Below are 72089 nucleotides of genomic sequence, written 5' to 3' on the forward strand. Positions count from 1 at the left end.
TGTTTGTCCTAAAGTTTGTTGATTCTTTCCTTTCCAAGCTCTCTTTAGTTTTGGAGGTTTTGATGCATTAGACTCGCATGAGGCTCGTCATATACGTTGCTTCTTGGCATTTTTAGGTTGTGGCATTCTAGACACCTAGGTCTCAATTGCATCAACCTCATCACACGTGTCTCGAGTCTCATCAAAGGAGCTTATTGTTTTTTATCCTTGTGGAGAAGTTACATGTTGCAACTACGAAGGACTATGTTGAGGGTTAGGTGGTATTGGTCATACAAGTGTATTATTATGTGCAGTTATGACTACCTCTATGCCTAATTGTCTTAGATGCTGAAATGGTGTGAATTGAGGACAAGTGGTGATCAAATGAGGCGACTTGGAAAGGCACTCACTAGAATGCCTGCACCTACACTTTGGCTTGGAATACGGGGAGCTCGTGGTGCCACATAGGAATACATTAGATCATAGCTTATCATAGGGTCACTACTCATTTGGGACATAAATTGCTAATACTCTTCCATAGGATTGGTATTTTGGGATTCCATTCTACAACAATCGCACGTATGAAAAAGCATTACAGATTGTTTCACAAAGTTGTTTCTTAATGGACATGATCAATTGAAAAAAGTTTAGGGTCCTCAAGGAATAATGATTCTTTCTTAACTTAAAAACTTTCATAGGTTGAACAATTTGCCTTTTCAAGAGCATTAATGATTTATGAACTTACGGTACTGATTTTGCATGAATACATGATACTTGCAATGATTTCAACCATATATCATACAAGATCATAATTTAACAATTGAAAAAAGTTTAGGGTCCTTAAGGAATGACAAGTCTTTCTTTACTTACAAACTTTCATAGGTTGAACAATTAGCCTCGCCATTTGGAGCCATAAATACATGAAGCTTATGAAGATAATGCAATGCATATATGATACACAGCCGTAAACTTTTCGAGACCATTAATGATTTATAAACTTACGATGATGATTTTGCATGAATACATGATACTTGCAATGATGATGGCATGCATGAATTATTCACAACCATATATCATAGAAGACCATAAATTATTTATGAACTTATGATGATGATCTTGCATAAATACATGATACTTAGGATGATCATGCAATGCACAAATTATTTCAACCCTATACCGCACAACACCATAAACAAATTACGGACTTATGATGATGAGTTTGCATCAATAAATGATTCTTATAACAATGATCCAAATGCATAAATGATACAAAAACCCAAACCATACAAGACCATTAGCTTTCATAGGTAGAACATAATTGCAAATACATAATTCTTATGACCTATGAACTTTCGTAGGTAGAACAATTAGCCCCATCATTTAGAGTCGAGAATATAAAAGATTTTTGCATCCATACATGATAGTTATCATGATGATGCAATGCATAAATAATGATTTATAATCACATGCATGAGGCCCAAATGCATTCTTATTGAATCATCTCTTGAATCTAACATAAAGCTTATTCAAAGCATAAAACATAAAGCATGAACCATGAAGCATGCATTAATATAAAACATAAAGCAACACACACACACACACACACGCACACACACACACGCACACACACACACACACACACACACACACAGAGCACCTACTATTTGATCTTCCTTTTTTTCACGTGATCATCCTTTTAGTCTAATGCCTACAATGGCCCTATATTCCTCGTGGTATGATAATAAAACTTGTCATTAACATTGCGACTAAAATTGTGATATGAATTGTAATTTAGAGAGACCAAGAGAAAGGGAAATGATGCATGCATAATTGTATGTCAGCATTGCATGAAGGCCACCCAATCATATGACCTGATTTGACATGATAATCATCCCAATTGTTGTTGTAGCCAACCAGTTTTAATGAAGATTGCCATTTGTAGCTATATCGTACTACAATTAGAACGATCATTGAAATCAGAGCTTGGAGGCAAAGATCCCATAATTGAACATTGCCCTATCAAGACTGGTCAATCTACAATCCTTGTTCATTGCCCTGAATCAGATCTGTGAGCTTCATTGAAAGGCAAAGATTCAATGAGATATATAGGGAGGCAAGTAGTCGAGGATCATCAAGTCCACACTTTGCAGGTAACCATAGGGTAACACTATTCATGTTCTAGATATGAGAATTGCTTGAGGGAAGGGGAAGAAGCTCTGAACTAAGGGAAGGTTGGGGAAGCTGCATTAATCTTTCCCAAATAAATTTTCTAATGTTCATGTAGGGGGGAGAGCTCATCAAATCAAATGGCCCTCATGCACCACTAGCCTGATCATCGAATCCACATCATGCACTAGAGGCATATTACCAAAAGGAGTTCATGCATGGGGGAGAGAACTGCTTGAGGGAAGGGGAAGGAGCTTTGAAGCAAGGGAAGATTGGGGAAGCTGCATTAAATTGTCCCAAATAAAATTTCTAATGTTCATACATGGAGAGAGCTCATCAACTCACAAGTGGCCTTCATGCACCACTGGTTTGATCATTGAATCCACATCATGCACCATAGGCATGTTATCAAACAAGATCATGCACTGAGGAGGGAGAGGGAGAGGGAGAGGGAGAGGGAGAGGGAGAGGGAGAGGGAGAGGGAGAGGGAGGGAGGGAGGGAGGGAGGGAGAGAGAGAGAGAACGCATCTTCTAGTCTAAACATAGCAACAAGGAAAGAGATAGAGAGATCATCTTCAAATTCTATTTTTGTAGAACCTCTTTTATTAGGGAGCATATACCTTTGCCTTGATTGTGGTATCACACGAGCAAGAAGCAGTAATAGTTCACCAACGAGTAGGAGATTGATTAAGAATAGAGACTTGCATATGAAGAGAAGGGAAAACGGTCAGCTCAACGGGAGAAATCCTCTTAGGGCTTGCAAAGAAAATTTGATTGGAGTTTGATGATGATGGACACAATAGGGCGAGCGGGGGAGCTCCCTCGCACCTAAAGTAGGGTTGGGGGGCATTGAATACTCCCGAATAGGCCCGTTTTTGGTCGTGGATTGTGTGTAAAGGGCCAACAAACCTTTTTGGTAATCCATGCCTGTGATTGGTCCTTTTTGCACACACTGGGCATCCTCAGCGTGGTATGTAATGGGCCTTAGCTTCCCTTGCAATTCTACTTTTGCAACTCGCAAGGAATGCTACTTTTTTTTAAAAATAACCATAAATGCGGTGAATTTATATTAAAGAGGAGAAAAAAGTTACATCAGAGAGGGCCACGGAGGGCAAACCCGACTTTAGAGCCATCTTGGCTTCGATACATCATAACCATGGTCATCATAAACATTTGCATTAACATAAAAAAAGGTGCTGGGGGAAGCACTGTCTACATAGCTTGGGAAAGGATCGCACATTTCGACCAGCAAGGGCATCAAATTCTACTTGAACTTCCTCCAAAAAAATTAGACCATCCTCAATTTGAGACATGAGGTGGCGGATCTCAATGTCAACTTTCGCCTCCCATTCATCTCTGGTGAGCCTTTTGTATTGCAAGACTGCGAAGGAGCATCCCACTTCGGCTAGTCAATAGTGATGGTCAGCATCCTTCAACACCTGCTTCTTGGTTCGATAGATGGTAATCTGGTCCTTGGCAATCTTCACAGCCTGCAAATTAACATAAGCAAAGAATATACTCAGACAAGGTGTCTGGTAATCTCCCTCGTATAGCATGAAGTTCCTCTGTCTCCACATAATCCAGAGGAGTTCTCCCCTCACTTTGTTCTAAAAGATCAACAACACCCCTACATAATCCCCTAGCAACAATTGCTTCTAGGTGGGAGGGACTTTGAGCACTTTGTTAAGTGGGGCAAGGATCATCTTATTGGTCAGGCAAGCATAGAAAAGGTCGCATATGTCCTCCAAGGACTGGTTGCATCTGCAGCAAATTCTTGATCCTAGGTTAGCTCAAGTGATTATCTTGCCAGTCTAGATAGCTTTATGAAGGATGAGCCACATTAAAATAGATTTATTGGGTTCAATGGATTGAGACCAAATTGAGTCAAATTTAAAAGACCGCTGTTTGGTCGCGAGATTAACCTTCCATCTTTTGTTCAAGGTGACACTCAGGGAGGGTGACAACTCAGAGAGGAGACTCTGTGGGTTGGATATTTTAAACCGGCCTTCCCAACAAAAAGCTTGCAGAGGGGGGGATAGGAGGGTGAGCGTGCAGAGTCCACAAGAGCTCTTGGGGGAAAGAGGAACATCTTTCTTTGATGATAGGGAGGTCCCACTGATTCACTTTGAACTTGATGGATAATTGGAGGTCAAAGATCCAATTGTGGGTAAGGGGGTTGCATGACTGGTTCTAGCAGCTTAGCCCTTTATTATGTAAAATGAGGGCCTTTTTCTAGCTTGCTTGAGGGGTCTGAGGTGTTGAGATAGTCGGCCACCAGATAGAGTCACCCGAGGGGACTAAGAACCTATGCTTGGATTTGCCATTGATTCTCAGGGCAGCAGGATGGCTATTCCAGGCTTGCCATATGGATCTTAAGAGGTCGGATCCTTTGGCGGTGACTTCTTCTTTGCCAAAGAAGATAGTTGTCCATGGGAGGTTGGCCCACCCTTTGGCCTTACTTAATTTAAAATGGGGAAGATTTCTGAATAAGAGAAGGGCCCATTCTTCTTGGGGAGAACTGAGGGCCTGAGCAATGAGTTTACAGGCCATCTTGTCAGCTGTGGCCCTTAGATCTCTAATGCCTAGGCCTCCTTTATTCCAGGAAAGACAACAGACTTCCCAACTGACTTTGGATGCTTTCTTGATGAAGGGATCACTAGCCCAGAGGAAGTTATGGCATATCTTTGAAATCTCTGCTAGGTGAGAGTCAATCGGTCTCCAACAACACAAGAAGAATAGAACGTAGGTGTTGAGGAAGTGGTTGATGACCAGAACTCTGCCTGCTAGAGAGTGTTGGAAGCCTATCCATCTATTGAGCTTAGATATGAAGTTATTACACACCCAACTCCACCTGGCTTTTAGAGAAGCTACAAATCCCATTGGGAGGCCAAGTAGCCTGAAGATTTGGCCTTCCTTGATGACATCGCAGCTTGCTTGCAGCAAACAATCCAAGATAGGAGTGGAGGAGAAGACCCCTATTTTGATGTGGTTAATCTTGGAACCAGAAGCCAAACAAAATGTTTCTAGGGATTTCCAAAATTATTTTGTTGATATTTCATCGTTGGTTAGCATGACATTAGTGTCATCCGCAAATTGAGATAAACATTGTTGTCTATCTGAGTTGGGGAGAATGATCCCTTTGATCAATCCCTAAGTCATCTTGTCTTTGACTAGACAGTTTAGGCCATCAACTGCCACAACAAACAAGAGAGGGGCAATTGAACAACCCTGCCTAACTAATCTTTCCAAGTTGAATGGATTCGACAACTGCCCATTAAGGGAGAGCCTAGCTCGTGCATTGCCAAACAATACCTTCACACACATGATAATGTGGCGTCCGAACCCCATGGCTTCTAGGCTCCTGAGAATGAAAGACCATTCGAGCCTATCATAGGCTTTATCAAAGTCTATTTTTACAAAGATGAAGTCTTGCCCAGATTTGATGGCATGTTCAAATCCTTCCCACAGTGTAATCACGGCTTCAATGATTTTTCAGCCTTTAATGAAGCCCTTTTGCTTAGCCGAGATCCATCTCATAAGAGAATTACATACCTTGTTGGCTATTGCTTTAGCAAACACTTTATAGGCAGTTGTCAGCATCATTATATGCCTCCGGTTGGATAGTTCCTCTTTGACTCCTTTTTTGTGGAGAAGCTCGATAACTCCTGTGTTGATGGCATAGGGAAGGGACTTGTGAACCAGGGTGAAAGGTGAGAAGGATCGAAGCTTGCTTGGAAGTGAGCTATGGCAGAGAGCAAGAGCAAGAAGACAGAGAGACACAAATGGGAACTCCAACAGTCACAATGTGTGACCGGGCCTTCCTTTATTCAAACTTTCATCGAATAGAGTGACAGTGACGGGAGCCCGCCACCTGCAATATGCAGTGGTGGGTACTGTCAGTGTAGTAATACATGGGCAGCTAGGCAGAGGTGCCTTCACCCCCAACAAACTCCCACTTAAAGACGAATTTTCCCTAGTGAGGAGTGAAAAGAAAAAGAAAAGAGAGTACAATGTATACATGTACAACAGGATGAGGAAAAACATCATCTCATCCTACGCCCATCAATCTCCTGAGGAAGGCAAAGTGCTCAGTAGTAAGGCTTTTCGTGAGCAGATTTGCAGGATTTTCATTAGTGGAGATCTTGACAAGGTCAACAGACTTGTCCTCCATGACCCCACGTATGAAGTGATACCTCACCTCAATGTGTTTCGCCTTCGCATGGAAGACCGGATTCTTGGCTAGCTAAGTAGCACTCATAGAATCAGAATCAACATAGGTATAGCTTCAATCCCAAGGTCATGAACCAAATGGCCCAACCATATGGACTCCTTGCAAGCCTCAATGGCCGCAACATACTCGGCCGCCTCAGTGGTAGAGAGAGCCGTACACTTCTAAACCTTGGACATCCAAGAAACATCACCTCTAATATAGATAAAGACATAACCGGAAGTGGACTTCCTACTATTTGCATGTCCTGCATAATTGGAGTCTGTGTAGCCCACAACTCTTGTACCTTGGCTGCCATAGCAAATACACATATCTTCTGTGCCCTTCAGGTATCTCATGATACCCTTTATGGAATCCCAATGCTTTTTGCTAGGTGTAGCCATATAGCGTGCCACAACACCAACTGCAAAGGTAATATTTGGACGAGTGGCTATCATGGCATACATCAAATTGCCCATTGTTGATGCATAAGGGATCTTGGCCATCTTAGCCCTCTGCTCATCCATCTACGAGCAGACAATCGGCCTGTGAAACCTTCACATAAGAAGGTAATGGATAGCCAATAGGCTTTACATCCTACATGCGAAAACGCTCAAGGGCTTTATGAATGTACTCCCTCTGTAAGAGGTAGAGTAGTCCCTGATGCCTGTCGTGCTTAATGCGCATACCAAGAATGTGAGAGGCCTGTCCCAAATCCTTCATCTCAAAGCTCTTCTTTAGCTGAGATTTAAGAGCATCCAGCTCATCATGAGCTTTCCTTGCTATTAGTATATCATCCACATAAAGTACCAAAATAAGTAATGAGCCATTACGGGCTTTCTTCGTGTAAAGACACGGATCTATAGCACTCCTATTGTAGCCCTACAACTGCATAAAGGCATCAAACTTATGATACCACTCCCTAGGTGTCTGCTTCAAGCCATAAAGACTTTTCTTCAACTTGCACACTAGGTGCTCCCCGTCAGGTTCTGCAAAGCCCTTAGGCTACTCCATGTATATCCCATCATGCAATGCAGTCTTGACATCCATCTGGTACAAGTCCAAGTCAAGCTACGCAACTAAGGCCAAAACCAAGCATAGGGTGGTCATCTTGACCATATGAGAAAAGACTTCATCAAAGTCAACTCCATGCTCCTGTTTAAAACCCTTAGTGACAAGTCTTGCCTTATAAGTTGGCTTGGGGTTTCCAAGGGTACTTTTCAGCTTGTACATCCATTTGCATGGCAAAGCCTTCTTGCCTTGAGGCAATGCAACCAAATCGCAAGTCATAATCTTGTGCAGGGAATCTATCTCAGACTGCATAGCCCTCTCCCATTAGTGACTATCACCCCTGCACATAGCCTCATCATAGGTGAGAGACTCTGCTACATCTATAGCCCAAGACATAATGCATCAAGGGCTCAAATCTATCAGGTGGACGTCTATCTCTAATAGACTATCTCATTGTTGGGATAAAAGACCCTTGGGCCTGCTCATGTACAGTGATCGCCCATATTCTTTATTCATATATATATGAAAGTGCAATAAGACTGTCATAACGTTGTTGACAACACCTACATTGTGTGTGCTCTTCTCTCCTGCATCTCCTGCATCCCTTTCAACTGGTATCAGAGCCACTCCTTTGCGAGCTCTTCCCGGCATCTACACGAGGTATGAGAGCTTGCTTCTCACTCAGTTCTCAGCCATTCTTTGACATAAATAGTAGGGTTTCATGAAGAGGTAGCCATAGCTTCCATCATTGAAGCTTGTTCTCTTCACCTCTTGCTTGGACTTGTCCTAGGCTTGTGTAGGCCTATTGTAGGCCTTCATTGAGCTCTTACTTATCCCCTACCCACCCTGATTTGGCCCCTCAAGTATAGCAGCATGCTCACGTTTTATTTGCGCATGTTTGCAGAATGGCTCAAAAATCACTCTTTTTATTATATCTCGGGCATTTGGAACCTGATTCAAGCAAGGTAAGAGTCCAAGTTGGGGTTTTGGCACACTCCAAACGCAATGGTGATGTCAAATTTTTCAAATTCTGATGATAGAATGTTTTGCAACAGGTTTCAGGTCTGAGACATCATGTATTTGTATGCCTATGGCTTATGTGATGCTCCTACTGATGTTTATTGATACCGCATCACTTGTGGATGTTATGTCTCTTATGTGAGACCCATTTGGAGCTGATTTAGCTCAGCCATTGACTACTTTTGAACAGTCCCAGATCTATCCAAAACAGGGTAGCCACCTGTTACTTCAATTTTATGCTTATAGGTCTTGGCATTTGATTTCCAATTATGCCCGATTGGTGTCTATACATACGGAAATGTATGCCTATGGTTTGCCTATGGCTTTGAGCTTGGATTGAAAGCACTGATTTGCTCAATTTACAGAGGTTATATGCTGCTGGAAACTTCAGGGTTGAAGCTATTTAATGATTTTCTAGATTATGCCTATTGCATATGGGGTGCTCCTGGCTACTTGGGTTGATGTATTCACGCATTTGGATGATGCCACATGTCTTGTTTATGCTCCGGAATGCTTTTGAGCTGAGATTAGAGCTTGATTTGGATTTTACTGTCACTTCTTTACAGTTTTCATTTCATCTATGACATGGTTTATGCCTAGGCTACCCAGTACGGGTTATGATGTCTTGGTGAATGCTTTATGCTTTGGCTGTGGATGGCACTTGTTTAAGCTCGTCTCGACATTCATTTGAGTATTCCCTTGAGCAGTTAGACATATGACTTGGCTTTTTCCGTTACGATCTGGCTTTTTTTGTTACAACCTTGGATGCTATATGGGATTTGATGCTCTGATTATGGATCTTGGCTATTACTTGGATGCACTTACATGTATTGAGCAGTGACTGCTCCCTTGTTTTGGCAGTTGCCTATTGAGTTGTGATTGCTCATTTGCATTTGATATGTGGGATACTTACTGATCAATGGACTTGGATAGTGCTTGGGTTTTACAATTATGGTCGTCCTGCTTCTCTGTTGTATGGGATCTATACTATTTGAGCTACTATTGCCCGTGTATGTCAAGGAGCAGTTGATCTTTATGGCTACCCATGTATACACATGGTCTGCTACTATGTATTTTACAAAGCCTCTTACCTGGATGCTTTTACATAGATATTTGGGCTTTTATTGGAGAGCTTGATTCTTGTAGGTTTATTTGCCACCTGCCATTCTTGGCTAGACATGTATGTCAATACATGGTATGAGACACTGCAAAGTTATGTATACTCCTATGTTTCGGGGATGCTTATGCATTTATGGCTCCGAGGCATGCTTATGCTTTTATGGTTGCGAGCTACAGTGGTTGGATATGTCATGCTTTTGTCTGCTAGGCTTGTCCATATGGGAGCTTTTGCATCCGTGGTTGATGCCTTTGTGTTCTCCCCTTCTGGTTTGGATGAGTCCCCTTTGCAATATGCTATGACAACTTCCAGCTCTTCTAGTCATGCATACAATCCTCTTGATGAGCCAGTTCTCTCTTATGAGAGTTCCCCTGATTCTTTGAGCTCCTTGGATGTATTGGACAGCCCTACTCATACTATTACAGAGCAGTTATCCTCTTCTACAAGCTTTATAGGTTTTGTTTGCTTTCATTGTGGAAAGATAAGGCATGTGAAGTGTAAATGCTTCAAGTGGATTAGAGAGCAAAAAAGATTGCGCTGCACTAGACATGAGAGCAAAGTCAGTGATACAATAGGTGAGACCACTGATGATAGTGGTATGGTGCGTGTAGTTACCCATGATGATGCAGCTGAGCCTAGATTCCTGGCATCGTGTTAGCCTGCAAATTACTTGCTTAGTGATACGGCCTATACCTTTGATTGGCTTTTAGACAGTATGGCATCTTGTCATGTTACTCCGCATAGAGCTTGGTTCTCTTCTTATAGGGAGGTTGACAGATGTATTTCTTTGGGCCTTGAGCAGGATTGTCATGTTATTGGTACAGGGGATATACACTTGGTGAGATGTCATGATTCCTCACCCTGACTCTTTTTTTTTTTTTTTTCACTCCCTGCCTATTGGCCTTTTAGTGGGAGGTTGTTGGTGTAAAAGGCCCTTGGGCCTGCCCGTGTACAGTGACCGCCCATATTCTTTATTCATATATATATATGAAAGTGCAATAAGACTGTGATAACATTGTTGACATCACCTACATTGTGTGTGCTCTTCTCTCCCACGTCTCCTGCATCCCTTTCACTCACAACAAGCTTTGTGGCTAGTCCAACACCTTAGCTATGTGTACCAACCGCTACTGCAAGTTGTCCAACTGGCTGTGCAAGAGCACGTGGCTCCTCCTGGAATATAAGCCTGCATATCTCTACCACCTTCTCAAGCTGCCTATGCATCTTGCCTTCATGGAAGACTACATTATAGCTACGGATGACTTTTCGCACTTGCGGATCCCAAAGGTGGTAACCCATCTCACCTGCATCCCCATAGCCAAGGAAAATGCATTTGACACTCTTAGGATCCAACTTAGTATGCTTGTCTTTGGACACATGGTAGAATGCCTCACATCCAAAGACATGTAGATACGCATAAGACAGAGGTTTCCCAGTCCATACCTCCTCTGCAACCTAAAAATCCAAACCACTGGAAGGTGATCTATTTATGACATGCATAGCTGTACTGACTGCCTCAGTCCAAAAGCTCTATGGTAAGCCTGCATGGCTAAGCATATTACGTACACGCTCTTGGATGGTTCTATTCATCTGCTCAGCTAAGCCATTCTGGGGTGGGGTATAGGGGGCGGTCAATCGATGCTTAATATCCCTCTCGTCACATAGTTGCTCAAAAGCACGCGACACATATTCTCCCCCATTGTCAATCCTAAGGCATTTCAGCCTATGCCCAGTCTGGTTCTCGACCAATGTAAGCCATCTCTGAAACACAACCAATACTTCTGACTGAAGCTTAATGGGGTAAGCCCAGACTTTACGTGAAAAATCATCAATGAATGTCACAAGATACTTTGCACCACCCATAGACTGACAGGGCATGTGTCCACAGACATCCAAATGTATTAATGCCGGGGGCTCACTCATGTGTGTTCTACCAGACTTCTTATGTGTATTCCTAGTCTGTCTGCCATAAAGACAATGCTCACATGAATCAAAACATGCGTAGTCAAGGGACAGTAAGTATTGCAAACCAAAAAGCATTTTCATTCCCTTCAAGGACATAGGCCCAAACGGGAACCCATTGACAAAATATGGTCAATAGAGGACTCATCAACTACAAGAGGATAGAGGCTGTAAGCTTTGGCACCTCTAGCAAGCACAAGTCTGCCACGAGTGATCTTCCAAGCAGAATTCCCAAATGAAACATGAAACCCAACATCATCAAGTTGCCCTGCAGACATAAGACTACGTGTACGCGCATGTACATGACATGCATCTTGTAAACAGAAAAGTATTGCCAGTAGAGAACTGCAGCCGTACATCCCCAATGCCAACAATAGCAAGTGACCTGTCATCACCCAAGCGAACTAAACCAGAGACAGTGCGGTAGGAGTGGAACCACTCACGACATGGTGTAACATGAAATGAAGCACTTGAATCCAAAAGCCAGCACTGCGCATATGTAGAGTGAACATTGGTCAACGACGTAGCATCACAAGAACTAGCTGCAAAGTATGTACTTCCCATCGGAATCATCAGTCTGCATGACATTTATCTCCTCGATTTTCACACTGGATTTCGTAGACATAATGCTGCAATCAGAGGACTTTTCCTGTACTTTGTCTTTCCCCTTTTCTTTGCGCTTCTCATTGCACTACTCATGACACTGTGAGCGTATATGACTCTTCTTGCCGCAATGATGATATGTCACATTAGTATTTCTTCCACGAGACTTGCTATGTGACTTGCCACACGACTTAGACCTAGACTTATGCGGGTCTCTGCCACGGCCATTCCCACGGTCATTCTTGCCATTACCATCTCTGCCTCTAATAGTCAAAGCATGCGACACATGAGAGGCATTCAAGTTCTTATGGTTGATCTCTTCCTACAGAAGAGCACTCTCTACATTAGGCAAGTTCAAAATAGTAGCAGGAGCGCATAAGGTAGTGCAGAATACAACCCATGACTCACTTAGAGTCCCAAGCAAAAACAATGGAGTAACCTCATCATTAAAGGTAATACCTTGCGAATTCAAGTTCTTGAGAATAGCATGGAATTGGCTCAAATGAGCAGACATTGTCATATTCTCCTTCATGTGCAGGTCCATAAGCTGCTTCAGCCAATACATTTGACTTGCTGGAATTTTCTTGTCATAAAGGTTCTTAATTTTATCCCAAAGTTGCCAAGCACTTTGTGCTTCCTCAACCACATTGTAATACATCTATTCAGTGAGAGACAAGATGAGGGTGGACTTGCATAACTCATCAAGCTCATCCGATTCATCATCACTCATAGTTTCAAGCTGCTCACCATGCATACTTAGTGGCTTTATCTGCGATTTCTGCATCAATATGTGCCAAACTTAGCTCTTCCAATAGGTATAATTTGTACCATCAAGCTTAGTGATGGTGAAGATAGCACTGTTAGTGGAAGAAGAACCCATAATGGAGTCCAAAACAGTGCAGATAATTTAAAAGTGCTTTTGTTTTCTGCTGTAAACAGCCAAAATACCTCCAAAACGAAGGCAAAATGACCACAAACTGATAGCTAATGATGTTGCCTACCAAGTACCATCAAAAGTACATAAAATCAGAATGATTCAACATGAAAATTCCACATCAGTCCATGCATAACTACTTGCTATAATAAATTACAACTAGGTACAATGAGAGCAAATTGTAGGCAAAATTGATGCACCAAGTCAATCACTGATTGTCAAAGCATAACCAGCATCAAGAGGGCATAAATCAGTATATGACAATCATACGGACATCGAGCAAACACCCAAGCATGTCAAATGAATCCGTCAGTAAGCCGGCACACCCCTTGTGTAATAGGGCAAAGTGTACACAACACTGGTAAGACCTGACACAAAGAGGTGTATGCTCAAGGAGTGCAAAGCCCAAATTAGCCCAAGTACATGTATGAGGACCACATCATATCAACCATGCAACATCCAAGTGAAGAAGATCCCAGTCTCAGAAGACTCAAAGCTCAATAGCATAAACCACCTGCTCAATGTCTGTCAAATATCCAACGATGCTCCCACTGGCACAAAAGCCGTATGGATCAAGCCAAGAAGCTCAAGAAAGGCATATGAGGGCACTAATGACGAAAGATCCAAGACCAGACATCAATAAGACATCATGAGTATATAAACTATGTAGCCTCCAATTAGAGTATCCATCGACATCAACTGTATCCCAAATACAACTCTGGCAAGCCAACAAATATCCCAAGTAATTTGCAGGAAGCCAGATGCAAGCCAAGACAAGGCACTAGTAGCAATTGGCTCCAAACAATGTAACTAGCATGTAGTAGTGGCATAGGCCAAGCATGTCAAGACCGGTCAGACATAAGTAACATATATGCCATATATACATCTAAGACGGAGTATCAAATGCATTCCAAAGTCGAGCTCAAGCTCAAATGAAGATTCGGAACCAAAGACAAGCTTGATATTGTATCCCGAAGGTCAATACTTAATTACATATCCCAAAGATATAGCCGAAAACCAATAGGCATAATCAAACTGGAGGTAAAATAACCTATCAACCAAGGTAGCATAAATTCCAACCAACAACAAAGTGTTCGCATCCAAATCAAGGCTCAATAGCTCTCAAATAGCATATTTAGGCATAAACCATGATGACCAAGCATCAATACATCCAACAGGATACCCGAATGTCAACAAAGAGCATTATGCATAAGCCATTCCTGATAAAACCTTGTTGCACCCAAACAATGTACAATAGTAAATCCCTGCATAAATCAAGCTATGGAAGCTCAAACCAAGTCCCAAAGTATCTCAAAACATTGGGCAAACATCCCCAAAGCATATGGGCATCAAATATCAAGCCTCTGGAGCATCACATAAGCTAAGAGCATGGCATTTTCTTGTTGTAAATCAACTCATATCTGTTGCAGAAAACGACGTGATCAGAATTTGGCAGATCTAACATTGCCATCGTGTCCGGAGCGTGCCAAAACCCCAAGTTAGACTCTTACCTTGCCTAAATCGGGTTTCGGATGCTCGAGATATGAGAAAAATGGGAATTTTGAGCCAAATTTTGAAATAGGCGCAAAAAAACGTGAGCTGCTACTGTGGGGCTTGCTGGTTATGCTGAGGATAAGGGGACAAATGGAGGCATACAAGGTGCCCAATGAAGCCAAGGAACACCTGCAAAGAGCTTATGAGGGCGGGGGAGAGGCGGGAGATGAAGTCTTACCTTAGGTGGAAGAAGCCATGGTTGGCATTTAAGTTCCAAGCTCTAGGTCTTCAATCCGGGCTAAAGTAATGCCGAGCCAAGCTCCATGATCAAGCGCTCTAATCCAAAGCTCTGATACCAGTTGAAAGGTGAGAATGATCAAAGCTTGCTTGGAAGTGAGCTATGGCGGAGAGCAAGAGCAAGAGAAGAGAGAGACACAAATGGGAACTCCAACAGTCACAATGTGTGATTGGGCCTTCCTTTATTCAAATTGTCACTAAAAGAATAAATAATAAAGTGACGATGACAAGCGCCTGCCACCTGCAGTGTGCAGTGGCGGATACTATCAGTATAGTAATATACGGGCGGCTAAGCAGAGGCGCCTTTACCCTCAACACAGGGACTTCCCATACTACTAGCAGGAATGGGGAGATGCTATCCTTGAAGACTTGGAAAAACTTAGTAGGAAGACCATCTAGGCGTGGGGTTTTGTTTTTCTTTAGGGGGAATCAATGGCAAGGTGAATGTCAGGTATCGATAGGGGAGACTCAGCTAGCTTAGCTTTGTGTTGCCCTATGACCTTACATCTGGCTGCAAGGACTTCTATTCGAGCTTCAACTGCTTCCAATGAGAGCTTCTCTTTTGGGCTAAACAAGTTGGCATAGAAGTGTCTAGCATGCTCAAGATTTTGATCCTCAGAAGTGATGCAAGGAATGCTACTATACTTTTGTTTAGCTAGTGTGTTTTTATTTAGCTTTTATGGTTAATTTGAAACCCGTTCACCTTTAATACCAAACCACGTGACTTTAACCACGTGGGCTTTTGGAAGAAATCGTACATTGCAAGGCTGTTGTGTTGTATGGACAGGCCCAAAAGGCAAAAAGCATTTTCGAATCGCAAAAGAAGAGTCTGTAGTATGTACCTTTGTTAAGGCTTTGTAAATTTCTTTTCTTTCCTTTTCGTAATATAAAACCGCATTATTTAAAAAAAGAAAAAGAAGAGTCTGTACCTGCACACGTGGACTATCGCGTCTGCCCCAGCTTCCAAACGATGGACCCTGGGCACATGCAGCCCCTCAGGCAAAGTCCCGGCACAAAAAGCGCAGCCTGGTAGTAGGTCCCCCGACCTCTCCTATCGATGCCTAATCAGAACGCCTAGAACACCTTTCGTAGCCTGACTGACACAATCACTATGTATCAGGCAACAGCAGGGTAAGGTCCGTTAAGGAGCAGCATCCTCCACATCTACTCTGAAACGGTTGGAGAAATCTGTGGCAGCGTGTGCCCAAAACCCTGAAGAAATTGTGGAAGAATCCAGGAGATTTCAGGCAAACATGTGCCTCAAACTCAGATTACCTCCGTCAGGCATGCTCTCCACTTGAAGCCTAACGGACCTCCTCATGTGCTCAGGCTAGTAAATGGTGGCCGAGCAAGAGTTACATCATGCATATTCTCATACACGATGATGTCGAGGTAGTCTCCTTCATCCAACCTGCAGGTTTTTTATTCTCGTGAATGCGTGAGAATTAGAGAGTTTGAGAACCCTTGGCATGAGCAAAGATGGTCGATAAAAGCAGGGACTCGAAGGCTTCCCAATTCATGTGTTCAGTCATTAAATACCGAAAATCGAGAATTTAGCAATATGTAGCTCCCTTTGCCGATTTCAGCGTTGAATTATCTGAGTCAAGATCGAAGATCAATAGGAGCGTTGTCTTCAGCAATGATCATACAGTTGGTTGAATCTAATGTAAAATACTAATTATCGATGCTGCCAGATCCTGCTATCACATATCATATTGTTTGCAAAGAGCCGAGGGTCGTTCCAATTGTAGTGCACCTCATATTGATGCCATTGTGAGTGAGTTTGTTGCGTTCTCTTGATTTTGATAGAATGTTACACTTATTGTTCTCAATAGGCCAAGCACATGAGGCTACAACACTTTTGGATGTGGCAATTACAGGTTGTTACAAATTGAGAAGAATAGGATGTCACTGGGATATAATCACTTGGATCAGAGCAGGAGATGTTTTCTACACACTGAGCAAAAGAAGAAAGCTTAAACACAGCGTGTGACTCCTTTTGAGGATCTTTATGGTTGAAAGGGGTATTTTGCTCATTTCAAGGTATTGGATGTGATGCCTTTGTGCACGTGCGAGAATCTCTAGGAGGGGAAGCTAGATGCCAAGTCCCAGTGCCACATTTTTGTTGGATTCAGTAAGATGATCCGACTGTATAGGCTCTATGATTTGTGAGCCGAGACATATAATTGTGAGTAGAGATGTGGTCATCGATGTTGACCCACTAAATTTAAGGCATGTACTGATTAAAAACTAATGTGCATTAATGCTTGTTTTATTCTCCTTAAAACATAAAACAGCCCGAAAAAGCAATTAATGCTATTACAAAAAAGAAACAGCAAAACTTTTGAAGAGTAGGACAAATGCCCCAAAAATCCTCTATAAAATAGGGTAATTCTGGGCATCCTTATCAATGTCCGATTGTTTATCATCAAACCTTCAGCCTACAGCTGCAGATGTCTCCACTATTGCTGCCCATATCCCATTGGGAGCTGCTGCCACCCTTGTTTCAATTGTTGCTATCATCAGCTGGCTGCCATCCTCCATGGAGGACATCACCATCATCTGCAGATGATCATTTTGCTGCCCCCAACCCATTGCCATAAGCAAGAAGCTGTCAGCTGTTGCCAGACATCAGTGGGACCTGTCGTACCTACATTTTCATCAGATCAAGCTGCCTCTGCCAGCTGACATTTTCCAGTCACTATCATCTGCCACATGTGCTGCTGTCATTTCTCAGCCTAATTCCTGCATGTTGTTGCCTGAAAACATCCATGACATTAGGTTGATTCAGAGGACCATGTTTCATGCCTTCTACCATTGCCCACATCATCATTAGTCCCAATGGGCTATTGTTGCTGCATTTTGGGATCTATCTTGAGTATGGCACACTTTTGGAGCTGTTCTTAGTATCTCTAACACCATTTTGAGCTTACCTCATCCTTGGTCCTAGAGATAGAGGGTTTTAGACCCTGTTGTGTTGTATTCATTCATATTCCTTCAGTCATTCCTCATTTGAGTACTTTACAGATTGTACTCCAATTTTGTCCTACTTTTTGCATTTCTCGTGGCCTAGCATTTCTTTACAATGGTATTGGAGCTAGGTGCTCACATTGACACTTGAGCCTTGATGAGAAAGCTTGGGACTTGAGCACATGAGAATGAAGCATGAGATGTCTCAACCATCTTCACCAAAGTAGGCCTCCTTAGAGCCTATCTCTTTGATGCCAATATCCCCCTCCATGGAGGCTCTAAGTTGCAAGACCCTCCTCAGATTGAACGAATCCCTTCAAGATCTATGGAACTTCTCATTAGATATGAGTATCCAAAGATTGTGAGGTATAGACATGAGAAAGTCAAACAATGGTTGTGTCCTTATGCTCAAGATCTATCTCATCATACTCCTACCCCTTTGGCATATCATCCCAATGATCATGTTTACGTTCTGAAGAAAGGTGCATAGCAGTTTGACTATGAAGCTACCAAGAATCCAAAATTCTCAATACAAAGAGGATACCAATGTGGAAATTGTGCCACAACCAGTTTATCTAGTCCCACTAGAATCGGTTCAGCATTAAGCTAAAAAAGATTCATTACACATTAACTCTTCATTAGCTTATTAAAACAGCTCCAAGCCTCAAAGATCACCGAAGTTTATGTGTCCCATAAGCAAAACACCCAAACTTTGGAAGGATCCACATCTGTAAATAGGAGGCTGCCTGGCCACTAAGTTCATCCTTGTTTTGCAGATTTCAGCCATCAGCTCTCGTTCTAGTGATTGTCCAGCCCACCATGACTGCTTCCATACCCCCATCATCACATAGTGCCCTCTTCACCAGCTGGCGACTTGGATTCTACTGCCCGACACTGCTGTGTTTCCATTTCCCCAGGTGGTTGTGCTGTTATACATCATCCATATCAGTTCTCAAGCTGTGTTTTGAGTTTATTGGAGGGTGTTTGTCACCTACATCACTATTCAAGCTATAACTAAATACGCCACATCATTAATGAGAAGTGGGTGGATGGTCTTCTTGACAAAACTATCCTACGGTTGGGTGGACTTAGTTAGTTGGGAGGCTTTTCCCAAAATTTAGCAAAGGACTTACCGACAAATGTGACTATTCCTAGGGTCAAGTCTTAGAACCAACTAAGCGCTATTTGAGGGGGCCAGTGTGAGACTATGCCTTATGGGCAGAGGGGTTGACGCTTAGCTCCTCCTCGTTTTCTCACTCTCATTGAACCAAGTGCGGTGCTTGTTCGTCTCAAGTTTGTGATGGTTCGTGAAATTGTGACAGCCTTAGCTCCATGCTAGACTATTGCAAGAGACTACAATTGTGTCTTTAGGAACGTTGTCTTTTGTTGTGTGTGACCGACTACACTCGTGTTCGTCAAAAGACAACATACCAGCGAGACAATAGGGTTTTCGGGGTAGAGTGAACTCAGCAAACACTGAGAAGAGAATAGGAGAGAGAAGAAACTCTGATGAATGGAATGAATGTGATACAAGGGAACAAGGGTGGCGTAGCACAAGGAAGATAATGAAGACAACCACGAACCACAAACCCTAATGTCCTCCTGAAGGGGTGTGAGGGTAGTGGAGAGGCTGGAGAGAAGAGGTGACAGACTGAATGAATTAGCCATGTAGAATGAGTGATAGAGGTAGTCTATAAATAGACAAAAGATTGTCTAGGATGGTGCTCCACTGTGAGTGCCCAGCCCCTTTTTGGGGCTATCCACTGTGAAACCCTAAACACAAAGCGTAGAACGCAAAACTGTGGGTGAAGGGTTTCTCAACAACCCCTCTTAGGCCCAAAAAGGGGAAGAAGAGAAGAGTGAGGTGGAGATGAAATGCTACATGCTGAAGAATGCTCATGCAGCAGGTGCCACTTGGATAATGTCCCTCGTGGGGAAAGTGTTCACTTGCCCAAGCGCCCTAGTACAAAGATGATGAAAACATGCAATGCATAGGAGGGATGTCGAGCTTTGTGTGGTATTGAGAACCATAAGGATATACCCATACTGGATCTCAGGAGTTGGTTCCATGCTGATTAAGTGACCAAGGCAAGAAAAAGAGGAAGAAGATGTAGAGGATCCCTAAGATCTAAGATTTCCACCTGAAAGGTAACCTATAGTAAAGAGTAGTAGAGGGAGTGAACTAGAGAACCCGAAACTCAACCTTGGGAGAGAAGCCACTAGCTCCATGCATCCATGCAAGAAGGAATACGAAGGCCTCATCACCAAGTTGCGGCCGAACCTCCAAGGCCCCCATCTAGGTAGATTCTCGAGATCTTGGGTATCAATAGGTGAGATGACCGTTGGAAAGAAACCACCCCATCCAAGGGTAGAAGAAGAAGAAGGTAAAAGGCCTCCACCAAGGTGTGCGAAGGATTGAGCAGTGGGTTGGAACCCCCTTTGAAATTGGAGGAATAGGAGCCCCCTTTGAAGTCACAATAGATGTAGATGCCCCCTCGGAGGGCAAAGAAAGGTCATCCTCCTCTGAATCCCCGTCTAAGGTAGATAGGGAATCCAAAAACTCATGGATCACAAACTCTGAAATGTTTGAGGATGAAGGAAGTGCCGCCGGTCGTGGTGAAGAAGGTATTTGGGGTGGTAAAGAACTCCCAAAGGTGGCCTCTCTAACCTGAGTAGGCAAGGGTGAAGGGTGGGGCTCAGACTGAGCAACGAGTGGGCAATAGTCGCTGCTTCTCAAGGGAGCGGACTGGGAAGCCAAAGAAGAGGAAGGAGTCGAGTAGCCACTCTCTCTCGAAGGAGTGGATTGACGAGGAGATGGTATCAAACAATCAGTGTCTCTCGATGGAGTGGACTGCAGAACCACGGGCTGTGGTAGCCAGTGTACTCAAAAATAGGTGGGAGAAGACCACCACTAGCATTGTGACGATCTCTAGGAGGTCGTAGTGTCAATCGATCCTCCATGTGCTCGAAAGGACTTAGTGCACATCGGATGCGTCTTATTGCCTTGAGTATAGTACTCTGATAGCCGATGCAAAATGATCTTTGTGGCCCAGAAAGGAGAGATGGCAAAGGTAGTGCTAGGTTGGAGATGCATATACTCCGAGGGGGTGGGGAGTAAAGGTCGAAGTCAGCAAGTATCGGTGGTGTGTTTGGTGATGCCACAATAGGAGCACCCAGTAGATTGGTCATCTGTTGGTATAGAAGCCATGGATATTAGTGTGCCTTGTTGAAGAAGGAAGAGGTCACCCTCGAACCATAAATTGCAATGCCCGCTTCAAGGGGTGTGAGGGTAGTGCAAAGCACGAACAACAATGTCTGCGCCAAGGAGTGGAAAGATAGTGAAGGGCTGGAAGTGAACTGCCAGTGGGAGGAGAATGCTACCAGCAGTAAGAGGTTGCAACCAGTTGATAAACGCAGGGTACAACAGTATGGTGGAGTTGTCGGGTTGTAGAGAACAATTGCTAGCAATCTGGCTAAGCCGCCGAGTTGTAGAGAACACCTGCCACAGCAGTTTGGTTGAGTCACTAGGTTGTAGAGAACAGCCGTCAATAGAAGGAAGGAGTTGCTAGCAATAGGGAGGAGCCGCTAGCAGTTTGGCCGAGCCGTCGGCAGTCTAGGAGGAGCTGCCAACAGCAAGGAGCCGCCAGCTGACTGGGAGGTGGAGGCAGCTGTAGCAGCCCTGAACGTAGGTTGGAAAATAGCAAACGTAGGAGGGAGCAGCCGCCAGTTAGGATGTTGATGTAGCGGAAGAAGAAGAGAAGTGGATGCCGAACCCACCACTGGTCTTTGCCTTCATTGGAGTGGAGGATATTTGCCATTGTTTGAGCATATCGAGCTCTGATACCATGTCAAAAAATGATGTACTAGCGAGACAATAGGGTTTGCAGGGAGGAACACGGAGTGAACTCGGCAAACACTGAGAAGAGAAGAGGAGAGAGAAGAAACTCTAATGAATGGAATGAATGTGATACAAGGGAACAAGGGTGGCGTTGCACAAGGAAGATGATGAAGACAGCCACGAACCACAAATTGCAATGTTCTCCTGAAGGGGTGTGAGGGTAGTGGAGAGGTTGGAGAGAAGAGGTGACGGACTGAGCGTAGAATGAGTGACAGAGGCAGCCCATAAATAGGCAAGAGATTATCTAGGGTGGTGCTCGGAGGGAGGGCGCCGACTGTGGGTGCCCAACCCCTTTTTGGGGCTGTCCAATGTGAAACCCTAAACGTAAAACATGAAACCCTAAACGTAAAACGCAGAATGTAAAACTGCGGGTGAAGGGTTTCTCAACACCACCCTCCCTCCGGGTGCCACCCTAGACAGTCTCTTGCCTATTTATAGGCTGCCTCTGTTACTCATTCTACACGGCTGATTCATTCAGTCTGTCACCTCTTCTCTCCAGCCTCTCCACTACCCTCACACCCCTTCAGGAGGACATTGTGGTTTGTGGTTCGTGGCTGTCTTCATCATCTTCCTTGTGCTATGCCACCCTTGTTCCCTTGAATCATATTCATTCCATTCATCAGAGTTTCTTCTCTCTCCTCTTCTCTTCTCAATGTTTGCTGAGTTCACTTTGTGTTCCTCCCCACAAACCTCGCTGGTATGTTGTCTTTTGACACTCTTCTAGCAGTACATTGCTGCATTTACTGGTTCTAGTCCCCTAGACTGCCATTTTTGGTTTCCAGCCTGCTGACTTTCTACTTTCAGCATCATCTCAACTTCGACTTGTGGTTATAGTACTCGGGATCTGTCTCTGGGGACATCACTCTCTGACTACTCCCTTAGTCCACTCTCATGAGAGTCGTCAGTTGTTGGACAACTCTACCTTTGAGCATCTTGTACAATCTTTCCTTCATTTACAACATTCATTTATTCACTTTAAAGTTCTCTTTCTTCTTTGTTTGTTTTTTTGCATTTTGCCTTTAAGCATCTTGTATACTCTTCCTTTATTTATACCATTCATTCATTTACTTTAGAGTTGTTTTTCTTCTTTGATTGTTTTTTGCATTTTGTGTTTGTGTCTTTGCACTTGTGATTGAGTTGTTTGTGTTTTAATCATGGTTGTACACTTGGTGTTTTCTTTTGCACAATGCAAACCCTAATATCTTTACGTGTTATCAGAGTCGGTGCTCTTCTAAAGAGTTTACTTAAGGCTATTGTGGATTGCTTGGTGTGTTCTTGATTACATTATATGACACGTGCTAATTCACAAAGGCTTAGACCACTCCATCTTTGGATCCTCTAATGTTTTCTCAAGCTAGTCTTGCAATGGAGGCTCTGTTGAGACACTACGGTTTTGATTTAGAGGACAACGCTCCACCTACTAACCTTTCTTCTAGAGATTATTCACAGAGGTGAGTTTGATTATGTCTATAATACTCCTTCAGTCATACAAGGATGGACTGTAAGTCATCTAGTAGACCAGCTTGGTATTGGTATAGATTAGAAGAAAACTCTATGATCAGAGATGTTTCACAAGGTAGTCCTTTATTTTCTATTTTATTTGAGTTTGAGTTTGGTGCTTCACTTTTACCTTTATGTTCTCCATCCTTTCCTCCCACTTTCACTTCATATTTAGATTCTTCTCCATTCAATCTAGACCCCTAGTTTAGAATGATCATACGTTATCTTGTCTTACCTCACATTGTCTTTGATGCATATTTAGATTTTGGGCCATCACTAGACACTCAGAGGTGTATCGCTTTGTACCCTGGTGTTCTGTTGAGGAGAATGTCACTTGCACACTATGCATGTTCTCCATATCCACAAGTGCATCACTCTATTCTCTAGCCTTGTTGTGTTGGGAATCCCCCTCTTGCATATTGTACCACCCTCTTGGGTTGCTCAAATGCATCAATCCCTTTCTTGTGTTGCCGAGTCACCTCCTTACTGGATGGAAATCAGAAGTCGAAAGGAATCACCTACACATTTAGGCCTAGTTCCAATCTCCTTGATCAATCCTAAACATGGACCACATTTCGATGTCGATGCTCAGTCTACTTCTTTAAAGGAAAGAGGGAATGTTAAGGTCCAATCATCACAAAGACCCTTTTGGCATTACTTGCCTAAAAGGAATAGGAATGGAGTTGAACTATAGAATGGTACATATTTGGTGGAGGCTCCAATTTAGGGATTTGGCCCAATGTGAGGCTTCAACGGTCTTGCAAGATCCTCCAATTTAGGGATTTGGTCCAATGTGAGGCTTCAACAGTCTTGCAAGATTCTCTAATCTGTGCACATAATTCAAAGGGAGTCTATCATAGTTTTCTTTAAGGATGTGCTTAGTCCAATGCATAACAATCATCTCATATTCGCGCTAAGTGATCTCATACGTCTTGTATTGACCATAGTACTTTGTATATCTCCATTTGTCCTAGTCTTAGTAGGAGATAGTTGGGAGTACCACTCATGTTTGCCTCTTGACATAGGTTATGACAGAGACTACTTTGGTGATGAAGTGGATGGCAATATCTTCCTTCCTATATTTTTACTTCTCTTCAATATCAAGAGGTCTATAAGGTGCCAAGGGAGGTGGAGGCACTGGAAACACGGCAGCCTTGTCCAAATGTTAGTTGGGGCACAATAGAATGACTAGTAGGTCTAGGTCCACTAGGTAAAGCCATAGAGACAAACTGTGGTACTAGCTTATCGACACCTAGGTATACAGGGATAGGGACTCCGTGAGGCTATGTCTATGCTTGAGGGACCCCCAGTGTGGTATATACAGTGCCATGCGATGTCTGGTATGCAAAGGTGAATGGAGCAAAAGATAATGGTGATGCAATGGAAGAAGCGGATGGGATGGGTGGGTTTTGAAATTGTTGTGGAAATAATGATGAAGTTGCATTAAATCAATTTTGATTAAGTGATGGAAATTGAAATGAAGGTAAATATGCTAAATGCAATAAAGATGAAACACGAAACTCATTTTGACTTTGAGAAGCATAATTGAAAGAAGGAAAGGAAAAATAAGAGATACCGGTCTTTTCTTATAATCGCCCCTTCTTGTATTAACATGATTGGATCTTCAATGGGAGATTTGCTGTAATTAGCATATGGCACTCTAGCTTCAACTTGATCTTTACCAACATGTTGCAAAGGTGGTGAATAAAAAGAAATAGACGAAGGGACAAAAGTAGAAACTTGTGTGCCTTGCTACAAAGTAGGAGAGAGAGGTTGAAAATAGGGAACATACTCTTGATCTCTTTTCCCAAGAGGGGGCCCATCCCTAATGGAGGTCTCGATAGCCCTACAACATCATCAAAGTTGTGCAATATTTTTTATGAGAAAGAATAAAATATACCTTCTTTATGCAACTTTGGTTTAAAGGCTTGTTGACGTAGCTCTTTGGCACAAAGCCAAGATCAACTATACCTCCTCATCTGTAATGGAATAGTGAAGCGTGCCTCCAATGTAGTTAGAAGGATCTTTGGCCATATCAAAACCTTGCAGAGTTGGCAATGGATGCCACTCCTACTGAGTTCTTGGCATGGGCTCCTTTGGGGACTGAGTAGGTGTGGAAGTGTTTGATGTCATTTGTCCTACTCTAGTTCTAGGCTTTTGAGAAGAGCTTCTAGATCAAGGTGTAGGTTTCTTCAGAGAGTATCTAGCTCTAATGCCATATAAGGATGAAGTACAACAACTTATTTCTTTATTGCAAAGGGATGAAGTTCAACAACACATTTCTTGCTTCCAAGATTGATACAAGGCAAGGCCTCGATATGATACTAAATCAAAGACAAGACAAGACAAGAACTGGAGATACATGGCTTGAACTGAAACTAGAGAGGACTTACCGTGCATGAGCCTCACAATTGGTGTTGGCAACATTGAAGGGTTTGTAGCTCAAGACCCCTATTTATAGTAGAGTTGAGAAGGTTAAGGGGAAGCTTTTAGATGCTGACATCACATAAAGCACAAGAATAATAAAATGAGATCTTTGATGTCAAATGTAAAGAGTAGCCTTAGTAGGGCTATTTTGAATTGTGAGATGCAGTAGATGAGAATGTATGCGGGCATACCAAGCCTGTGGAGCTTGCTTTAAACCATACAAAGCCTTCTTGAGACGACAGAATTTGTGTTCAGAGCCTTTGATTGCAAATCTTGGAGACCTAGAAACATATATAGTGAGATATCCATGGAGAAATGTTGTCTTGATGTCCAATTGATGCACCTCCCAATGAAAGTGGGGAGCAAGGGCAATAATACTCCTGATAGTAGTAATGCATGAGGTAGGGGCAAAGGGTCTACTCAGAGTTGATTCCTAAACATCGCTGACATAAGTAATAACGTAAGCAATGTTGATGTAAATGCTGATGCAAGCATTGTCCTAGAACCTTTCAGCATCTTCTAGAACCTTCTAGAACTTTCTTGAATCTAGTTTTTGCTTGGTGTCCATGACGCAAAATTACCTATGATTTGAGAGGAGGTGTTAGGGATATTGTCAGTTCATGAGTGAGTGTGCATGATCCAATGGGCTGGGCACTTTATTTCTAGACATGATGTAGTTTGCCTAGTTTAGGTGCTTAATGTGATGGTGGACTACTCATTTATTGTGGCTGACAAGTTCATTCATGATGAGGGCCTATTTATAGGCCAGGTACTCCCTCCTCCTGTCAGTTAGTTGTTCAACATACACCTACATGCAGGTCTTGTTGGAGGGGCCGATACCAGTGCCCACACAACCGATGACTCATTGTTGTTTTTGTACTGTTTCTTGTCTTGGTATATGGATTCCATTTCTCAAGCCTCTCTTTTCTTTCGAGTTCTTATGTAGTGTTTCTCTTTCTTCACAGTGTTCATCTCTTCTTTGCAATCTCTCTCCCCTCGTGTTGTGCAGCCTATTACAACAAATTCTCATTCTTCCATTGTTGCACCCACTTCTGACATGGAGTTTACTGCATGAGTCAAAATGCAGTCCAATGGATGATGTCAAAGGAGCCTGGCAGCATGTGTGGGTGAAAATGCAGCTGTTGATGGTGGTGGCAACAACTAGGAAGGGCGGGGATGGAGAGGAGGACGCACACCAGTAGAGCAGCAGCACTTGGAGAGAGAAGACAGCAAGGCAGAAGCAGATTGATGATGACACTAATGATGGTGAAGGGAGCTGATGATCGCAATGGCAAGGAGAGGTAGAAGTCTGGAATGTGAGATAATTACGATGAGAGTGGTCATGCCCTTTGGTTCATTTTTATAGAACTTTTTGAGCCAGTTGTCCCACCAAAGTTCTAGAAATTTTTTAAAATTTAATTTAATTGAGGAATTTATTTTGCAGTTGTGTGAGAGCTAAAGGAATTTAACCAATAACATGACTTTACTTCTGGGTTAATTCTAAGTAGCTTAACATGCTTGACCAGAGTAATTGTTGATATAAATCAGAGAGGAGGGAACTTAAAAAATAACCCATCTCCCACAAGGTTGTTCCTACTAAGCTCCTCCCTGCAAGTTGCTAGTGGACATGCTGGTGATCATCATGAACACTCCAATCTCGACACATGTGCATGGAATATATGGCATGGGTCATTCCTCTTATGGTGTGAAAGAAGTGTGTCCCATGGGCCATAGCATCATTTCATGTGCATTTTTCCGGAGATTTCTCTGTGGCTTATGGCTAATGCCCATGGTCATGGATGCTTGATTAGTGCTAGTCTATGATTGACAAAGGGAAATGATGTATTTTGGTTTGTATGTTTAAGCCTTGGGAAGGCATAAGTATGATGGGTATGCCCTCGTCCAAGCCCAAAATGGACCTGATATTGAATATATCGTCTGTACCATTATGTAACAACAAGACCAGGTGGTGCTCCAAGGGGCATGAGGACAAAGACCCTGAGTGCATACAGTAAAAGTCAATGATGTAAAATCATGTCCCTTTGCATCAGTTACCAAAACATGGTATCTTGGAACCCTATAACTCATTGCAAGACATCTATAAAAAGCCTATGAGGCTAGTTGATTGGAGATTTATCTCATCAAGCATGCTTTGGGAATTAACCCTGCAGCAGTGCGAGTCAATCGATCATGGATCCAAGGGGGAAGATGGGAGACACAAGGAAAGCATGATGCTTGACAGACTCCATCCTTGGAGACATTGATTGTCCACCCCCACACTACGAAAGAGCAAGACCTCAAATGTTTGCCACTTTACATGTTCTTTAAAGTAAATTGCAGAGAATTGTTCTATTGATATATGTAGATGGCCGAATGTCCCCAGCTCTCCCATTCATATTCTCTGTTGTGATGGCACCTGAAATTGTCACAAATCTTAGAGCAGAAAAAAACGTATAAAGAAAGCTGTTAACTCTGTTTCTTAATTGTTTATTTCTAGGTGGCTTAAGCATTACTAGCTGTGACAACAGGAAACTATAACCTCTGCAATTTGTTTCTAAGTTAATATTTTCAAATTTGTCATGTAAATATGCATACAGAAGGCTTGTGGACATTTCCTGGCTGCGTTTTCTGCTGCATATAGCACCTATTTGCTTTTACATTCACTCCCTAACCATTGGTGGTTGTTTCAACCTTTTACAGCATCAACTCAGCTGCAGTTATTCTCAACTCTGCTCACTTGATGAAGTTGGAGAAACATTTGACGAGGTGTATTGCATGTAGGTATTGGAATGAGAACTATTTGCAAGCAGAACCCACTAAGTGTCATGCATCTGGATTACTATTCGGAAAATTTGAAGCAAGGTAACTATTTGTGCCAGTTACTGTTTTCCCTATATACACTTTCTGCTACTCAGGAAATTTCTATTATTGTTGAAGCAGACATGCTTAGTGTGTGATAGACATGGTTTACATTAGATCTATTGAAAGTCTTTATTTATAGCTTTATTGACAACTGCTGTCAAGTTAAGTGTATTTATGCCAGTTATGTCATTGAATCATCAAGTTGAAAATACGCTATTCTCTATCCACTTCATGTGGTTGAATTCCTTTCTACTAGCTAAATTTGGGATTTTGAAACTTTTAGCATATCACTTGTTTTGAGGCAATTTGTATATCGTGTAACATAAGAAGTTTGAGAAAACTGACAAATATACCTAAAGCTTGTTATGCACGCGCTACTATTGAGGTACTTCATATGTGGTGTAACATAAGAACTTTGATGAAACTGCCAAATGTTGACATGCCTCTTTTTTGCTAGTTAAAAGATTAACTATTGTAATACCATCATACAGTATTACTAAGTGGCCTGTTTAACCATTACCTATGTAGCCTTGGTAGACCATTGGGCACTTGATATGCACCCTTTGTCCAATGCCTTGGTGGCTGCTTTGGGGTGGGAGGCCTTGGGATAAACATGGTAGGCCTTCCTTTTTAGGCTCAATTTTGGGCCTAAGAGGGGGTGTTGAGCTAAAACACGCTTTATAACTGATTAGCATTTTTAAACAGTCCCAAAACATGCTTAATTAATGGAAAACAAAAAATTTGGTGCATGGTTTGAGAGAGCTTCAGTGATCCCCCAAAACCATAATTCTTAGGCCACTCTTCAACATTTGTAAATAGACACCTGCCCACAATTTAGTCTTATTCTTTCAATGCAGATTTTAGCCATTAGCCTTCATCCACGTGGCAGTCTACCTACCCTTCATGGTTGCTGCCACTTCTCCATTAGCCCTTGCAATGCTTGGCGCCTTCCTCCTTGGCTGTTGCCCATTGTTTGCCCTCCTCCTCCTTGTGTTTAGACTCTTCTGCATCACCAGCCATAGCAGCAAAGAAATGTGTTTCTTTGCTTTTGAAACTTATGAACTCCGTAAAGTGGTGAAGCAATCTCCTTCTCCATTGAGAGTGGAGCCTCAATAGGTAGAGGCTCCAAAGACACTGAAACATGCATACTCTCACCTCAATCTCCAAGGATGGGATTGTAAAGAAATACTCTGACACAGAAACACAAATAACAATCGTATGACAAAGCACAGACTGATAAAATAACTCAATTAGGGTTAGTGTAACGTGTCCGCCTGTTTGCTTTTTGCAGGATACGTCTTAGCAGCCCATCGGAAATAGGGTCTAGAAGGCTCCGCCCGGCACTCCTATGGAATGTTACGGGGTTTGCGATTTAGGTCTTTCCGAGTCTGCCACGTAGCGGAAGTATTCTGGCCGTTCCCACTTAGGACCGACCTAAATCAGGGTTTCCTCTTGTGGTCAAATTCTTAGCGAGTAACTAGCGTCAAACCCCAGGCGAACTACTTTACGCAGAAACGTCAGGGTCGAAGCGGATTCATGCTGCACTTGGTTCAAGGAGAATGGGAAACGAGAGGGATACAAAGCTCTACCTCTCTGCCCATAAGGCATAGTCCCATTCTGTTCCCCTAAAACAACATAAATCGGGTTCTAGTAACCTAGATTCTAGGTCAACGTTCCTTGCTATTCGTTTTCTTCGAGGGAAGTTCCCTGCTGTCCATTTCGTTTGAGAAAAGTTCCTGGCCAACCGGGACCACCCATCCGTAGGACGGACCTATGGCCACATCCACCGCACTTTCCTCAAGGTTGCTTTAGTTGTCTAATTACCTACCACATTTAGTTGGATATACATCAAGCAGCTTCCTTAATTAGCCAGTTAGACACTGGTTCCTTCATGTAATCTTAGCACTTGACATAGAAAAACAATGTCAAACAAGTTCCTTTTCAATAGGTTATCTTATTTATCTTTGGAATACATCTATATAATCCAGCCCGTAGGCTAATCCATAATCCGCCCGAAGGCAATCCATAATCCGCCCGAAAGCTATCCAGCAATCCACAGGGATTACTAATCCAAGATTCCGCCCGTAGACTAGTATACAGGCCTCGAGATCCAATCCCAAGTTACGTTGGCCTCTTGTGCAGGGCCCGGAAGGCAAGGGATTTACGGCCAGAGCCCCCCCTGGCACCCAAGCGTCCTCCTGCTCCAAGTAGCACCCAACGGAGAGACCTCATGTGGCGGGTTCGGTCCACGTTCCCGGCGCGGCTAACAACCCCCTTGGTTAGGGTTAGGTAGACAGTCGGGGGTAACTGATGCTGCCTCTCTCTTCAAGCCTTCAACCTGAAGTATTAATTATCTTTCCATCCTTTAGTTCCTTGAGCAAACAATGCAAACAGTGCTTCTAAACTGTTATAAGCACAATCAATCCAGTGGTCGTTTATTTGGCCAACTCCTAAGGAGTGAATCCTTATCTCCGAATGCATCCAGCATTCGATTCGGGATCAATTGCGACTTGGCAAGATCCCCAAGGGTTGGTTTGTTCACCCTTTTGTTCTTGGGTTAGGGCCATACCCTGTTAACCCAACTTAACCAACACCTTAGGATTCATAAATTAACAGTAAATCCTGGCGACCATGTTGCTCTAACTTGATTGATCCTTTGCTTACCAAGCAAATACATAACTTCCCTTAACTTGGCAAATTAGCCCAAGAAAGGTGATGTAGTAGGATGACTACTCATCCTCTTGCAAGTTAGACTTGCGCTAGAACCTGCCAACCTCATTCCAAGGAATGGCAAATCTATCTTGTGATTAAACCACAAAGCCGCGTGACGTTGCAACTTGTTGCACAAGTGTCGCACCTAACTCATGGGATCATTTCACCCATTGAATGGCATTTCCTGGTCAAGGAATTATGTTTAGACAAGACACAGGGTTTGGGGTGTCTTCTTATAACCCAATCCTAATTGTACTAGGCCGACAACGTTCGGTCCTAGGGTTTCCAAATTCAATCTGAGTTTTAGCATTAGATCAAACGATCCTTAGGGTAGAAACCCTAGATTGTTGTTTGCATGAGCGTCCAATTGGCCCAAACATTCCGTGGATGTGGATAGGACCTTTGAGTTTGAGGGCTTTGACTTGGCGTCCAAGTACGATACTATGCTGCATTTTTTACGTGCCAAGCCCTAGCTAGTACTTGAGGTGTTTTATCGTGTCGACTAGTTATGCCTATACGAATCCCTTGCGGGTTAGGTGATTTAGATAAATTGATCTACTTGTCTTGCGACAAGGGCGATCCTTTCCTAGAGATGCTAACCTTGTTCTAAAGGTGTAAACAGATGCTAGATACCACATTTCGAGCAAGTGTACGATTTGTTACATCTATGTTCTATAAGGTATGCCATAACCCTTTCCTTTTCTTACTAAGGTCACGATGAATGATAACTTGCATGAAACCTACTAGGGTTTATATCAAAGAATCATGCCTACAACCCTTTTGTCTAAGCTTTAGAATTTCATGCTTTGATAAGCCATGCAATCTTTTCTAAATGCAACTTGATGAAATGAAATATGCGACCCTTAGATACAACATCGTTAATGAAGTTCATGTGACATACAAGCTTTAATCCGTTCGACAAACATCTTTGCAAGCAACGTGCAATGTCTATTGCTTCGTTTTCATGCCGTGCAATGGACGTTTAACAATTTGCGACTAAGTTCCTAGGGCGAGTAAGATTTACATTCATAACTTTGGAGATGCAACGATCCAATTGCATGATATGCACCAATCCTTATCTATCGTTCAAAGAGAGAATTTATCAAATGTAGTTTTATCACTACCACATGAATTAATGATAAACGTAAAATGCATTCTCCCTATGGAATTAAGCGTGTTTAAAGCATTTCTTATACGTGGGATTAAATTCATAAAACCTGGGCTTGTGGATCCGCGGTGATGTCCACGTGTAAGTTCGGGGAAGAACCTCCCGCGGGTGCGCCTTACGTCTTCTTGGGAGCCATCGTAGACGTAGTGTTTATGGGCTTTGGTTTGTCTTCGCGATCTACGAATTCCCTGCAAGCTCCGAAATCTGGTCCGCTTTTTCCTTACGCGGGAATACCCTTTATAATTGTGGGTTATAAGTACCCGGGTAAGGACCGCGTGCACAAGACTTAAGCCCCTTGCCTTTAGAAGCTTCTAAGAGCTTCTGTCCTATCCAAAAGACGTGGAGGGGTAATAATTTGGTGGGTAGATAACGACGAATGGGGGAGATTGACTAGGTAGTGGCAATGTGGAGCTACAGGAGGCTGCCGAGCTGTAATAGCGGCAGCAGGCAGCGAATCTGGGAGTGGCGGCGGTCACAGCAGCCTCCTCCCTTCCTCACGGCAGCGGTTCTTCAATACGGCAGCCTTATCCTTGCCCCCCCTCCTTTGTTCCTCCTCTCCCTAGCTCGTGCCACAGGGGTGTCACGTGTGAGATGACGACGGTAGCGGCAGAATCGTCCTCTCCCTTCTCTCCTCGTCCGTGTCACGGCAGCCTCCCTCCTCAGCACGATAGCCTTTCTTCCTTATGTATCCTCCCCCAATGCCTAATGGGTGTTTATATAGGCCAAGGGGGGAAAGGAAAGCTCCACCACGTGGATTATGCATAGCTCCCCCGCTCATGCAACCCACACCACTCTACCTAGCCCATTCCTCCCCACACTCCCTCTCCTCCAGCCATGTATCGGCTGGGGGAAGGGATAATAATAAAAAAATTTGACTTAAATTTCATAATTATCCTAATTGTCCCTTCAAAAAGGGTGTTCTCCCGTGGGTTTTTACGGTCTTCAACCCCGGCCTCGATTTCACAATGCGGAGACCTCATTTTTGCGCATGTGGGCTACGGATTGAGCCGCCAATAATTACGATGTGAGAGATAACCTTGCACAGGTTTTATGCGGCGTGCGGGGAGTCAAGTTTAACAATATTTTTGAGTGGAAATATTACATTCTCCCGGAGTCCATAAACACTATGTCTACGATGGCTCCCAAGAAGACGCAAGGCGCACCCGCGGGAGGTTCTTCCCCGAACTTACACGTGGACATCACCGCGGATCCACAAGCCCAGGTTTTATGAATTTAATCCCACGTATAAGAAATGCTTTAAACACACTTAATTCCATAGGGAGAATGCATTTTACATTTATCATTAATTCATGTGGTAGTGATAAAAGTACATTTGATAAATTCTCTCTTTGAACGATAGATAAGAATTGGTGCATATCATGCAATTGGATCGTTGCATCTCCAAAGTTATGAATGTAAATCTTACTCGCCCTAGGAACTTAGTCGCAAATTGCCTTGTCGTGCATTTTCAAAGTGGAAGTCTAAAACGCATATTGCCTAGGGTTAAAAAGGAAATTGTTAAGTGCATTGGCCGTGAAGGAAAAGAGTATCTTGCATTTAGTCAATAACTTTCTTGTTATGACTCGCATGGAAAGAATTGTTAAACGTCTATTGCACGGCATGAAAACGAAACAATAGACATTGCACGTTGCTTGCAAAGATGTTTGTCGAACAGATTAAAGGTTGAATGTCACATGAACTTCATTAACGATGTTGTATCTAAGGGTCGCATATTTCATTTCATCAAGTTGCATTTAGAAAAGATTGCATGGCTTATCAAAGCATGAAATTCTAAAGCTTAGACAAAAGGGTTGTAGGCATGATTCTTTGATGTAAACCCTAGTAGGTTTCATGCAAGTTATCATTCGTCGTGACCTTAGTAAGAAAAGTAAAGGGTTATGGCATACCTTATAGAACAACATAGATGTAACAAATCATACACTTGCACGAAATGTGGTATCTAGCATCTGTTTACACCTTTAGAACAAGGTTAGCATCTCTAGGAAAGGATCGCCCTTGTCGCAAGACAAGTAGATCAATTTATCTAAATCACCTAACCCGCAAGGGATTCATATAGGCATAACTAGTCGACACGATAAAACACCTCAAGTACTAGCTAGGGCTTGGCATGCCCGAAATGCAACATAGTATCGTACTTGGTCGCCAAGTCGGAGCCCTCAAACCCAAAGGTCCTACCCACATTCACGGAATGTTTGGGTCAACTGGACGCTCATGCAAACAGCAATCTAGGGTTTCTATCCTAAGGATCGTTTGACCTAATGCTAAAACTCGGATTGAGTTTGGAAACCCTAGGACCGTCGGCCTAGTATAATTAGGGTTGGGTTGTAAGAAGACACCCCAAACCCTGTGTCTTGTCTAAACATAATTCCTTGACTAGGAAACGCCGTTCAATGGGTGAAATGATCCCATGAGTTAGGTGCGACACTTGTGCAACAAGTTGCAACGTCACGCGGCTTTGTGGTTTAATCACAAGATAGATTTGCTATTTCTTGGAATGAGGTTGGCAGGTTCTAGCGCAAGTCTAACTTACAAGAGGATGAGTAGTCATCCTGCTACATCACCTTTCTTGGGCTAATTTGCCAAGTTAAGGGAAGTTATGTATTTGCTTGGTAAGCAAAGGATCAATCAAGTTAGAGCAACATGGTCGCCATGATTTACTGTTAATTTATGAATCCTAAGGTGTTGGTTAAGTTGGGTTAACAGGGTATGGCCCTAACCCAAGGACAAAAGGGTGAACAAACAAACCCTTGGGGATCTTGCCAAGTCGCAATTGATCCTAGATCGAATGCTGGATGCATTCGGAGATAAGGATTCACTCCTTAGCAGTTAGCCAAATAAACGACCACTGGATTGATTGTGCTTGTAACAGTTTAGAAGCACTGTTTGCATTGTTTGCTCAAGGAACTAAAGGATGGAAAGATAATTAATACTTCAGGTTGAAGGCCTGAAGGGAGAGGCAGCATCACTTACCCCCGACTATCTGCCTGACCCTAACCAAGGGGGTTGTTAGCCGCGCCGGGAACGTGGACTGAACCCGCCGTGTGAGGTCTCTCCGTTGGATGCTACTTGGAGCAGGAGGATGATTGGGTGCCAGGGAGGGCTCTGGCCGTAAATCCCTTGCCTCCCGGGCCCTGCACAGGAGGCCAACGTGACTCGGGATTGGATCTCGAGGCCCGCATACTAGTCTATGGGCGGAATCTTGGATTAGTAATCCCTGTGGATTGCTGGATAGCCTTTGGGCGGATTATGGATTGCCTTCGGGCGGATTATGGATTAGTCTACGGACTGGATTATATAGATGTATTCCAAAGATAAATAAGATAACCTATTGAAAAGGAACTTGTTTGACATTGTTTTTCTATGTCAAGTGCTAAGATTACGTGAAGGAACCGGTGTCTAACTGGCTAATTAAGGAAGCTGCTTGATGTATGTCCAACTAAATGTGGTAGGTAATTAGACAACTAAAGCAGCCTTGAGGAAAGTGCGGTGGATGTGGCCATGGGTCCGACGGATGGATGGTCCCGGTTGGCGGAGAACTTTTCTCAAACGAAATGGACAGTAGGAAACTTCGCTCGAAGAAAACGAATAGCAAGGAACGTTGACCTAGAATCTAGGTTACTAGAACCCAATTTATGTTGTTTTAGGGGAACGGAATGGGACTATGCCTTATGGGCAGAGAGGTAGAGCTTTGCATCCCTCTCGTTTCCCATTCTCCTTGAACCAAGTGCAGCATGAATCCGCTTCGACCCTGACGTTTCTGCGTAAAGTAGTTCGCCTGGGGTTCGACGCTAGTTACTCTCTAGAAATTTGACCACAAGAGGAAACCCTGATTTAGGTCGGTCCTAAGTGGGAACGGCTGGAATACTTCCGCTACGTGGCAGACTCGGAAAGACCTAAATCGCAAGCCCCGTAACATTCCATGGGAGTGCCGGGCGGAGCCTTCTAGACCCTATTTCTGATGGGCTGCTAAGACGTGTCCTGCAAGCGAACAGGCGGACGCGTTACAGTTGGTATCAGAGTGAACCAACGAAGGATCTGTCTTTATAAGAACTTAATAAGAAGAAGTAAAGCAAATGTTGATGTTAAGAACATTTCCTTACTCATCGATGCTGTCTTGCAGAGTCATGAAGCATGGAATAGATTCTTGGTGTTCCAGGTGATGTTTATGACCGCGATGCATGCTTCAGATTATCGACGAAGGCTCGATATGATGAATATCCTAGACCGCATTTACAATCCATCGCCTCTGTACATGGAACGGAGATGGATGGGTGTTTCAGGGATCTATAACATAGCTGCCCACCGACTTGCGTACCTTCGAATCAACTTAAAGAGAATCAAGTGGATGGAGGACTTAAAGATCGTGAAGCTGTTCGTCTTTGTTCAGGCTCACGCAAATGCAACTTTTCATGTCGGAGGTCGAAGGGTCAATCAGAGCACATATGTGTATAAGGAAGTGACTCGAGTAATCCCTGTCGATAAGATCAAGGTGTTGGGACGTCATGAGAAGAACGGATATCAAAGGAAAAGATACCCCAATCTTCCAATGACCTATCGATTCCTGAAAATCGATGACCCCAATCCGTACTATTACTCAGTTCCCATAGCTGAGTGTAACACAACGTTATTCTCCCCGAATTAATGTATCAGCTTGCTGTACCATCCCAAGAAATATTGTACTCCGAAAGGGCTATGCCTATACGAATGAAATAAGACTTCTTTTTATCAACGATTGCCTTGTCTATGAGTATTGATAAAAAGTAAAGTGATTTGGTCACTTGGCAAAAAGCAAAAGTGGACATGTAATGTAATGTGAAATTCGACTTCGGTCAAATTCAGGGTCATGTCATTCGGGCTAATGAATGCAACTGTCACCTTCAATAGGTTAATATAAGATATCTTTAGCCAATATCTTGATAACTTCGTATTCGTTTTCTTTGACGATACCTTAGTCTACTCCAAACAAGAAGAAGATCATGAACCCCAGCTTCGGATTGTCCTTGAGACAATGAGGGCACACAAGCTCTATGCTAAGATGAAGAAGTGTGCATTCTTCAAACGTCAGATTGAATATCTGGGATTCATCGTGTCAGTGGAAGGAATCTCAGTGGATCCAGCCAAAGTTAGAGATGTTCAGGAATGGCCAATACCAACAACTGTCAAGGAAATACGGAGTTTTCTTGGTTTGACAGGGTGGTATAAGGTCTTTATCAAAAACTATGCTTTGATTGTAGTGCCTCTGACGGATCTACTGAAGAAGCAAACATCGATTGCATGGTCAACTACCGAATAATCTAGCTTTGATAGATTAAAGCAAAGTTTGGTATCAACACCTATCTTGAAACTTCCGGACCTTAGTAAAGAGTTCGAAGAAGTAACGGATGCTAGCACACTTGCCTTAGGATGTGTGCTTATGCAAGAAGATCATCCTGTAGCATACTCTTTAAGGAAGTTGAAGAGTCATGAGAAGAATTGTACTACCCATGATCTAGAGTTGTTAGTTGTCATCCATGCTCTAAAGCTTTGGAGACATTTCCTGCTAGGTAACAAGTTTACCCTAGTGACGGATCATAAAAGTCTCAAGTGGATCTTTACCCAGAATGAACTCAACATGAGGCAACGTCGATGGATTGAAGTGCTGGAGGAGTATGATTTTGAAATCAAATACCGGCCTGGAAAGGAGAATGTAGTTGCCGATGCACTTAGTCGCAAGGCATTCCTTAATTCTCTAATCTTGTGAAATCCATCAACAGCTAGATACTCTAGCCACAAAGGTATCCATGCCAAACAACCCAATACTTGAGCTAGCTAGAGAAGAAGCATGCCATGATCCAACCTATCAGAAGATGCCAAGGGAGATCCCTATCAAGGATGAAGACCCGAAGCTACAGGCTAAGTATCAAGAATTCTCTATCAATAGTGGACTTGTCTACTATAGAACGAGATTATGTATACCGGCAAGCCAGTCACTCAAGCAGAAGGTACTTTGGGAAGCTCATGACTCCCCTTTCTCGGGACATCCTGGCTATGCCAAGACTCTTAATGCAGTCAGGAAGAGCTACTATTGGGAGAGGCTTAAGGGTGACGTTCTCAAATATGTCACTGAGTGTTTGTCTTGTCAACGTATTAAAGCCAAACATGTCAAAATGCCAGGAAAGTTGCAACCACTTGACATTTCCCAAATGAAATGGGAATTCATCAGTATGGACTTTGTTGTTGGCCTACCCCAAGTTCAAGGAGGATACAACTCCATTATGGTTGTGGTTGATATGCTCACTAAGGTTGCACACCTTATTCCTGTTAAGACAAACTATAAAGCCTCAAATATTGCAAGGTTGTTCATCAAGGAGATATTCAAACTACATGGGTTGCCCAGAAGAATCATTAGTGACCGTGATTCTCTCTTCACATCACACTTCTGGAGAGCTATCTTTGAAGCCATTGGGACTCAACTCTGTTTTAGTACAGCTTACCATCCGCAAACCGATGGTCAAACGGAGCGAGTCAACCAAGTCATTGAGGATATGCTAAGAGCACACTGCTGTCGTGAACCAAAAATGTGGATTCAATACTTGCCACTGGTTGAGTTTGCCTACAATGCTTCTTACCAACAAAGCATTCAGATGACCCCTTTTCAAGCATTGTATGGGCACGACTGTCGAAGTCCTTTAAACTTCTCGAATCCAACCTTGAGGGTTGAAGCTTCAAGGCAGATGCTGGAAGATATGGATGACCAAATGAAGTCAATAAGACAGGACATCCAAGCCGCGAAGGATAGGCAGAAGGCATACGCGGATTTGAAACGTCAAGATAAAACCTTCGAGAAAGGAGACATGGTCTTCATTCGCGTACACCCAAAGAAGAGTTCCCTATCCTTAGGAGATTGCAAGAAGCTAAATCCAAGGTATTGTGGACCCTACAAGATCCTCAAGTGCCTAGGATCCAATGCTTATAGGCTGCAACTCCCTAAGAACCTAAAGATTCATAATGTATTTCATATCAGCCTACTGAAGAAGTATGTACCTAATCCTAGCCATGTACTTGATGATCAACAAGTTGTAATGCCTAGCCAAGGAGTCCTTGAGCTACGGCCTGATAGGATCTTAGATGTGAGGGAAAGAAAATTGAGATCCAGAACCTTGAGAGAATGCCTCATCTAGTGGAAAGATTATCACGAGGAGGATGCCACTTGGATGGATGAAAGCACTCTCAACCAACAATACCCCCAGTCTTTGAGGACATCTCGATTCCTCCAAGGGGGAGAGAATGTTTGTCTTCGCGGTCTACGAATTCCTTGCAAGCTCCGAAATCTGGTCCGCTTTTTCCTTACTCGGGAATACCCTTTATAATTGTGGGTTATAAGCACCCGGGTAAGGACCGCGTGCACAAGGCTTAAGCCCCTTGTCTTAGAAGCTTCTAAAGAGCTTTTGTCCTATCTAGAAGACGTGGAGGGGTAATAATTTGGTGGGTAGATAACAACGAATGGGGGAGATTGACTAGGTAGTGGCAACGTGCTACGGGATGCAGCTGAGCTGCAACAGCGGCAGCAGGCGGGGAATCTGGGAGTGGCGGCGGTCACGGCAGCCTCCTCCCTTCCTCACGACAGCGTTTCTTCAATACGGCAGCCTTATCCTTGCCCCCCCTCCTTTGTTCCTCCTCTCCCTAGCTCGTGCCACAGGGATGTCACGTGTGAGATGATGACGGCAGCGGCAGAATCGTCCTCTCCCTTCTCTCCTCGTCCGTGTCACGGCAGCCTCCCTCCTCAGCACGACAGCCTTTCTTCCTTATGTATCCTCCCCCAATGCCTAAGGGGTGTTTATATAGGCCAAGGGGGGAAAGGAAAGCTCCACCACGTGGATTATGCATGGCTCCCCTCCTCATGCAATCCACACCACTCTACCTAGCCTATTCCTCCCCACACTCCCTCTCCTCTAGCCATGTATCGGCTAGGGGAAGGGATAATAATAAAAAAATTTGACTTAAATTTCATAATTATCCCAATTGCCCCTTCAAAAATGGTGTTCTCCCGCGGGTTTTTACGGTCTTCAACCCCGGCCTCGATTTCACAATGCGGAGGCCTCATTTTTGCACATGCGGGGTACGGATTAAGCCGCCGATAATTACGATGTGGGAGATAACCTTGCATAGGTTTTACGCGGCATGCGGGGAGTCAAGTTCAACAATATTTTTGAGTGGAAATATTACAGTTAGGGCAACTCAGAGACAATGAACACAGAAAATAACTAAAGTGATATAATTGTTGAATATACAATGCTCATGCAACAAACACACTATGCAGTGAATGAATACTAAACCTCAAACTCCTGTATCTCAAGGATCAGGGTAGGGGTAATGAGCTGGAGAGTGTGTCATACTCTGAACGGATCCCGAATCGTAGCAAGGCAGCTTCTGGATGTCGAACACCAGCAAACGTAGCAGTGAGAAGCTGCATCTGATGTAGACAAAGTGAGGAGAGAGAAAGACTAAAAACGCAGGTTGCGAGAGAGAGAGAGAGAGAGAGAGAGAGAGAGAGAGAGAGAGAGAGAGAGAGAGAGAGAGAATAAAAACGCAGGCAGGACAGCTTGCAGGAGAGGAAAAGACTAAAAACACAGGTAGGACAGCCTATAGGAGAGAGAAAATTGCCAAACATAGGCTGCAGATGATGTGGCAGGCAGTACGGCAGTAGGTTTGTGCAAGAATAGCAATCACCTGGTTGGGATCAGCTCCAAAGTACGAGAAGAGAGCTGGAAATCAGGTGCCAATTGATGTAGGCAGCAATGGACAGCTTTGATTGAGATGTCCTCTGCGAACGGGGTGGGTGTGGGCAGCAAGCTAAAACATTTGAAATCTACAAAAACGAGATTGAAGAATGAATGGAGAGCAACATACGCATTTATAGAAAGTTTGGGCCCTCCCAAGTGGGTTTGTGCTTATGGGACAAAGAAACTTTCTAGTATCGCGTTTCTTTTTTAATAAACAAGATTTTTTCATTAATTAAGTAAGTTTTGGGGTTGTTTAAGCAAAGTTAATGCATTTTTAGCTCAACAAGGATGCTCAACAACCTATCTATAGTTGGAAACTCCATGAACCAAACATCTCAACTCATGTATACCTTTCATGAAATGGGATTGTAAAGCCTATGTCCTTGGAATTGTGAGCTATAACCCATGAATACTTGTCTTTTGGAACCCGGTTCACACTTGACCCTCTTTTTCTTCAGGGTGTGAACATAAGCATCACATCTAGACACCTTGGAATAAGAGGCATCTGGCTTTTGACTAAAGGAAGCCTCAAAAGGTGTCATACCAACCATGTCCAATGTAGAGCATCGATTAAGGATGTGGACAGCAGCGGCCATTGCTTTGGCCCAAAGACACTATGGTATCTGTTGATGCTCCATCATAGTCCGCGCCATCTCAATCACACTACGATTCTTCCACTCCAATATGACATTCTCCAGAGGTGTATTCATGTTGGCAAACTCCCGCTGTATACTACGATATGAACAAAACTGAGTTAGCTCATGGGAGACAAACTCCTCTTCATGCCCACACCCACACATCCTTCCGCTCCCACCTGCCCCCCTTCACCCCGATCAGAGGTCTTGAGTATCCTGCTAGATTTGTTTTTCTCAAAGATCAACCAATCCTTAAAGCGTGAGAATGCTTCTGACTTCAGCTCTAAGAAATACGCCCACATCATCTTGCTAAAATCATCAACAATTAGCATAAGATGCCAACTTGCCTTAAGGGACTCCATCCTCATCGGTCTACATAAGTCCATCAAAATAAGCTCCAAGGGCTCCTTAGCCCTTCGTGAAGCCTTGCTGGAAATAGCATCTCTATGCTACTTGCCACAACTGCAAGATACACATGGCGGGTGGCTCACCCCAATCTTTGGCAATCCACGCATAAGTTGACCCCGAGCTGCCTTCCGAAGGTACTCCTAGTTGAGGCAGCCAATCGAGCATGCCATAGCTTAGTCTAAGTTTGAGAAGAAAGAAGAAGAGAAGAAAAGACAGATGAAGTCCGCATCTTGTAGACTCCATTCTCTTCATGACCTGCACAAAGAACTTGTCAAGTAGCTCCATCAAGAACTCGGATGGAGATCTTATCAAACTCGATTGTAAGGCCAAGAGCACAAAACTTGCTCATTAAAGTAGATGATATCCTAAACCTAGCACATCGAGTATCTCTGATGTGTGGGCACAGCCTTGCCCATCCAAAATGAGTTGCATATCACCTTTGCCTTTGATTGGAATTGAAGATCTATCCTTATGAGAATTTGCCCATGCATCGAGCATATATGGGCAAGTACTATTTGAAGAAGTCATGTGGTAGGAAGCGCCACTATCTACAATGCACTCACGAGACTATGGGGCCAACATCAGTGCATTAGTGACCGTCAGAGGAACATGCTCAATCACCTCCAAATTGAAGAAGGTGGTTGATGAAGGAGCAATCACTGCTCTTGAGTTCTTTGTAGTCTTCTCCTTCTCAGTATTCTTTTTCTTGTTTGGGCAATCCCTCTTCCAATGATTTGTCTTACTACAGATGTGGCAAGTAGACTCCTTGGCTTTATCTTGCTCAGTCTTCTCGTCCTTCTTATTCTTGTTGCTGTTCTTTCTCTTCTATTGGGAAGATTGACCTATTAATGCCTCCGACTTGGGTGTATTCTAACTTGTGAGTTGTTTCTCTTGGAACAACACCATTAGAATCAACTCGTCCCACTTAAGGGTCTCTATTGGCCCTAAAGCAATCAAGGCAGAATAAAATGCATTGAATAAGGGAGATAACTATGATAGAAGAGTTATTGCCATGTCCTCCAAGGCAATCACCTTCCTTGAGTTCTAGACTTGCATTTGCAATTGTCGAAGCTTATTGATATGCTCTTGTATAGAAGAAGACTTGTTGAGACTCAAAGTCCGCATCTAAACCTCCAGAGACACCTGCTTCATAATAGTCATCTGATTGTACATTTGATGCAACTCTAGCCATCTCTCTCGAGCCATGGTCAAGTGCTCTATGCAAGCAATAGCAAATAGAGTGCAAGAGAGACAGAGGAAAGAATGGATGCAGGCATTTGATTTGTCCCAATGTGCTTGTATCTTCATCAACTCGGCGTTTTCATCAGCAAAAAGCTTGGAGGCATCAAGGGCTGTAGGAGAGTCTATAGCCTCGCTCATGAGCTCCACCAAATCATAGGACTGTAGGATAGTAAGCATCATTACCCACTAGATGGACTAATTCTCCCCATCGAGCTTTTGATTTGAAGAAAGAGCCAGTAACACGGGGACCTTACGGTCCATAATAGCCTGAAACTCTACATCAATCTTAGTAGACACTATCAATGAAATAATTTGCACAAAAACGAGGACAGCCCCCTTGTAAAGAAATATCCTAACACAGAAACATAAACAGAAACCGTACGACAAAGCACAAACTGATAAAAGAACACAGTTAGGGTAAGGGTAACTCAGAGACAATGAACACAGAAAATAATTGAAGTGATATAACTGTTGAATATACAATGCTCATGCAACAAACACACTATGCAGTGAATGAATATTGAACCTTGAACTCCTGTATCTCAAGGATCAAGGTAGGAGTAATGAGCTGGAGAGTGTGTCATACTCTGAACAGATCCTGAATCGCAGCAAGGCAGCCTCTGGATGTCGAACACCAGCAAATGCAGCAGTGAGAAGCTGAATCTAATGCAGACAACAACGAGGAGAGAGAAAGACTAAAAACGCAGGTAGATCAGCCTGCGGGAGAGAGAAAAATGCCAAACTCAGGCTGGATAGCGTGGCAACAACCTGCAAAAGCTAGACGACAGCTGGAGGAGAGAGAAATTTTCCAAACACAGGTTGCAGATGACGTAGCAGGCTATACAGCAGCAGGTTTGTGCAAGAACAGCAGTTGCTTGGCTGGGATCGGCTCCAAACTGCGAGAAGAGGGTTGGAAATCAAGCGCCAATTGATGTAGACAACAATGGACAGCTTCGACTGAGATGTCCTCCACGAACGGGGTGTGGCAAACAAGCTGAAACACCTAAAATCTGTAAAAACGAGATTGAGGGTTGAATGGAAGGCACCATACGTATTTATAGAAAGTTTGGGCCCTCCCAAGTGGGTTTGTGCTTATGGGACACAGAAACTCTCTAGGATCGCGTTTCTTTTAAATAAACAAGGTTTCTTCATTAATTAAGCATGTTTTGGGGCTGTTTAAGTAAAGCTAATGCATTTTTAGCCCAACACCCCCTCTCAGGCCTAACAATGGTGCCGCGAGAATAGAGGCCAATCAAGCCCTTTCTTGGTTTATCTTTTGCCCCAAGGCATTCCATCCCAAAGCAGTCAGAGCATTGGGCAAAGGGTGGGCGTGGGCTGCCCAGTGGCCTACTAAGACTACAGAGGCGATGGTTATCTTACCAAGGGAGCCCAAGTAATCACCCCAGAGAGGATAGGGCATCGGACAAAGGGTGCACGTTGGTTGCCTAGTGGTCTACCAACCCCTACAAAGGCGGATGAAATTAGCTATGGACTTTTTAAAAAAAATAAAAATAAAAAATAAAAAGGTTTGATAGATTAAGCATTAAGTGAGGGTTTTAAATGAGTTTTCGTCCGATTGAGTATCCGTGCCCCAAACGGGAGAGTGATAAGGAATGGTCAGGACCCAAGACCTTCACAAAACAAGTATACTATCCCTACCATTACTTGGTGTCGATGATGAAGAAAATGGCTAAGGTGTATGTATAGCAAATATGTCAAGCAAGCAAGCTGGGAAAGATCGCCTTGGAGACTGCCATGTGCAATGCCACGAATATGGTGGATCCTAGAGTTGACCACTCCAAACGATCAAAAAGGAATAAATGCGCACAGATGCATGTTTACATGAACAGAATGCCGATGTATGGGGTAATGCAAAGGGAGATGCAAGATATCATGCTCATATAAAATGCTATGCAACGGTGCCACTGGGACAGTGCCCTCGTAGAGGAATTGTTCATTTGTCCAAGTGCCCTTTTACAATCATGTCATCCTGACAGTGCGGATGAAGTTACAAATGTCATACAATGCAAAAGAATAAATGAATGAAATTGTCTAAAAAAACTGTAAGCATAATCATTGTCACTATCAAGAGTAGAAGCCACCCCCTCTCAAATTGGAAGGGAAAGCAAGAGGGAAGCACCCTCTCCTTGTCAAGCTGAAGAAGTAGGGGAGGGTGTACCCAAGCCGATCCTGGGCAGCAGGTACTGAAGAACTGGCTGGTTGACCGCTTTGGTTAAGATATCTGCAAATTTATCTGATGATGGCACAAACTCTAGGCGAATAGTGCCTAGCTCAACTTGCTCTCTAGAAAAGTGGAAGTGGACTACCATATGTCGTGTCCATGGTATGATGATCAAATTGCCCACAAGGGCAATGGCACTTTGGTTGTCGCAGTAGACAACTGTGGGAGAGACACATGGAAAGTGAAGCGCCGCCAGTAAACTCCTGAGATAGATGGCCTCGGTGGTGCCATCGAAGAGAGGCCGGTACTCAACCTCGGCCGTGGAAGTCGCCACCGTCTCCTACTTACGGATGGACCAAGAAATGGGAGCCGTGCCCAAGGTAAAGAGATAGCCGCCATGGGAACGTCGGGTGTCAGGATCTCTTGCCCAATTAGAATCAGTATACCCCTGCAAACATAAATCAGAACCATATGTCATGCCATAAGAATAAGTACACCGCAAATAACGCAACACACAAAGACATGCAATCCAATGTGACATCCTAGGTGCTGTGAAATACTGACTGAGTATACTAATTGAGTAAGCTAAATCTGGCCTAGTGTGAATTAACCAAGGAAGTTTTCCTACAACAGAACGATAGGTATGTTCATCGAAGGGTTGTCCTAGGGTATCCTTTGACAAGTGGACAATAGGATCTAGAGTAGGCACGATCTCTGATGATGTGGAAGAAGGAATCGGATTGGAGTCCTGTGTAGAGGACTGCACGATATCCCTCTCATCAAAGATGACATCCCGTCTAATGATCACCTTGTTTGTTCGAGGATCAAACAAACGATAGGCTTTCGCTTCAGAGGAATATCCCACAAAAATAAGAGATCAGCTCGGAGAGTGAGCTTTCCTATCTTGTCATCAGGCTGTGTGTGTACGCACGACACCCGAAGACTTTGAAGTGGAAAATGACAAGCCGAGAGCCAAAAAATGCCTCATACGGGGTCTTCTAAGGAAGAGCGCTAGTCAGGCACCAGTTGAGGATGTACACCGAAGTGTTAACAGTCTCGACCCAAAGGCGCTTAGGGAGCTCTGTTGTGAACAGTATAGAGCGTGCCATTTCCATGACTGTTCAGTTCCTACGCTCTACAACTCCATTCTGAGAAGGGGAGTTGATAGAGGTGAGCTAGCGGGAGATTCCATGCTTCTGTAGAAACTCGAAAAACTCGTGGGAGATGAACTCACCACCGGTATTACTTCTCATGCAATCGACACGACAACCAGTCTGGTTATGAACCGGTAGCACCCAAGCAGAAAAATATGTGAAAGCATCTGACTTATGCTTGAGAAAGTACACCCACATGTAGCTGGAATGATCATTCACTATTAAAAAGAAGTATAGCGCAACGGCAGTGGATGTCGGCCCACAAAGATCAACATGAATCAATCTAAAAGGTACCTCAGCACAATGTGAGGTTTGCTGAGGAAATGGGGTATGGTGTTGCTTCCCTAGCTGACATGCTTTATAGACATCTCGAGCTAGCTTAAGGCGTGGAAGACCCTTAACCAGCTCACGGCATGACAACTCATAAAGAGAGTCATAACTAACATGCCCTAAGCGAAAATGCCAAAGGCGCTCATTGTTCATAGGCTCCCGAGATGTGCCTAAGGTCTGAAAGCTATGGAACACGGAGCCCTCAACTGTCAGCTCGGTCAGAAAATGTGTCATGTGGTATAGGCCATTAGACTGTGCCTCATCATGAGCAATCACTAAACCGGTCTGAGAGTCAAGGACCTCGACTGTGGTTGCTGTAAAAAAGACTGCTCTCCCCAACTGGCAAAGCTTTTGAACAGATAACAAGTTCACCCTAAGCTAAGGGACATGATATGTATATATTGTCCAGCAAAGCCAAATCCGGACCCTTGTCAGTGGCAAAATTGACGCAACTTTGAGCCTGAATCTTAACCAAGGAGTTGTCTCCTACGCGGATCCATTCGGTTGCAGGGGCTGGAAAATGGAAAATGTCCGTTACAGGAGTCATATGATGTGTAGCTCCATTGTCCACAATCCAAACAAGAGCTGAAGTGCTCGATTGTGACGAGTGGGCCTCTGCTGTAACCTCATCAGGAGGCAACTCACAGATGTGGATGAGACTCACATCTGATGTCTCTATGGAGACGATGTGGGCCTCTGCAGACCAGTCAGACAAACCCTTTGGAGTTGAGAACGTTGTTGACTGAGATGGCTAAGCGGTGGCCATCACCCTGCCTCCCCTACTGGGGGTTGCCCGACTGAGGGGTGAGGGTCTATGACTTAGGTTTTGGTGTTGTGCCTCTGGCCTTTGATCGACACTCCTCGTCAAAATGACTAGCCTTTTGACAATGTTGGCAATACCGATTCTTTTTAGGTACATTATGCCACCCCAAGTTTGAGAGATTGGGATGTTCCTTGTGATTTCTTAGATGGATTTTGCTTTTGATTTTGACTTTGCTTTTGATTTCGAGTGGAGGTTTGGTTTTGTTTTTCCTTCCCTTGTTGCCCTTTCTGAGAATGAGCAACAAGAGCCCCCTCTGAAGAGGAATTCATATGAAACTGATCGAACAACCGTGCATAACGCAAGAGCTGACACTCAAATTCATAGAATGTAGGCATGGTAGGCTTTGAAACTATGCCTTCCACAAAATTGAAAATTTTCTTAGGGAGTTTATTCAAGAACAATGTGATCTGATCGTCAGAGGACTTGGGAGTCCCCGTAGTGGAGAATTTAGTGATAAGACGCAGATACTCAGCCAACTTGACTTTCAAGTCATCTCGGTCAGTGATTTTGAAAAGCTGGAGGTCATGGTCAAGATTGATACGACGGGTCCTATCCCGAGCCGCATAGCGGTCAGTCAAGTGTTGCCATTGCTCAGATGCTAAGTCAAAATGCTTAGGCAATAAGCCTTGCATCAGCTCGACAATAGCAGAGGCATTCCTAGCCTTCCATAAGCAGACAACCTTGCATGGGACAAGTCCGGGATTGGGTTGGGGTTCCAATCCCTGCACAAGATCCCATAGGTTCGGGGAGTCAAGGATGTCTCATCAAGTTCGACCAAGTGGTAAAGTTTGACCCGTTAAAACGAGTCTTGTCATTAAATGCATGCTTGGCAGAAGATGAGCTAGAACCATGAGGTGTCGGGTAGGTGGGATAAGATGGTGGAGGTGGATATGTCTGATAGGTAGAAGGAGGGGGTAGAGGTGGGTAGGCAGAAGTAGGTTGTGAGTGTCCAATGAGTGCCGATTGAGGTTGAGGCACTACAACATGAATGTTTCCATAAGGTGCCGGTGTAGGTGGAGGCACTGGGACACGGAAGCCCTGTCCAAAGTTAGACTAGGGCATAGCAGTAAGACTAGAAGGTCCACTAGGTAAACCTATAGAGGCAAACTGTGGAGTCAACTGATCCATACTCGAGAGAGACTGGGGGGGATACCTAGGCTACAATGAGCCCGAAAATGTGTATGAAGTAAGTGGAACACCACCCGGTTGAGGGAAGGATGGGGTCCTATAAAGGATGTGCCTATGTTTCCATAATCCCCGGTGTGATGTGCGGTGCAACATGAGGTGTGTGAAATGGAAATGTAAATGGTGTGAAGTGGTGGGATGGGTGAATTTTGAAAATGTGGTGTGTGAGGTGCAAATGCATTTTGTTCATTTTTATCATTTAATGATTGAAAATGAAAATGTGAAGATGATGATGCACCATGCAATGAAGAAAAAGGAACACCAGATTCATTTTGATTTTGTGAAGTAGACAGAAAAGAAGGAATGTTAGAAGAAGAGGTACCTAGCTTTTTTTTATAATCCCCACGGCGTGTGTTAACATACAAGAATTGGTCCTCGAGGACCTTTTCCGTAGTCAACAGACTGGACTCTTTCTTCCACATGATCTCTACTAGAATATTGCAAAGTAGAATAGGTAAAAGAAGAAGGAACAAAAGACAATCTAAAGTACCTTGCATCGGAGTGGACGGAAGAGGATAAAAGAAATGAATATACTCCGGGTCTGGTTCTCCAAGAGGGGGGCCCATCCCTGATGGAGATCTCAATGGCCCCACGACATCATCAGATTTATGCACAACATTTGAAGAGAGAAATTCATTCATACCTTCATTTAGAATCTTTTTGAAGGGCAATCTGTTAGATATGCTCAATGCCCTACCCTCATAAGGTGCCACCAATGATCCATGGTGCTCAAAGTTGTAAGGCCTCCATTATGAGGAGAAGCCAAATGTGAGCTCGGACATTGGTTGAGTCCTGACTTGTACGGTAAAGGGAATATTCCTTGGCCGACTAGTGGAGGCTTATATGGTAGGTCGGTCATGCCGACCTAACCACCTTCACAGGCTACAAAAGCTAAACCCCTTCACAGCCATCGATTATCTATCTTTCACCTAGTCAGAGTTGTTCCAACTAGCCTTAAGCTCTTCATCTATCTTCTGTCTAGATCGCCATCTAAGCTTCACTGTGAAAGCGCACAGGTGGACAGAGCCATCTCTGTATCAGTTGTTTGGAGCTAAAGAAAATTTCTAATTTTCCTCTTATCTGTTGTGTACTCTCTATCTCTCTTTCTCATATTCTATTCGTTGCGCCGTGTAATTTTGACATGGTATCAGAGCCCAAGGGGCTCTAGGGATCGAAGAGTGCGCAAGAGATAAAGGTTTCAACAGCAAAGAGGAACAATGTCATCTTCCGGAAGCGGTTCTGGCACATCAGGAAGCGGTGCAAGAGATGGTGCTGCTGTACGGGCTATTTAAACACTGAGGATTCGTCCACCAACCTTCAGCGAAGGAAAGTTAGATGGTACAAACTATACCTTGTGGAAGTTCAAAATTACAACTATCCTTGATTCTTATGAGCTTTTGGAGATTGTGCTGGGGACTGATGTAGAACCACAGCCTACCCCTGACCCATCAAATCCTAGTGTGATGATTCCTCCGAATGCAGATATTCTACGAGCTTAGAAACGAAGGAATGCAGATGCATTGTGTGCCTTAGTTACAAGCTGTTCTAACAATGTTCTGACTTTGATTCAGCATACAACCAAAGCATCAGAGGCTTAGAATGTACTGAGGAGTCAGTATGAAACGCGAAACCAAACAAGGATTCAAAACTTGGAGAATCAACTAGCAGCGGAGAAGTTTGCTGAAGAAGAGAAAACTGAAGTATTCATCACTCGGATTAAGAATCTGCGCGACCTGATGGCTGGTGCTGGGATACAAAAGACTAGCGAGGAGGTGTCTTCAGATTTGTCCACAAAAGTTTGATGAACTAGTAACTGCCTTTAATACTTAGGTGAGACCTCAAGCTTTGAGTTTTGAGGAGTTTTGTGCATTATTGCTGGAGGAGGAGTTGAGGTTGAAAGCTTGAGAAGGAAGCAACAATGGAGATGCTGCATTCTCTGCCAATGCAAAAGGCAAAGGTGGTTTCTTCACTAAAAATGATGGTGATAAAAAGAAGAAGGGCAGTAAGAAGAAGTTTCAAGGAGAGTGTTTCTACTACAAGAAGAAAGAACATGCAATCGCAGATTGTCGTGTCAAGAAGGCAAATGAAAAGAATGGTACCCTTAGAAGTAAAGGGAAAAAGACAGCCAATACGGCTGAAGCAGAGTTGGAGTTATTCATGGCGACTATTAAGGAGGTGTACTCCTTGGCGCAAGAAGAATCTACCACTAACTCATGGGTGTTGAATAGTGGGGCCTCCCGTCACATGACCAACAAGAAAGGTCTATACAGTTCTATGCAGCCTCTACAAGAATCCATCATTGTGACGGTTGGAAATGATGCAAAATGCCCTGCTATTGTGGGCACAAGTACTATTTCATTTGTTGCTGCAAATGGTGATGTCAAAAAGCTTTTAAATGTGTTGTATGTTCCCGAAAGTAGGAGAAATCTGTTATCAGTTGCTGCCATAATTGATCTTGGTCATGAAGTGAGGTTCAAGAAGACAGGTGCAGAAATTCTTGATAGTGATGGCAAAGTTGTTGGAAAAGGAGAAAGAATGAACAACCTATATGAGCTAAGTGCTCTTACAGCCACCGTTGGAGTGGGCACAAGTAAGCTTTGGCATGAAAGGTTTGGACACATTGGATTTGCAGTGTTGAAGGAGATGCACAAGCAAGGTATGGTTGCTCACCTACCTGCAATGACTGAATTGAAGGAACCATGTGAAGCTTGTATGATAGGCAAGCAACAGAGAAAGGCATTTCCACAAGAAAGCAATAATAGAGCACAAGCTTCTCTAGAGTTGGTGCATGCTGACTTGTGCAAAAAGATGCCTACATGGGTCTTGGGCGGATCTTCTTATTTTATGTTGATTGTCGACGACTATAGTAGGAAGATGTGGATGTATTTCCTTCATGATAAGGCTTAAGCTTTTGGTAAGTTTAAAGAATGGCTAACACTTGTTAAGAATGAAACAGGAAAAAGTGTGAAGAAATTTAGAACAGATGGTGGTGGTGAGTTCAACTCAAAGGAGTTTGAAGGCTTTTGCAAGAGCAAAGGGATCAAGCGTCAATTGACGACGCCTCACACACCTCAGCAGAACGGTGTTGTGGAATGCAAGAATCACACCATTGTGGAGATGGCAAGATGCATGCTAAAGAGCAAGGGATTGCCTAACCATTTTTGGGCTGAAGCTGTTAATACTGTAGTCTACATTTTAAATCGGAGCTACACAAAGGCTTTCAAGGGAAAAACACCTCATGAGGCTTACACTGGTAAGAAACCATCTGTCTTACACTTCAGAATTCTTGGATGTGAATGTTATGCACATACTTCAGATGAGAAGAGAAACAAGCTACAACCAAAAAGCAGAAAATGTATCTTCTTGGGATATAGTGATGAGCAGAAGGCTTACAAATTATATGACCAAGAGGCAAAGAAGATCATCGCGAGCCATGATGTGGTGTTCAAGAAGCATCTACATATAGTGAAGGAGGAGAAGGCAAGTTCTTCCACTTTATTATCAACCGAAGAAGTAGTTCACTATGAATATGTCCCGAGAGCTGTCCCTATCCTTAAGGAGGAGGAAGCATCATCTTCAAATGATGAGGAAAAAGTTCACCAACCTGACATCACCCCACCAGAAAAGCCATTGCCGCGTTGGGTGAAGCAGCTCTATGACCATAATAATCCTATGTCCACATCTGTTGAGGAGAAGGCAAACAGACCAAGGAGGTCTCAGAGAATAGAGGAGCAAAGGAGGGCTTCTGCTCACATAGTCAATATGGCCTTGATGGGTGAGATTATGAGAAAAGTAAAGGAGCCAACTGACTTAGAAGAAGCACTTGCAGATCCAGCACGGACGGTAGCTATGCAAGCCGAGTATGACAGCATAATGAAGAATGATACTTGGGAGCTAGTGGATCAGCCAGCAAAGCGAAAGGTTATTGGTACCAAGTGGCTCTGGAAGGTAAAGTACAAGGCTGACGGTACCTTAGAAAAGTACAAAGCTAGTGGATCAGCTCGAGCAAAGCGAAAGGTTATTGGTACCAAGTGGGTCTGGAAGGTAAAGTACAAGGCTGATGGTACCTTAGAAAAGTACAAAGCTAGATTGGTTGCACAAGGATTTTCACAGGTTGAAGGGTTTGATTTTCAAGAGTCATTTGTTCCAACTGCCAGAATGACCACTATTCGCACAGTACTTGTAGTGGCCGCCCACAAGCAGTGGCCAGTTTACCAAATGGATGTTAAGTCAACGTTCTTAAATGGTGACCTCAAGGAGGAGGTGTACGTGGCTCAGCCACCAGGGTTTGAGGCCCCCCGTGTGCAAGCTGAAGAAGGCATTGTATGGGCTGAAACAAGCCCCCAGAGCATGGTACCAGCGGATAGATAAGTTTTTTTAAAGCTTAAACTTCAAAAGATGTGCCTCAGATGCTAACTTGTATGTTTACAGTGATGGTGAAAAGTCTGTAGTGATTGTCCTATATGTGGACGACTTCTTATTATAGGTGACTATGAAGATATGATCAACCAAACTTGAAAGGCTTTGAGTTCTGAGTTTGAAATGACAGACTTGGGCTTACTGCACTATTGTTTGGGAATTAAAGTCTGGCAAGAGCCAGGAAAGATCTTCATCTCTCAGAAGAAGTATGCATGGGAGATCTTAAAGGCATTTGGCATGACCGAGTACAAGGAGATAGCTACACCTATGGAGGTGAATGCAAAGTTATCTGTTGAGGATACATCAGCACTGGCAGACATTGGAAGGTACAGGAGAATGATCGGAGTTTGATCTACTTGTGTAATACCAGACCAGATATCAGTTTTGCTGTGGGTGTTTTGAGCAGGTTCTCAAACAAACCTCATGAGAGTCATTGGAAGGCTGGGATGCGGGTGCTCAGATACTTGAAGGAAACTCTTGACTATGGTATTACATACAATTTCGAAACTTTTCTTGTGGAGAATTGTGACTCAGATTGGGCAGGAGACAGTGATTCCAAGAAGTCAATTTTTGGTTATTGTTTCTCTTTGGGTTCAGGAATTTTCTCTTGGATTAGTAAGAAGCAGCCAATAGTGGCATTGTCTTCTACTGAAGTAGAGTACAAGGCAGCTTGTTTTACTGCATATAAAGCAGTATGGTTGAGAAGGATTCTATGGCATATGGGAGTGCAGGATGAAGAACCAACTGTGTTGAGATGTGACAATCAGAGTTGCATCGCCATTGCCCAAAATCGAGTGTTTTATGCACGCATCAAACATATAGAGATCCAGTATCACTATGTGCGTGATTTAATGGAGGATGGGATAGTGGAATTGGTCTACTGTCCAACAGAGGAGAATGGAGCAGATATCTTCACCAAAGCACTTACGAAGGATCTGCTTCAAGTTCATCTTCATAGACTCGGTATTGGGCCGAGGAGATAGTTCACCTATGGGTGGATATTAAGGGGAGGTGTTAGATATGCTCAATGCCCCACTCTCATAAGGTGCCACCAATGATTCATGGTGCTCAAAGTTGTAAGGCCCCCATTATGAGGAGAAGCCAAATGTGAGCCCGGACATTGGTTGAGTCCTGACTTGTACGGTAAAGGGAATATTCCTTGGAATATTCCCTGGCCGACTAGTGGTGGCTCATATGGTAGGTCGGTCATGCCGACCTAACTACCTTCACAGGTTGTAAAAGTTAAACCCCTTCACAGCCATCAATCATCTATCTTTCACCCAGTCAGAGTTGTTCCGGCTAGCCTTAAGCTCTTCACCTATCTTCTGTCTAGATCGCCATCCAAGCTTCACTGTGGAAGCGCACGGGTGGACAGAGCCATCTTTGTATCAGTTGTTTGGAGCTAAAGAAATTTTCTAATTCTCCTCTTATCTGTTGTGTACTCCCTATCTCTATCTCTTTCTCAAATTCTGTTCGCTGCGCCGTGTAATTTTGACACAATCCTTCGATCCAGCTCCTCAATCTTCTTTCCTCTATAAGCTATGATCAGTTTGTATTCTTCAGAGGTCAACTTGCCTAGCTTTTCTTCCATGTAATCAGAAGTGTCTTCCACCATGTCAGAACTTTGTGGAGCAAGCTAATCGGCCCACTCTTGCTTAGTTCTCGGCATAGTTGGATTTGGAGACTGAATCGGTGTTGTGGTGTTCGAAGTCATTTGAACCTACTGTTGTTCTTACTTGTGTAGAGCTTTCAGATCAAAGGCCTAGGTTTCTCAAAGAGTTCAGGCTCTGATACCATGTAAAGAAATACCCTAACGCAGAAACATGAACAGAAACCGTACGACAAATCACGGATTGATAAAAGAACACAGTTAGGGTTAGGGTAACTCAGAGAATGAATACAGAAAATAACCGAAGTGATATAATTGTTGCATATAGAATGCTGATGCAGCAAACACACTGTGCAGTGAATGAATACTAAACCTCGAACTCCTATATCTCAAGGATCAGGGTAGGGGTAATGAGCTGGAGAGTGTGTCGTACTCTTGAATGGATCCCAAATCGCAGCAAGGCAGCCTCTGGATGTCGAACACCAGCAAACACAAGAGTGAGAAGCTGGATCTGATGCAGACAGCAATGAGGAGAGAAAGAGACTAAAAACGCAAGGACAACATACAGGAGAGAGAAAGACTAAAATGCAGTCAGGACAGCCTGCAAGAGAGAAAAATGCCAAACACAAGCTGGATAGCTTGGCGACAGTTGGAGGAGAGAAATTTGCCGAACACAGGCTGTAGATGATGTGGCAGGCAGTACGGCAGCAAGTTTGTGCAGGAACAGCAGTCGCGTGACTGGGATCAGCTTCAAACTACGAGAAGAGGGCTGGAAATTAGGCACCAACTAATGTAGACAGCAATGGACAGCTTCGGCTGAGATGCCCTCCGTGAACGAGGTGTGGGTTAAGCTGAAACACCTAAAATCTGCAAAAATGAGATTGAGGGCTGAATGGAGGGCAGTATACGTATTTATAGAAAGTTTGGGCCCTCCCAAGTGGGTTTGTGCTTATGGGACATAGAAACTCTCTAGGATCGCGTTTCTCTTAAATAAACAAGGTTTCTTCATTAATTAAGCATGTTTTGGGGCTGTTTAAGTAAAGCTAATGCATTTTTAACTCAACACCCCTCTAACTCCCAACATGTGCTTGCTAGGGCATTCTTTGCTCATCCCAAACGATTTTGAACCACCAAAAGCAATGAAAACTCAAAATTCGCTCAAAAGGCTGAAAACACAGCCTTTTCTTCTTCACCAACAGCAAAAATCTGCAACAAACAGCAACTTCGCTCCTTCCCCACACTTCACTTGTTCGCCTCAATCTAGAATGTTGAAAACCCAAACTTTTGTCGCAAAGAAACCTCCCGTTCAGGTCTTCCCACGATCAATCACCCCTTCTATGCTGCTCTGGTACCATGTCAGAGTGCAGCGAATGGAGAAGCGCATGGACAAGATTGAAAGACAATTAACATGAGAGAAGAGGGAGAGAGAAAAGAGACGGTAGAACGCAGAAATCTGCAGTCAATGAATGCTGAAATGAAGAAGGTATATATGCAAACAGGCTGTCGAAGTGTCTCCTCGAGCCGATCTCTCTCTCACCACCTTCAACACAAGTGAATGTGGACTAACTGGGGCTCAGCCTAAATAGCTCAAAAAATAGCCATAAAAGTGACCAGGTCAGCCAGCCAAATTCTGGCCAACCAGCTGCAAAACTGCCGATTGCACATAAAATAATGATAAAAGCAGCCATCTGCACCAGATGTGCCACGTGGCACTGCTGTTGACCTGCCCAGTAAAAGGTGCCCATTCTTGATGACTGCTGAAAATGCCCCAAACTAACAAGAAATGCATAACTGTGCCCAAGAGAATTAACTGTACCTATTGTAGCTTGACAATGCCAGTCCAGGGGATGACTAAATCTCTAACAGTGTCATCATTGTCAAAAGCTTGTGCACTACATTTAGTGTTGGAAAAGACTTGCTAACCTAAAGAGTGAAAGAGTGAGCATTGACTTCAAAGAACCACAAACAATATGAGGTAGAAGATCATTGTCAAAAGCTTGTGCACTACATTTAGTGTTGGAAAAGACTTGCTAACCTAAAGAGTGAAAGAGTGAGCATTGACTTCAAAGAACCACAAACAATATGAGGTAGAAGGAAACGTGGCCAAGATGATTGGGCATTCTAAAGCAACTACAAACTATTATTAATATAGGTAATTGGAAAAGTATTAGTAATAAATTTCATGGTGTGTGGTTGTAAAAATTAGCACCATATTTTATGCTTTAGAATAAAACAAGTATAGATGTGTGAACAAATGCTATTATGAAAATCCTTAGCATGTGAATTCTTTTGAAGTTTTTAGTCAATGTGACATGTATGTTGACGCTTGACATAGTTATTATGACACACAACAAGGTGTGGTGGGCTGTGGCAGAACACTCCATTCCTCGCTACTATCTTCTCTCTGATTTTCCTATCTTCAGACCAAGCAATGTGTTCTGTTTACCAGTGTCTTTGCTAAGTTCATGTTTTAGGTCTCACTTGCATTGGCTTGGTAATGTCAAATTTCAGATTTAGCAAGAACATGATTCAATGTTCAATGGAGGCAAGAAAATATGTTGCTCTATCAAGATCATTTGTGTGTCTAATGACTGGAATGGAATTTCTTTTAAGTCCTGATTTCTAATGTGTTTTGAGTGTCAGACCAAGAACGTTGTGTATAAAATCAGAACATGACACGGAGAACCGATCAAGCAGCTCTGATGTTGGCACACGCCTCTGCAGACTGATGAAAGCCTTGATAAATACAATTTCTGAGAGACTAATGAGGGCTCGAAAGAAGGCTCCAATCAAAGTTTTCTCCTTTCTTTTAGGTTATTATTCAGCAAATGCTGTATCCACCTTGGTAGGTCAAACGGGTGATTGGGATGTGATAGTTGTTGGCATTGTTGTAGCTCTGATGGAAGGGATTGGGTTTTTGACATATCATCTGCCTACAATTCTTAGGAAGTTTCGAGACTTGGTATATATGCTGAATTACTGGAAATTAGGTTTATCCCTAGGTTTTATCCTGGATAAATTTAAGCTTGAAACTGAAATCTTTTTCCTTTGAGTAGAAAATTTTTCATTCTATTAACATCTGGTGCACACATTTTCTGCATTCTTTGGTTTAAAAGGCATAGTGGAACAGTCAAAAACTTATATGTGTGTATTGTAGCCACAAACATTGTTGTGTTTATTTGATTCAGAAAAAACCCAAGACAACGAAAAGATGGAGGTAATGAAACTTGAAAGCCCAGAGCTATTAATACTACAGATAACAATAGGAGTGATGATGATGATGATAATAGTAGTAGTACCAATAAGCTGTCTCCAGACCTTTTGGTGGAAAATGGTCAGAAGGGTTCCAAAACGTTTGGCGGCAAGGACAAGAAGGATGACAGCTCACGTCACTGGCTGAATCCTCTGGTTCCCTAAAGTTAGGACCTTGATCTCAATAGTAGGATGGCAAAGAAAAGAGCTGAGGTGCTATTGGCTTGATGTTTACAGTAGAAGATAGCTCTGAACATATCCAATATGGATGGTCAGCTAACCCCTTCTTGAGTACTAGTGGAAGATTTGGCTGATTAAAAGCATAAGGGTGGTGCCGCACCTAGCCACTTGACTTTCAAAGTAAAGGTAATAATAATTTTAGTAAGGAGGAGGCGAAAGACAATGCCACACCACCTAAACTCCAGGTTATTTGACTTCTAGAAAGTCTGGCAGGTTGTGGCTTGGACCTACCCTAAGAATGGTGCTGGATCTAACCATCAAAAAATGAGGTGTTTTGGGGTGAAGAAATAAGACAATTTATTACGCCAAAAAGGTGCATTACAGACTCAAAACCTTAATTAGCTCTTTAAAACAGCCCCAAAACTCAAAACACCAAACTTTTCTAAAATAGTGTCTGTGCCCCATAGCCAATACTAAACTTTGGGAGGGTCCACATCCATAAATAGGAGGTTGCCTAGCCACTTTGTTTCATCCTTGTTTTTGCAGATCTACACACCCCTGACCAGCTGGTGCCCTGTTCCACTTCTGTCTATACCCCATACGGAGGACATCTCAGTTCATGGACTGTGTATCCAGCCTGTTCCAGCTGAGGTGCACCCCTGCAGCTTCTGCCTACCATCTACAGCCTGTTGTGGAGCCTTCAGCCCTTGCATTTGCTGTAGTCGGCTGTCGCCCAGTTCAGCCCAGAGGTCTTCATCTTCATCACATACAATTCTTGGGCGCAGCTTCAGAAGCTGCATTTGCAGCTGTCTGCTGCTGCCCAGCACTCTATCTCCCTCTAGGCTTCCTTGTTGCCACTGCCTTGGAACAGCTTGGTCCGGACATATTCATCACTCTGATTTGTGTTTATAGCAGTTGATTGCATATAAAGGCTGCTTGCTGGGATTCGGGATCCATTTAGAGCACAACGTATTCTCTAGTTCATCTCTACCCCAGTCCACTTTGAGACACGGAAGTTCAAGGTTTTGTATGCACTCTTGCATAGTGGGCTTATTGCATTTAGCATTCATTCTTATCTTTATGTCTGAGTTACTCTTCACCTTTGAGTTCTACTATTTATCAGTTTGTGTTTTGTTGTATACTTGTGTTCATCTTGAATAATTTCTCTATGAGGACATTGATCAAGTAACATCATCTCATAGTATTATGTTTGAGCATGAGACTTTGCATTACTCCATGCATTGGCAGTGTGTTTTTGCGAGGCGAGCACTTTGGAGGAGGGCAAAATCTGTCTATTGGCAGGTGCCCATCCAAGGATGAAAATCTCCATCCATCTATGCACATAAATCCATCTTCCTTCATTAGAGAGTGATTGATTTGGATCTACTATATTCATAGCAACTCATATGATAGTCTCTATGGCAGTATCTTTGATGGTAGCATACGTCACATATCTCTATATTTTTCTCGTCACAAATCTACGAGTGTGCAACGGAAAGGAAAGAAAACATGGAGACAAAGGAACAGAGAGAGACTGCAATAAGAGAAGAATGGAATCTTCACTAAACAAGAACAGTGAGGGCACCGGATCAAGTTGATGACAATGGCAGCACCAAAAGCACAGAGGAGACAGAGTGTCAAAGTGTGTACTTGCCAAGGAGGACAAAAGACTAGAGAGAGTGAATGCGAAAGTGTGGGAGAAGCAAGCCAATCTAGCCGATCGCACCTTGCAAGTGCCCAAAAAACTGATCAACCAGCATTTAATGCTGGTCGTGGCACAATAAATGCCAAAAAAAACCCCTATGGCCACCAAAAATCTGGACTATAGCAAGTACAATGTCTGACAGGTGGAGGTAGATCGGGAATAGCAGAAACTGACCTAAAAGCACACATAGGAAGCCAACAACTGAATGTAATGTGCGAAAATGCATGCTCAAATAGACCTGCCTCCTCCGTCAAAACACCTAACAAACATGTCACAGCTCCTAACGTCCTCGTCTGACTTAGAATGAGTCTCATAGGCTAGAGATGACAAGGCATAACAAGCATGATTGCTAACCCCTCCTCTTAGATCCTGGATGTGGCAAAAGACCAAGGGAGAAACAGATTCGAGTGTGGCAAGAGGAATGCCAATGTTGAGAAAGTCCATTGATGTAGACTACCGAATAAGAAGCTTCTCACAATCCTAGGAAACCCCATTTGAAACACTAGGGGCCAGGAAATCCATAGCCGCATCACCAATATGGTCCCCCTTTGAAAGGGAAGGGGAGTATGAGGGAACCACTAGAGGAGAGGGTGGGGGATGGAAAGGAACCTATGGAATAAATGGTGCACAAGCGGAAACGGTTGTAGCAATGGACAATTACCTCGGAGGACCTTGCATAAGAGAAGGGGAATGGAGCCTGTAAAGCCCACTCTGTTGCCAGCCTATCGCAAGAACAATCCCTATAGAAAAATCCTTAATATAGATGGCATGCTCGGTGAAGACGACCCAAGTACCAAGGCTAGTAAGGCCATAAATAAATAGAAGTGGAAAGCCCAAGTCTAGGACATGTAGGGCTTTCGAAAGGACGTGTGGTCGGGTAATAACGACAAAGTGCCAATACTACCAATAGGCATTGACTGAACCCTCTGATGGACAAAGATATTGTAATAAATCACCTTGAGGAGTCATATGACATGAAGCACCACTATCCACCAACCAAGGCTACTCAAAAGACATGGCAACCACTAAAGAAGGCTCCTCCTCCAAAGCATGGATATGAAGGAACATTGACTCGTGTAACAATGGGGGTAGAGGTAGTAGAAGGCTTAGTGTGGATCCATCCTCTCACAATGTGGGCACTTTGGGTTCTCTGAATCTAAGTTAGAGCCCAAAGAACTTTCCTACTTCTTTGCCTTCGACTTCTTCTTCCCTCCTAATCTTGCAATAAAGGCCTTAGCGGAGTCAAATCCACTACCACTAATCTCTTTGAGGTGATCGTCACGCTCCAAGACAAGCAGTGATAACTCCTTCCATAGAAGGGTCTCGCAGGTCCTCGATGTGATAAGGTTGGTGTAGAAGACATGAAACCGAGGAGATAGTAGTTGAGTCAAAAAGTCCATAGCCATGTCTTCAAAAGATAGCATCCAACCAAGAGAGGTAAGCTCACCCGTTATTTCCTCCATCTTAGTGATGTGCTCCTTCATGGAAGAGTGATCAAGACTAAGCATTCGCAACTTCTTCTCAAGGGAAATCTTGTGGGCAATCCTCTTCTACTGATAGATAAACATAAGTTTGCTCCACACTTTCGTTGTGGTCTTCAACCTATGAACATATACAAGGATAAAATCTTGCAAACTCATAAAGAGGAAGGTTCGGGCCCTAGAATTGAGCCAATCCCATAAGGCTATGTGATCCAAAGACGTCCCATCTACATAATCCTCCTTAGGATGGGGGATAAATTCAAAAACAAGCTCCCATTTTTTAAAGGAGTCTAAAACACACTCCACCTTATAGGATCATAGGGAATAGTTAGAGCTGTCCAACCAATCCTCTTTGGGAAGTGAAGGAAGTATTAGTACTTGAATAGAGAATACCAAAGGATTCATCTTCACTGTGGACGAAGCCTTTTGTGAAAGATGGATAAAAGGGGGATGGGTACAAAAAGGAGTCCTTTGTCCGATGATAATCGTAATAATAATCGCACCTCTGCTCAGAAGAGTGTCGAGAATGACAATCCCCATTTGAGTCATAAAAGCCTGAAAACGGAAAAGACATCTTCCAAAATTTGCAATCACCTACAAAACCTGCATTTCGTTAGAGATAGCCTTAGATAGCCTGAGAATAGAAGGAATCAGCTACAAGATACCAAGATCTTGATGTAGAAGGTCCACTTGAGGGGAGTAGAATGTCGTTTGCATACAGAAGCATGCAAAAACATAAAACATTAATTAAGATGTTGTCGCTTGTGCTGCAGAAGGGTTGTGTTTGACTCTAGAAGACTATCGCCTTGATGAAGGAATTGTTGCCACCACCCAAAAAGCTATGTTTTGATAAAAACATTGCTAGGGAATAGTTGCCTGATGCTTGGAAGTAGTCACCTAGTCTCCTAATGATGTCACCAATCTTCAAATGTTGATGCATAATCACCAAATGCTCTTGCAATCACACTAGTAGCATGTGTTTTTAGCAAACGTAGATGTGGATGGCCTTCTCTACAAGAATCAGGTACTTTGTGTTGCTCTCAAACAATGATATCATGTGAGAGTGCAATGAAAAGAAACGGAAACATAGAGACAAGGAATAGAGAGAAACAACAAGGAAATAAGATTGAAATCTGCACTGAACAAGAAAGAATGCTAATACAAATCGGAAAGTGGAAGGAGACTAATCAGTCATTACAAGCGGCCCACAGCATTAGTGAGGGCATCAGATCAGGTTGATGATGATGGCAACACCAAGCACGGAGGAGATGGAGTGTCAAAGTGTGCACTTGCCAAGGAGGACAAAAGACTAGAGAGAATGAATGCCAGGTGCGGGAGGGGCATGCTATATATAGCCAAGAATCCCCAAATTTGGATGAGTGCATCCTGTAAGTGCCAAAAAATTGGCTGACTAGCATTTAATGCTAGTTGTGGCACAATGAATGCTAGAAAAAAATACTAGATGGCTACCAAAAATCCCAACTAGCAAGAACAATGTCCAACGAGTGGAGGCAAACTAGGAAAAGTAGAAATGAACCTAAAAGTGCACATAGGAAGCCAACAATTGAAGGTAATGCGTAGAAAGGCATGCTCAAATAGAGGTGCCTCCTCCACCAAAACACTTGATAGACATGTTAGAGCTCTTAATGTCCTTGTTTGACTTAGACTGAGGCTCGTAGGCAGGAGATGACAAGGCATGATAAACATGATTGCTAACAAAACATGGATGAGGAGTTGGGATAGTCTTTCTATTTTGTGATGTTGGATTTGAGAAAACCTTCTTTTCCTCCAATTTGATGCCTTGGCCTTTTTGGAGTGGCCCTTTGGGCTCGAGAGGTAAGAGAACCATTACCTTTGTAGTCTTGGTAGCATCTTGGGTAGTTAATGTGCACCCTCAAACTGATGCCTTGGTTCCTATGGTGTGGAACACCTTAGGCTAGTATGGACTATGCTTGGCAATCCCTCTTGGGTTCCAATTTAGGGCCTGAGGAAGGGTATTAAGCTAAAAAGGTGAATTACAAACTTGAAACCTTAATTAGCTCTTAAAACAATCCCAAAACTCAAAATTACCAAAGTGTGTCTCATAAGCTAGCACCCAAACTTTGGGAGGATCCACACCTATGAATAGGAGATTGACTAGCCATTATGTTTCATCCTTGTTTTTGTAGATCTATGCACATGTGATATGCTCTAACGCCATGTTTCTATGCACATTTGATATGCTCTAACGCCATGTTTCTCTAGTGTCTACACCACCCTTGCCTTTGTTGTAGTTAGCAGTTGCCTAACTTAGTGCAAGCTCTTCATTGCGTAAAGTTGTCAAGAGTAGGTCTAGAAGGTTGTGTTTGTAGTAGTTTGATGTTGCCCAGTGTTCCCTCTCTCTCCAAGTTGCCCTATTGCCACTACATTTGATCAATTTGGTCCGAACAAATTCATCACTTTGATCTACGGTAATAGAAAAACTTCCTAGTATGATTTGAGATGCGTAATGTAGTTCAGGATCCATTTAGAGCATGGTTGTCATGTCCGATGATAGCATTTGGTAAGTACTACCCTATACTAGTATGGTATAAATTGAACTAATAAATATGTTTCGATACTATGTTTGATACCCAAGTTTTAATATATAATTTAAAGTGTATACTCAAATTTTGGACTTAAAACACAATATTATTCAAATATTTAGAGACTATTTCAAATGTAAGTACAAAAGAGAGTTCAAATGAGAGTCTAATACGAAATTGATAACTGAAATATGATCCAAATTGGAGATCTTATATAAAGAGGTATACAAAAGTGGATAGAGATAAAGCCAAGGCCTACGACTAAGTTACAATGATGATATGACCAATCCTCTCACTAGCCATATCACTCTCAACATCAGAGCTCACTACCACTCTTAGGAGTCATCACCCTCAATAAAGTCACCCTTGCTAAGGGCATTACCCTCATCATCATGCTCAAGCTTTGTAAGCTCTACAATGAAGGTGGGGATAAATATGTCCTCATGTGTTATGCTTGAAGTGCAACTTGAGCCTTTCCCACAGCTCATGTAGCACCCCACTACGACCATAAGTAGTAGATGTCAATATCAAAGCTCTATCACCAGAGACACGATGATAAACAGTGAGTTCAATATGCATGAGTGTGACAGACTCGTCAGTTTCTCTCCAAGAATTGAAGGTTGAGGTTTTTGAAATTCTATTCCTTCTCCAAGTTCCTCTCATAGTTAACACTTTTAAGTATGCTAGCTAAGAGCCATCACCATCACCATCCCGTGCATACTATGCAACAAAAAAAAAAGGAGCCACAATGAATGAGTCGTTCCAACTATAGTGTATTGAGTTTGTTGTGAATTTTAATGCATATGAGGGAATAATGCAACCAATTTCAAACACACATGCACACACTTGATGAGCAATCCATAAGCATGTTGAAAAAAGGATATAAGTTAAAACTTACAATTAAAATCAACTTAAGACAAGTGAGTGAAGTAATACAAGAATTTAGAGGCTTAGGCTTTCGTTTCTAACTTGCGCAAGAATGCACAAAGCAACTCTATGGAGATGGAGCAATTGGTATCCAAAGGATTCTTATGAAAAAAGTAGCTTGACCAATGACTCCCTCTTTCAACATATTGTGGAAACAAAAGTGGTGCTCCTTTGGTCATTGTCATTGATAAGCTCTCAAAGGAAGGTGCCATATTGCTCTTTTGCCAATGCCTTTGGAAGAAACGTATCTTGATTAGACAGGACATTTTCATTAATAAAGAGAGGGAGTTTTAAAGATGGGATACAAGAGCTCCACAAATGAATGGATGGGTCATTTTATCCATTCCCATCTCTTTCTAGTTAAATAGAGGATATTGTCTTGCTTTGATATGGATTCCAAGATGTCCCTACAAAAGATAAAAGAGGAGAAAAAGTTTGGTGTGGATTTCAAGATGTTCCTATGAAAGGTAGAAGAAGAGAGAAAGTTTAGAGGGAGAATTGAGATAGAGAACAGACCATGTATGATGAGGGAGGGAGGGAAGGAGTCAGTCAATCTAGACAATGTGAATCAAGTAGACCCCTTCATATCGAACATGTATAGCATTTTGTATGATGGAACAACCACAATCACTATAGCCCTCACTTCGGACCAAAGCTCCTCCAAGCAAAGCCTTTGAATGACCTTTGCTTCTTGTTGACTTGATGTGAATTTTTCTTTTAGCCACCCCTTGACTTTGTCAAAGACCATTGCCTTTTAAAGTTTGTTATGAATGTCATAGAGTCGAGAAGAAGCCACATGGTAGAAAAGTGTATCTTTGATGGTTTCTTCAACTCTTAAGTTAGAGTACGAGCGATAAATCGCAAAAACTTGGGGATGGCCATTGATGAGCGGTGGATGCCACTACAAGGGAAAGGAGAACCATGGAGTCCATGTATTAGCATATAAGGCAAGGCATTCTTGAGGTAATTTTTTAAAAGCTTGCAATCCATATGTACATACATCATAAATTGATCATTTCACATACTGAATTTATCCTATGTACATATAAGTTGGTCTATAAAACATGATCCAAGTGGCCATGGATGTTGCCTCCAAATATGCATCTGTGGGACAAAAACATGAAAGTTGAGTTTTCTTCCACAATATGGACATCATGTAGCACTCACTATGTAGATCTTCTTATAAGAGATATAGACAAGTTAGAGTGGGTAAAGAGGATTATCAATCCGTCAATATATTATACCAAGTAGCCAAGAAACAAGGATATTGATAACTTGCATTTTCTTGTGGTCATTCCATTCATTAGATAGGATAGAGCACCTACACTTGGCCCATCTGACATGCACCAACACCCACAAGCTAGAGGGATTTGTCAGTCTTCTCTTTCTCCTTATGAAGATTTTTTGTATGTATATCAAGATATGTGACTCCATACCATTTCTCGCATGGGTGGACGGTAGCAATGGCTTCCACCATCCTCTTCCATCGATCCACTTTGAGGATAAGAAAAGAGAGTTGCACTCAATGATGATATGTACATCAATGATAATGTGACTTCATACCATTCCTTGCACGACCAGTTAGTGTCAATGGATTTCACCATGCTTTTCCATTGATCCACTTTGAGAATATGGAAAGAGAGATTGCACTCAATGATGGTACATGCAATCTTTATTTTGACTTAACTTCATCTCTCTTTAAGAAAGGAGAGAGGATGGGATTCACCACCCATTGCTTAGCTAAGACTAGCTTGCCTCTTTAGTATGGGTGCACTACTTGGACAATTCTTCTTGATGTAATAGATAAGCACGCTCCATTGGAGGAAACAAAGGCAGATGGAGAGGGTTGTTCCTCTGCATCTAAGAGACTTCATGATTAGGAGATGCCACCTCCTTGCTTGTCCTTGCAATGCCTTTGTGCTACTTCAATGGTAAGTATGTCTTATGATACTCATAAAAGATGTTGGGAATATCAAGACGTGTGGCCTCCCCTCTCCATTTACACAAGTGGATGATGAGATAGATGATGGATGAGGTTTGTATGTTAGGGCAATACTTGTGTTGCCACTTACAAGTGTTGGATTTCTCCTTCACTTGCTCAATGTAGGCACAATGCAAGTAGAATGACTCATGAAATGGGTTGCCATTGCTTGTATGGAGATAGATATGCAAAGCTTAAGAGTAGAGGGAAGAGAAGGTGGAGGTGGAGAGCTTCAAATGTAGAGAGAGAGTGGAAAGCTATTGGATGAGGAGTTGGGAAAATGTGATGCCAAAAACATGCAAAAAATGTCTCAATTGTCCTTGGCTAGGAGTAGTTTGATGCGTGCAACAAACAATTGGATGCATTGGAAGAGTATGAATGACATAATGAGGATCGGAGGGGATGGGACAAGATGGATTGATTTGTTCGTCGAACATGAACAACTATGATTTAAAGTATGACGCATTCTCCAATTCATCTCTACCCTAGTGCATTTTGGGACATGGAGATTTGAGGTTTTGTATTCTCTCTTGCTTAGTGTCTTTAGTGCATTTAGCATTCATCTTTTCTCTTATCTTTGAGTTTTTCTTTACCTTTAAGTTCTACTATTTATCACTTTTTGTTTGTCATACACTTGTGTCCATCCTTTGTGTTCGAGTTTTCTTTACAAGTTTTACCCACTTGCTCATTTTAAATGAGGGCAAATAGATATGCCATTGACAAATGTTGCAAATATGCTCGCGTTTTCGCCCTTAATTTGCTCACTTGGAAACTTTTGTTGATGGATAAGATTCCAATTTAGGGTCTTGCATTGAAATGGGATAAATGCTCTAATTGTTGCCCACTTTGTAAGATAGTAAAGGAAATAAATTTTTTTTAATTTGGGATTGTAAGAAAGGCTTAGCATTGTAGTTCATTTTGATATTTAATGCAATGTTTGGGAAAGTGGTGTTTGAGCTTATGAGAAAGCTAGTTAGATTTGAGGTATGAGAAAGCTAGTTAGATTTGAGGATCTCTTATTAGACTTAAACCTAGAAGGATATTATCTTGTAAAGAATAATTTTCAAATGTAAGTTTCTAAGAATATATAAATTCAAATTTTCCTGATTTTCTAGCTTAAGAAGAGTCGGAACGGGATTTGTTTGTTTTTCTCAATAGTACTTTTCTAGAATCCCAATATCATTATGCTAGTGCCATCCATTCATGTGCTTGATGGGCATCTCTTACAAAATTTTGTTGGCAAGATGTAGTAGCATTGGTTGCTTTGCATTACTATTGAGAGAGTTTAAAGCATACTCTATCTCAAAAGCTACCAAAATGTGCTTGCATGTAATGTATTAGTATAATGTGAATTTGCAATTTATAAAGGTAGACAAGATTTGTTTCATAGAGCACACATGTTCTAGCATCATACTGTTTTAGACACTAGGTAGAACACTAGAACATTGTTTGATCCTAGTAGGACACAAAGCTGATTGAGTGGTGTTAAAACTCTCATATAATATATGGGTGATGCTCTCACAAGTAGAACTTTTCAATTACTAGGGTATTGGAATTAGTATCAATGTTGCCATAATTTCAACACCACACTATTTTGACTTGATTCCAACTACTAATGGCTACCTAAACGCAATCAAATTGGGCTATGACAATCCCCCCAATCAAGCTTCAATGGCTCAAGCTAGATTACCTATGATTGAGTAGTACTCTATAATGAGAATAGCACCTCTTTCAAGGTGCAAATGGTAAGCATGAATGTTGTTAGAGAACATTGAAACCTCAACTGTACAACAAAACTTGACTCCTTGTGTGCCCTGCTCCAAGCATGAACTTCCATGAATGTTTCTTTGATACCAATTAAGAGGGAAGCAATGGTGGGATGAGAGGTAGAAGCTATGGAGTGCAAGAGAGTTGAGAGAGTTTGTTCTTCTTCTTGTGCTTCTTCAACCACTTTTTGAGCAACTTTTTTCTCATGTCACATTCCCGTGCGATGGCTTAGGATGAATTGGTGAACTAGGATATTCTATTGTCATTATAGCCTAAATGGGGATTCCCAAGCCTACGGTAATGAATTTGGTGAAGGTAGTGTTGTAGTTGATAATGATTTGCTCTACTTCTACAATTGTGAGCTTGGCATATGGGGCTTTTTGAGGAACCTTGTGAGCTTGAATGAGAGACCTGCAGATGCATTTCAATAATAAATCATTTAGGTTTTGTTTTACGATTCAGCTAGACATTATATCTTCCATCAAACCCTTAAATAATCCTACTACATAGGTGTTGGCTTTGTTTCATGTAAAGGTGTGGTCGAAAACTTGCATCGTGAGTCTTAAATCTTCCTTAGATGTAGACTGTCTTGATTCACATCAAGCTTGTCATCCCACTTCTAAGATACATTGGGAGTTATTAGCAACCTCTCATGCATCCCTAACCCTTGTTGGATGCCCAAAGATAACTTTCTCAAGCTGTGGATTGAGTGTCACTTGAGTAGCTCAACTTGTTTCTCATTATATATTCCATACACCAACATGCTAGACCTAGTATTTGCATCATAGTTCCTCATGAAGTCCAACCATGTGATGAAATCTGCACATCCACCTATAGTATAGTCACCTAGTCCACAGTTGGCCACCACAATTCCTTAATCATTGGGAATGTATTCATGATGTTCTACAAATTCATTAATTGTCAAAATCTAAGGTGACCAACTCCTCACATATTGGCATGAAGTTTGAATTCCCATAGCTGCTTGATGGCATCAAACATCCAATAGTCCATGGACCAAAAATCGGTCATTGCCTAAAAGATTATGTTCAAATGACCACCCCATAAAGCACATTGTGCACACACATGCCACTAAAGTTATCCAATCAAAATTTGAATATCCTAATAGGATTCCTTTATGATAGGATGTCAAACTAGGGAGCTATCATGTGCACATGCACAAAAGAAAAACGTAACATGGTGATTTCTTGATCTATTTACAAAAAATGAGGACTCCATCTATTACAAACAATGAGTATCATATTCCTTATCCCTAGCACCACCACTCCTTACTATCTAACTTATAGGTGTAACAAGAAGAGTATAAGCAATTGCTAGTGTAGTCCAAGGCGAAAACAAAAATAAAAAACAAATAGAAAATATAATTATGTGCACTAAAGAATCCTAAGGGAGTTGAATAAGGGTTTACGAAGAAAAATTTTAAGGTAGCCATGTGTCATAAAAGTTGGGCTAGTACTCCAACTCAACAAAAGCATCTAGGTCAAATGGTCAAATGGTTAATCCACACAAGTAATAAGAATACTGAACAAGGAATGACTTGCAAAGTGAGTAGCAATATGACATTTCTTCTCTGTTGGGATTTTGTCATACAACAAATGGTGTTGCAACTTAGATGGCACATCAAGATTCCTAGGAAAAATTATGGAATGGAGAGAGATGGGAGGCATGATAAGTTGTTGAAGAGTACTAACTCCACATCGCTGCTTAGTAGTCATCATAAAGCAATTGCTAGCATAAGTGAGATCAAGTTGAACATCGTATCTCCTCAAAAAGGGACATGAAATGTTGCCTTTTACTTTAAGCTATCCAAATTTTGACTAATTACTATTGGTAGTTTTTTCAAGTGGACTTTGAAAACTTAGATTGGATGAGGCTACTTTTATAGAAGGACATCTTATTCTCTTTTCAAGTGGATTTCGATGTGGAAATAAGGTGAATCATATTGTCATTGACAATATCCATGTCTATCATTGCAAATAGCTTGGCAAAGATGCTAAATGTAGAATCAAGTTGGGGTAGACATTTTGTTTTAGGAAAATCGTTCTATTTGGCTAGCTCAGTAGCCATGATACTAAGAGAGTGACAAACCAATAGTGGTTTAGACTAAAAGAGTAGGAGCAGTAGTGCTAATTTGCAAATGAGTTTGAACATGATCATGTGAAAGTGGCTTAGCCGCCTTGGCGTAGTTTTAACTAGTGGCTTGGTGAAGTAGCAGAGGATGCTATGGTTGGCGATTTTGAGGTCTCAAATGTAGTTTTGGAAGTATCTATAGAAATGTGAAATGGGACCAAGTCTATGGTCTTACCAATGCTTGACTACTCAATAAGAGATGTGGTATTGGAGGATGAAGACTTCTTTATAGAGGCATTAGCACATGGCTATATGGACCTCGGTTTCCCATAATAGGAAGGTTTGGTCTTTGGTCATTCCAAAGCTATCATAGTAGAGGGTCTAAGAAGAGTACCATGATGCGATTTGGGCTATTTTGGAATCAAAATGTACCAATTGTCCTCATAATAACCTTGTACCTCTAGAAGGGTGCATGATATTCATCTAAAAGAGATTTTGAATTTAGGGAAGGCCTTCACCGAAATGGTTAAGGAGCCTTAGGAGCCTATGTGATGGCATGGGATGGAACCTTAGGTTACTATTGCCTTTGAGCAAGTTTCTTAGGAGATGTTTTTTAGACTAGTTGATTGGTAACTTCTTGTGGGTTTGGTCATGGATCAACTACTAGGTTGCTATCCTATTGTGAAGTGGTAAATTAAGTAGGGGTGAAAGTAGTTACTAAAAATTACCCTACAAATAGATCCCCTATACTAAAAGTGAAAATAGCTTGAGTGTTTGGGAACTATAAATTAATGTATTTCTTAATGTAGTTGACATAGCATTGAACATAACACTTAAAATGTTGGCCCAAAAAAATGTATTTTTCCACATCCTTGTAGTCTAGAAGAATATAAAAAAGAGTTCAATTTCCAATGTAAGTAATGGCTTACAGTGTTGAAACAAGGAATAAGGTTGGCCCACCATATAGATGCAACTTGGTATTGATGTGAATCAAATTGGGTTGGCCTAGCTACATCTAGAAAGAATATGAAAGTTTGTTTAAATCTG

The 72089-nt window shown here is 42.6% G+C and overlaps 1 protein-coding gene and 1 pseudogene across 2 annotated transcripts; one reads left to right on the forward strand and one right to left on the reverse strand.

Annotated features, from left to right (window-relative positions):
• Positions 1 to 3554: 3554 nt before the first annotated feature.
• On the reverse strand, positions 3555 to 5524 carry LOC148015893 (uncharacterized; annotated as a pseudogene).
• A 10231-nt stretch (positions 5525 to 15755) lies between these two features.
• LOC148015894 (uncharacterized protein ycf20-like) lies at positions 15756 to 58197 on the forward strand. Of its 2 annotated transcripts, none has more exons than XM_087663575.1 (3): positions 15756 to 16182; positions 28367 to 28447; positions 57741 to 58197. In XM_087663575.1, the coding sequence occupies exons 1-3, from the start codon at positions 16172 to 16174 to the stop codon at positions 58147 to 58149; spliced, it is 501 nt and encodes a 166-aa protein (XP_087519701.1). In that variant the 5' UTR covers positions 15756 to 16171; the 3' UTR covers positions 58150 to 58197. The 2 variants fall into 2 exon arrangements, with proteins under 2 accessions (XP_087519701.1, XP_087519700.1); XM_087663574.1 differs by having other exon boundaries at positions 15760 to 16182; positions 28286 to 28447; positions 57741 to 58189.
• Positions 58198 to 72089: the final 13892 nt, after the last annotated feature.

Source organism: Lygodium microphyllum, chromosome 23, assembly GCF_053477565.2.
Source record: "Lygodium microphyllum isolate KBCC chromosome 23, Lygodium_microphyllum_v1.1.10, whole genome shotgun sequence".
NCBI lineage: Eukaryota > Viridiplantae > Streptophyta > Polypodiopsida > Schizaeales > Lygodiaceae > Lygodium > Lygodium microphyllum.

Bases quoted from the DNA above. Each gene is read 5' to 3' on its own strand.
- LOC148015894 (XM_087663574.1), top strand. The intron at 28,448-57,740 runs GTAACTATTTGT...TTTGAGTGTCAG, and splicing joins TTCGGAAAATTTGAAGCAAG to ACCAAGAACGTTGTGTATAA.